We start from the raw sequence: 72,089 nt of genomic DNA on the forward strand, positions 1-72,089 counted from the left end.
TATTTAGAGATAGATCTCACTGATTTGCTTAGGGCCTCATTAAATTGCTGGGGCTGGCTGTAAACTTGAGATCTTCCTGCCTTAGCCTCTTGAGCTGCTGGGATTACAGGCATGTACCACCATTCCCAGCTGTGTTTTTTGTTTATTTGTTTGTTTGTTTGTTTTGTTTTTTAAGAGAGAGAGAGAGAGAGAGAGAGAGAGAGAGATTTTTAATATTTATTTTTTAGTTTTCAACGGACACAACATCTTTGTTTGTATGTGGTGCTGAGGATCGAACCCGGGTGCAAGCATGCCCGGCGAGCGCCCTACCGCTTGAGCCACATCCCCAGCCCTGTGATTAGCTTTTGAACATGACTTATGTATACTCCAGTGGCTCATCTAAACAAGACCTTTGTTTTCTTCTCTTTAATGACATGTGCTCCTGTTCCTGTAAGACCTAAAAAAGGGACAGGTGTAATCTGGATACTTCATCAGGACTCAGTGTCAGCCTGTGCCATGTACTCTCTATCCTTTGATCCCCAATGTATAATTACTATGATAAATTTTAGAGTCAAATAAAAAGTAGCCAAAGTGAAATGATATATAATTATGTGGGAGTTTAGATGCTCTGTTAGTATGGCTCTTTTTCTTTTCCCCCCATTATTGGGTACTTGTTTCTGGTTATAGTTCCCTGATGGTTGTCCAAGGCTAAATAGGTATTTAATAATGGGCAAAAATAGTTTTCTAAATTTTTCGATATGAGTCGAGACCCCCTCAGAGGGGTCTTCGTGAGGAACTTCTTGGCTTCCTCAGTATTTTAGTTGTTTTCTACCAACATACCAGGAGCCAGGATGGGCCAGTGTCCAGCTGTCCACATGGCCTCCTGGGCAACCATTAGGAATATTTCTTCCAATGGCCCTTCTTTTTACAAAATACGCACTGGTGGCTCCTAATTTCTGGGGTATTTAAAGTCCCTATGTTGGAAAGCTGTGTTGTTCTCCAAAATTGCAGAGCCCTTAGGACTACTCTTATTCCATAAGGTTAAAAAAATTATTATTATTACCAGGGATTGAATCCAGGGATGCTTAAAGACTGAGCCACATTCCTAGGTCTTTTTGTTTTTTTAATTTTTGAGACAGGGTCTCACTAAGTTGCTTGGGGCCTCACTAAGTTGCTGAGGCTGGCTTTAAACTTGGGATGTTCCTGCATTAGCCTCTTCAGTTGCTGGGATTAAAGGTATATGCCGCTGTTACCAGCCCCTGTAGGGTAAAATTTGAAAGTACTAATTCAAGATAGAGAAATTTGGGGTTTATTTTCCTGTTCTTATATCTTACCTATAAGTGTCTTAAGATCACCATAATACATAATTAGTATTCTGATTTGGGGGAATACTATTCTCCAAATGAGTTGAAGTTTCTAAAAAGATTAATGGACATTTTTTAGTATGCATGATAGTAGAAGCAAATGTGACTCCATTTTGTTTTATGACTTCATCCTGTAAAACAACCATGCCAAGTAGAAGGTTCATGACCAGGGCAAAATGTTCTTTTTCCTTTTACTATAGAAACCTTTAAGAACAGGGAACTACCTAATGGGGCATTGTTCTGTAACTAGGGTAACAGGGCTCTGTTTCTGTGACTGGAGTGACTGGGTTAACTGAGATTGGTTAGGTTTCCAGCCGCTTGACTGTACTCTCCCGCCTCTGTAACCTGGCTTGCTTGCCTTGGCTAGACCCCCAAACATCCCTTTTGAGGTTTTCAGGCTTATAAGGAGTGCCCTTGCAATTGTTTGGGCTGGTCAGGGGAATAGCTTTAAGTTCTGGTCAGCGGCCACCGGTGAGCTTCAATAAAGGTTTGATTTGACTATACGTGAGTGGTCTGGAAGTCAGTTTATGAAACCCCAGGATGAAGGTTTAACTATAACATATGTTTTTACTATCTGTTGCACAGAACTTTTAGTAAAGAAGAACACTGTAATACCTGTGACATACTACCACGAGTAAATACCTAACAATACTAATACATTAACAAATTTTACTTTTATTTTGTGACAAAATTCATAATAATGTGAATAAAGTATTTCAAAATCCACTGTAAATAGTTGAAATTATAGATTAACAACTCTCAGGAACAAGTCATCTTCTGATAAATGAATTTAAGTTACAATTGTTTCCTCCAGTTTTCAAAAGTGAAAATATTGAGAAATCTTTGATTTACAATAAATTTACCTCCTTCCAGAGACAAGAGTTCTACACTATTTTATGATACTTGTGAGAATTTCTTTATTTCTACCCCAGCAGGTAAGGATGCTTAACAAATTTTAAGCAAAAGTTAAAGGCAATTCCTCATTTCCCCTCTCACATACATCAAGAATCAAGGTACAGATAAAAGCTTTGCTATATTTTTTCATATTCCTTAAGGTGTTTTCTTCACTATTGATATTTTGCTATTTTTTAAGGCATATATTTCAGGCAAATGTCTTTCTACATCCCCTATAGGTATCAGGTTTCTGATGTTAAGGAAAATTTGAAATTTGAGTAAAGACTTGGGCACAGTATTTACATTGTTAGGGTTTCTATACACTATGAATTCTCCAGTGATAAGCCTGAGCAATTGCTAAAAGGTATGCAACAGTTTTTACACTTGCATTACCTCTCCCTGTTATGATTAGTCTGGTGAAGAATAAGCCATACTCTTTGATTAAAACCTTTCCCACATTCTTAACATTGAATCTCTGCATTATGAATTCTCTGGTGCTGGGTAAGGCTTGATTTATACCTAAAAGCTTTCCCACATTTATTACATTTGTAGGGCTTCACTACAGTATGAATACTCTGGTGTCGAGTAACATCTGCTCTTCGAATAAATCCTTTCCCACATTCTTCACATTTGTAAGGCTTCTCTCCAGTGTGAATTTTCTGGTGTTGAGTAAGGTGTGAACTTTGAATAAAATCTTTCCCACATTCTTTACATTTGTAGGGCTTCTCTCCAGTATGAATTTTCTGGTGTCGAGAAAGCAATGAATTACACCTAAAAGCTTTGCCACATTCCTTACATTTGTAGGGCTTCTCTATAGTATGAATACGCTGGTGTAGAGTGAGGTTAGCTCTTTGAGTAAATCCTTTCCCACATTCTTCACATTTATAGGGCTTTTCTACCATATGAGTACTCTGGTGTAGAGTCAGGCTTGGTCTTTGAGTAAATCCTTTCCCACATTCTTCACATTTGTAGGGTTTCTCTCCAGTATGAATTCTCTGATGTTGAGTAAGGTGTGCTCTTTGAGTATATCCTCTCCCACATTCTTCACATTTGTAGGGCTTCTCTCCAGTATGAATTATCTGGTGTCGTGTAAGCAATGAATTACACCTAAAAGCTTTGCTACATTCCTTACATTTGTAGGGCTTCTCTCCAGTATGAATACTGTGGTGTAGAGTAAGATGTACTCTTTGAGTAAATTCTTTCCCACATTTATGACATTTGTACGGCTTCTCTACAGTATGAATACTCTGGTGTCGAATAAGACTTGGTCTTTGAGTAAATCCTTTCCCACATTCTTCACATTTGTAGGGCTTCTCTCCACTGTGAATTCTTTGGTGTTGAGTAAGACCTGCTCTTTGAGTATACCCTTTCCCACATTCTTTACATTTGTAGGGCTTCTCTCCAGTATGAATACTGTAGTGTAGAGTAAAATATGCTCTTTGAGTAAATCCTTTCCCACATTCTTCACATTTGTAGGGTTTCTCTCCAGTATGAGTACTCTGGTGTTGAGTAACATGTGATCTTTTATTAAAAGCTTTGCCACAAATTTCACATTTATAGGGCTTCTCTCCACTATGAATTCTCTGGTGTTGAGTAAGTTGTCTTCTTTTAGTAAAACCTTTGCCACATTCTTCACATATGTGGGGCTTTTCTCCCATATGAATCCTTTGTTGTTGAGTAAGAGTTGAAAAATTCTTAAATTTTTTTTCACATTCTTGACATTTGTAGGGTTTCTCACTACTATGCCATCTCAGGTGTTTAGAAATGGTTGAGCAATTATTAAAGGATTTGCCACATTCTTCACATTTGTAGTGTTGATCACTATGGTACCTGTGATGTTTAGAAAGTGGTGTGGAACTCCCTGCTTGAATACATTCCTTAAATTTGGGGGGCTCCCTTCCAGGATGAGCTCCACTGTATTGAGGAAGGCTTGCAGTTGAGTGAGAAGCTCTCTCACATTCCTCACATTTGCAAGGCACCTCTTGGTTCTGAGTACTCCTATGGTGCTTTGAGCACTGAAGAAGGATGTTCCCACATTTGTCATCTCTGTAAAGGTTCTGTGCACAATGGCCACACTTATGTTCTCTTTTATTGCAACCAAAGCTAGAGTTCTTCTGTGTTTTGCTACATTCATACTTTTTTTCTCCAACATAAGGACACTGGTAATTGCTTAGTGTAGAGACCTGGCTAAAAGTGTTGCTTGTTTCATTACATGTGTTGCACACATTGCCGAAATCTAAATCTGAATTTTGATTAAGTAGTATGGAGTATATAGGGGCCTTTCCACCATCATTAAAAGTGTATGTTTGGGCCCAAGAAGGAATTCTTTGTTCACTGCAGAATAATGAACAGTTTGTAAAGAAATTTTCAAAATCAACACTTTGAGAAACTTGTCCTTCAGTTATAAATTGAATACTCTTCTGAGCTATTGAATGTTCTTGAGGACTATTGATAGTATTAAGGACAGTCACTATTAATTGGTCTTGTCCTTCATAATATGATTTCTGACCTTCACTGTTATCTACAGTGTTCTGTATTTTCTTTTGTTGTAAATAGTCAAGGTCACAATTTCCATATCTTCTCTTTATCACTTTTTTAAATAAATGTTCTCTGATGGGTTCTGGTAAAATTTCCTGGGTATGATGAGAAGTCATGTCTAAAAAAATGAAAATAATAATTATTTTACATATTAGACTGAGAATATACTTTAAAAATATAACATGAAATTATAGCTGTCAGGACATCAATGTGGTGGCAGAATAGTACATCAAAGACCATAATTACTCCATAAACATATGAGCTAAATAACAATGGACAGACAAATTTACTTTGTGAGAATTATCCAAATCATCTGAGAATTCACAGTGTCCAAGAGGAGTATATAGTTAAAGAGTAATATAACAGAGGAAAGGAAAGTGTGTTATTTTTATCCACTCCTGGACTTCCTCCTCTAGAATGCACCATTGTACAATTAGGGAAAAGCTACCAACTCCCTTCTTCTCCCTCAATAGAAAAAGGAAAATGTAAAATGTGAACATTTCTGGTTTTCTTGGGGATTGTCTGAAAACCACTGTCTGTCTACCATGAGAAAGACCTGTCTATAGCAGATTTTGAATGACCATAACACAGATATTCTACAGGGACAAAGAACCTATGGTGTCTAAGGAGAAAAATGGGCTAATCTTTTTAATCATAAACACACACACACACAACACACCCTGTGTCAGTATTACCTGGATGAAGTCAACACATGGAGACCAAGACAAATGACTTGCTTTTTAAGTTTTATAATTTTGGTTATTCATGGATTCATTTCATTGACAAATAAAATGGCATGTATTTACCAAGTATTTCAAGGTATTTGAAAATATAAATACATGGTGAAATGACTAAATCTAGCTAAAAAACATTTTGTTATTTTATATAATCATCATTTTACTACTTAGAAAACATTGCATTCATTCTCTTAGCATTCATCAAGAATATAGTACATTAGCTAGTGTGGTGGTACAAGCCTGAATCCTCACAACTCAGGAGACTGAGGCAGGAGGATCCCAAGTTCAAATACAGCCTCAGCAAATTACTGAGGCTGTAAGTAACTTAGTGAGACCCTGTAACAAAATAAAAAATAATAAAAGGGCTTGGGATGTGGCTCAATATTTAAGTGTTTCTGGGATCAATATTTCTTATATCCTTTAAAATAATGTATTTCAGTTTTTGACCAACACTCCTAATACACAGGAGCTAGTAACCACTTTACTCTCTGCACTTGTGAGTTCCACATGTGAGTCAGAAGAGGCTGCAAATTACTTTCTGTGACTTCCTTATTTCATGTAATGCAAAAGCTCTGCATATTTATCCCATGTCACTTCACTTGACAAGATATCTCTTTTCTATTATTAATTCATTGTGCATAAATATCATATTTTTTACCCATCCAACCCCAGAGGGGCACATAGGTGGAGTCCATGTCTTGAGTACTGTGAACAGTGTCTGCACTGAAGCAGTAGTGGAGCTCTCTCTGCAACATGCTGACTTAATCTCTTTTGGTTACCTGTTTAGAACTTGCTTTTCTGGATCACAGGGGCATTCTACTCCTAACTTTTTATGTGTGGTGCTTAAGATTAAGCCCAAGAGTGTTGCAGCACTGACTTACAACACAAACCCCTTTAAAATTGTTTATTTTGAGACATGGTGTGACACGACTCTTGCAAGTCCTCCCAATTACCTAGAATTTCAAGCATGTGGCACAGTGCTTCCTGTTTTTCAGTTCTTTACTAACATCCATATTGTTTGCCAAAATGACTATTAATTTGCTATAGGCTGGCTTTTATATGGACAGATCAAAAATAGTATGGTATGCAAAGAAAAATGAACACTTGATTAATCAGGGGTAAAATGAAACACAAGGAATTGAACATTGGGAATGTAGGAATTATGAATTACACAAGGAACCTAAATAATCTAAGTATAAGACTAGTATAGTCACTAGACTTATACTACTTATACTACAGCATACTACACAATTCATAATAGCTAAACTGTGGAACCAACCTAGATGCCCTTCATTAGATGAATGGATAAAGAAAATGTGCTAAATATCCACAATAGTATATTACTCAGCAATAAAAGAGATCCCAAGTTCAAATACAGTACATTCTTCAACTCCGTCCATTTACCTGCAAATGCCATGATTTGGCATGTAGTATATAAGTCTAGTGAACTAAACCAGAGCACAGAAAACTGAATAAAATCCAGACAAAAATTATTACTACAAACAAGCAAAACTAGTGTACTTGAAGACTTTCTTAAGAAATAGTGTCTGAGAGAGTGGTGGGGGAGGGTTTTTACACAACTGTAATCCTAGCAACTTGGGAGGCTGAGGCAGAAAGATCACAAGTTTGAGGCCAGCCCCAGCAACTTAGTGAGACTATCAGAAATTAAAAATGAAAAAGGCTAAGGCAAAGGGCAGTGAAAAAGCAACTGAATTCAATCTCCAGTATCAATTTTAACAGCCTGAGAAATGATAAATATGAGCAAAAAAATAAATCAAAGAAGTTCAATGTTCCTAAGTAGGAAAAAAAAACAAAAAGACTCAAAGTGCATTACACTTAATTTTTCAACATTCACAAAGAGAGAATCTTCAGAGAACCAAAAGAAAACTGTGTAACTAAAAAGGGTACTTGAATATAATTTCAATATAGTCAATAGTCAATTTCTTTTTTTAAATTTTTTATTCTAATTTGCTATATATGAAAACAGAATGCATTATAGTTCATATTACACATAAATGTCAAGAGCCACAGCCGAGTTGGGATGGCGCCTAGCATTTTGCCAGTACTTTTGAGTTCTCACAGAGTTCCCGTTGAGTTTCAGTTGAGCTTTCATGGGGATTCCTGGAGAGTTCACGTTGGTTGGTGAAGTTCCAGTGGAGAGAGTTTCGGTTTGTGTGTGGTGTGTCCTGGAGAAGGCCGTGTGGGTGGCGTTCACGAGAGTTCGGAAATAAAGTTTGTTCATGCTTGAGTGGCTCGTGATATGTGCCCAGCCAGACTGCGGCACATAAAGCACATTTTTTCATATTTCTGGTTATATACAAAGTATATTCACACCATCCATGTCTTTGTACATGTACTTAGAGTAAAGATGTCCATCTCATTACACCATCTTTCCTACACCCTTGTCCCCTCCCTTCCTCTCCCTCCTCTTTGTCCTATGGTTTTTCTAATCTTCCCATGTCCCCCCTCTCAACCTCACTATGAATCAGTGTCTTATATCAGAGAAAACATTTGGCATTTGTTTTTTGGGGATTGGCTAATTTCACATAGCAGTATATTCTTCAACTCCATCCATTTACCTGCAAATGCCATGATTTCATTCTCTTTTATTGCTGAGTAATATACTATTGTGTATATTTACCACATTTTCTTTATCCATTCATCTACTGAAGGGCATCTAGGTTGGTTCCACAGTTTAGCTATTGTGAATTGTGTAGTATGCTGTTTTAAAGTCCTTTGGGTCTAGACCAAGGAATGGGATAGCTGGGTCAAAAGGTGGTTCCATTCCCAGTTTTCCAAGGAATCTCCACACTGCTTTCCATATTGGCTGCACCATTTTGCAATCCCACCAGCAGTGTACGAGTGTGCTTTTTCCCCCACATCCTCACCAGCACTACTGTTGTTTATATTCTTAATAGCTGCCATTCTGACTGGAGTGAGATGAAATGGAAACTTTGCAATACAGGACTTCCGGCAGCAAGGGATCCACTCATGCATCAAATAAATTTATAGGAGTAAACAGTAACTCAGCAGTAAAACAGAACAAGAAGCAACATGCGCAGCATGAAAAAGCAAGGAAGAAAAGGAGTACAAACAATGCAGGACAGCCTAAATATTCAGGAGGATATAGAGTCATCAGAAAAATGGTCATATAAAGAACTCAAGGAATAACTTAGACAGATGGAATGGAACCTTAAACAGGATACGAGCAGCAAATTCAAGCAGCAAAAGAACACATTGAGAAAGAATTACATAAACAGATAAAAGAAGAAGTTAAGCATCTTTATCAGGAGATAGAGATTCTAAAAAAGAATCAAATAATAATCTTAGAAATGAAGAAAATTATAAACCAAATTAAAAACTCAAATGAGAGTATCACTAATAGAGTGGAGCAAGTAGAAGCCAGAACGTCAGATAATGAAGACAAAATATATCATCTTGAAGAGAGTCTAGCCAACTCAGAAAGGCTGGTTAAAAATCACGAGAGAAACATCCAACAGATATGTGATAACATAAAAAAAAACAAATTTAAGAGTCATCGGGATAGAGGAAGGTACAGAGATTCAAACCAAGGGAATGAGTAACCTGCTACATGAAATAATTACAGAAAACTTTCCAGAAATAAAAAAGGAAACAGATATACAAATTGTAGATGCATACAGGACACCGAGCATACAAAATCACAGTAGACCAACGCCAAGACACATTGTTATGAAGATATCCAATATACAGAACAAAGAGAAAATATTAAAAGCTACAAGAGAAAGGAGGCAGATTACATTCACGGGTAAACCAATAAGGTTAACAACGGATTTTTCATCACAGACGCTGAAAGTGAGAAGATCCTGGAACAATGTATTTCAAACACTGAAAGACAATGGATGCCAACCAAGAATTCTGTATCCAGCAAAATTAAGCTTCAGGTATGACAACGAAATAAAAATCTTTCATGATAAACAAAAGCTGAAAGAATTTGCAGCCAGAAAACCAGCATTGCAAAGCATCTTGAGCAAAACACTACACAAGGAAGAAATGAAAAACAATAACCAAAGCCAAGTGGGAAGTACCTCAGTAAAGACAGATGGAGGAGGGAAAGCTAATCATGGAGAAACAAACTAAATTTTTAAAAAAAAAGAAAAAAAAGAGATAAATAATCAAACATGGCTGGAAGTACAAACCATATATCAATAGTAACTCTAAACGTTAATGGTTTAAACTCTCCAATAAAGCGACATAGGCTGGTAACATGGATTAAAAAAACAAATCCAACAATATGCTGCCTCCAGGAGACACATCTGACTGGAAATGACATACACAGGCTGAAGGTGAAAGGCTGGGAAAAAATATACCATGCACATGGTCCTCACAAGCAAGCAGGGGTGGCCATCCTCATATAGAATAAAATCGACATCAAGACTAAGTTAATCCAAAGAGATAAGGAAGGACATTATATATTGTTAAAAGGAACCATTCACCAACAAGATATAACAATTATCAATATTTATGCACCAAATAATGGTGCTGCGACGTTCATAAAACAAATTCTCCTCAAGTTTAAGAATGAAATAGACCACAACACAATAATTATGGGTGACTTCAACACACCTCTCTCACCATTGGACAGAGCCTCCAAACAAAAGTTGAATAAAGAAACTACAGAACTCAATATCACAATCAATAACCTAGACTTAACTGACATATATAGAATATATCAACCATCATCAAGTGGATATACTTTTTTCTCAGCAGCACATGGATCCTTCTTAAAAATAGACCATATATTATGCCATAGGGCAACCCTCAGTAAATATAAAGAGGTGGAGATAATACCATGCATTTTATCTGATCATAATGGAATGATACTGGAAAACAATGATAAAAGAGGAAGGGAAAATCCTATATCACATGGAAAATGAACAATATGTTACTGAATGATCAAGGGGTTACAGAAGACATAAAAGAGGAAATCAAAAAATTCTTAGAGATAAATGAAAATAAAGACACAACTTATCGGAATCTATGGGACACAATGAAAACAGTTTTAAGAGGGAAATTCATCAGCTGGAGGTCATTCCTCAAAAAAAGGAAAAACCAACAAATAAATGAGCTCACACTTCATCTCAAAGCCCTAGAAAAGGAAGAGTAAAACAACAGCAAATGTAGCAGAAGGCAAGAAATAATTAAAATCAGAGCGGAAATCAACGAAATTGAAACAAAAGAAACTATTGAAAAAATTAACAAAACTAAAAGTTGGTTCTTCGAAAAAATAAATAAGACTGACAGACCCTTAGCCATGCTAACGAAGAGAAGAAGAGAGAGAACTCAAATTACTAACATACGGGATGAAAAAGGCAATATCACAACAGATGCTACACAAATATAGAAGACAATTAGAAATTATTTTGAAAACCTATATTCCAATAAAATAGAAGATAGTGAAGACATCGATAAATTTCTTAAGACATATGATTTGCCCAGACTGAGTCAGGAGGATACACACAATTTGAACAGACCAATATCAATGGATGAAATTGAAGAAGCAACCAAAAGACTACCAACCAAGAAAAGCCCAGGACCGGATAGGTATACAGCGGAGTTTTACAAAACCTTTCAAGAAGAATTAATACCAATACTTTTCAAGTTATTTCAGGAAATAGAAAAAGAGGGAGCTCTTCCAAATTCATTCTATGAGGCCAACATCACCCTGATTCTGAAACCAGACAAAGACACCTCAAAGAAAGAAAAATACAGACCAATATCTCTGATGAACCTAGATGCAAAAATCCTCAATAAAATTCTGGCGAATCGGATACAAAGGCACATCAAAAAAAATGTGCACCATGATCAAGTAGGATTCATCCCTGGGTTGCAAGAATGGTTCAATATACGGAAATCAATAAATGTTATTCACCACATCAATAGACTTAAAGATAAGAACCATATGATCATCTCGATAGACGCAGAAAAAGCATTCAACAAAGTACAGCATCCCTTTATGTTCAAAACATTAGAAAAACTAGGGATAACAGGAACTTACCTTGACATTGTAAAAGCTATCTATGCTAAGTCTCAGGCTAGCATCATTCTGAATGGAGAAAAATTGAAGGCATTCCCTCTAAAATATGGAACAAGTCAGGGATGCCCTCTATCACCACTTCTATTCAATATAGTTCTCGAAACACTGGCCAGAGCAATTAGACAGACGAAAGAAATTAAAGGCATAAAAATTGGAAAAGAAGAACTTAAATTATCACTATTTGCGGATGACATGATTATATACCTAGAAGACCCAAAAGGGTCTACAAAAAAAACTACTAGAACTAATAAATGAATTCAGCAAAGTGGCAGGATATAAAATCAACACGCATAAATCAAAGACATTTCTGTATATCAGCGACAAAACTTCTGAAATGGAAATGAGGAAAAACACTCCATTCACAATATCCTCAAAAAAAATAAAATACTTGGGAATCAACCTAACAAAAGAGGTGAAAGATTTATACAATGAAAACTACAGAACCCTAAAGAGAGAAATAGAAGAAGATCTTAGAAGATGGAAAAATATACCCTGTTCATGGATAGGCAGAACTAACATCATCAAAATGGGGATTTTACCAAAAGTTCTCTATAGGTTTAATGTAATGCCAATCAAAATCCCAATGGCATTTCTTGTAGAAATAGAGAAAGCAATCATGAAATTCATATGGAAAAATAAAAGACCCAGAATAGCAAAAGCAATTCTAAGAAGGAAGTGTGAATCAGGCGGAATAGTGATACCAGATTTCAAACTATATTACAGAGCAATGGTAACAAAAACAGCATAGTACTGGTACCAAAACAGGCGTGTGGACCAATGGTACAGAATAGAGGACACAGAGACTAATCCACAAAGTTACAACTATCTTATATCTGATAAAGGGGCTAAAAGCATGCAATGGAGGAAGGATAGCATCTTCAACAAATGGTGCTGGGAAAACTGGAAATCCATATGCAACAAAATGAAACAGAACCCCCTTCTCTCACTATAACACAAAAGTTAACTCAAAATGGATCAAGGACCTTGATATCAAATCAGAGACTGCGTCTGATAGAAGAAAAAGTTGGCTCCGATCTACATATTGTGGGGTTGGGCTCCAAATTCCTTAATGGGACACCCATACCACAAGAGTTAATAGCAAGAATCAACAAATGGGACTTACTTAAACTAAAAAGTTTTTTTCACAGCAAGAGAAACAATAAGAGAGGTAAATAGGGAGCCTACATCCTGGGAACAAATTTTTACTCCTCACACTTCAGATAGAGCCCTAATATCCAGAATATACAAAGAACTCAAAAAATTAGACAATAAGATAACAAATAACCCAATCAACAAATGGGACAAGGACCTAAACAGACACTTCTCAGAGGAGGACATACAATCAATCAACAAGTACATGAAAAAATGCTCACCATCTCTAGCAGTCAGAGAAATACAAATCAAAACCACCTTAAGATTCCATCTCACTCCAGTAAGATTGGCAGCCATTATGAAGTCAAACAACAACAATTGCTGGAGAGGATGTGGGGAAAAAGGTACTCTTGTACATTGCTGGTGGGACTGCAAATTGGTTCGGCCAATTTGGAAAGCAGTATGGAGATTCCTGGGAAAGCTGGGAATGGAACCACCATTTGACCCAGCTATTGCCCTTCTCGGACTATTCCCTGAAGACCTTAAAAGAGCGTACTACAGGGATACTGCCACATCGATGTTCACAGCAGCACAATTCACAATAGCTAGACTGTGGAACCAACCCAGATGCCCTTCAATAGATGAATGGATTAAAAAAATGTGGCATCTATACACCATGGAGTATTACACAGCACTAAAAAATGACAAAATCATGGAATTTGCAGGGAAATGGATCGCACTAGAGCAGATTATGCTTAGTGAAGCTAGCCAATCCCTAAAAAACAAATACCAAATGTCTTCTTTGATATAATGAGAGCAACTAAGAATAGAGCAGGGAGGAAGAGCAGGATGAAATGATTAACATTAAACAGAGACATGAGGTAGAACGGAAAGGGAGAGAAAAGGGGAATTGCATGGAAATGGAGGGAGACCCTCATTGTTATATAAAATTACATATAAGAGGTTGTGTTGGGAATGGGAAAATAAACAAGGAGAGAAATGAATTACAGTAGATGGGATAGAGAGAGAAGATGGGAGGGGAGGGGAGGGGGGATAGTAGAAGATAAGAAAGGTAGCAGAATACAACAGTTACTAGTATGGCATTATGTAAAAATGTGAATGTGTAACCGATGTGATTCTGCAATCTGTATGTGGGATAAAAATGGGAGTTCATAACTCATTTGAAGCTAATATATGAAATATGATATGTCAAGAGCTTTGTAAGGTTTTGAACAACCAATAAAAAAAAAAGAAAGAAACTTTGCAATACAGAAAGGAACTGAGGAATAGCATCAAAAGGGAAAACAACAAAATTACCAACTGATAATACTATAATCAGAAATACTATATTTTCATGTCGGGCTGGGATTGTGGCTCAGTGGTAGAGTGCTCGCCTAGCACGTATGAGGCCCTGGGTTTGGTCTTGAGCACCACATAAAAATAAATAAACAAAATAAAGGTATTGTATCCAACTATAACTACAAAATAAAATATTTTAAAAAATAAATACTATATTTTATGTGAGTAAAAATAAAGATTTAAATATGTGTAAATGCAGTCATTTATAACTACTTGACCTCTCCTTCAAAAAATACTAAAGTGAATCATCCCATTTGAAAAATAAAACAAATGTGCACAGCAACACAAGTCATATGAAATTTTAAAGCTTTCATGGTAGGTGCTACAAAATTCATATACCAATATAGAATTTAATTTTATGGGAATGATGGGTCATAAAACACTTACTTTTTCAATAGAGTTTGAAATATAAAAACATAAAAATCATCATAAACTCTAAATATGTATGGAATATAAAAATAACTGTGCCATCAATAACATAATTTTCAAAGGACACATAAATATACTGAATTTTTTATGAAATTGAAGTTAATTTGTTGCCAGTTAAAAACCTACTGTAAGATTAAAATTATTTTTGTAAAATATCAAAGCAAATGACAAAATACTCATAGAATTAAGGGAATTGAAAGAGGAATCAAATAATGTCATGATAACAATTCATGAACCACAAGATAACCCAATTTAAAAAGAAGGGAAAAGAATTAAAAGAAGCAGAGGAAACTTATTTAAAAAATGACAACTGTATGCAGATTACCAGAGACTAAATCTAAAGATGCAATGTGAAGTCAAAGGTGTATATGAATAGTACACACAAAAGTGACGAGAAATAATTATCATATGTGCAACATACTTTAAAACAAAAACTTTTGAGATACAATATATTTTATCTCAAATGTAATTTTACTGGCAATAGAAACAAAATAAAATAAAATAACAGAAGCTAATATAATTGTATTTACAATGGAAACAAGAATCAGGCATAACTTAATTTCATCTTACACTGCCCTAATTTGTGAAATATTGGAGATGGCCATCGAACTATAAAATGTAGGTTTAAAAAAAATGGAAACATTAACTGATGTGAAGAAACCTATACTATAACTTGAAATCTAACCTATAAAATGAACTACAGCAAAGAAAAAAAGAAAAAATTTAACCAACAAAATTCTGAATAACCATGGATGGATTATTTTGCAAACCCTTTTATATAATTGTAGTTATCCCCTGTGACCATATAACCAAAATGAACAGCCACTGTGAATCACTGACATTCACTCTATGGCACAAAAATTCCACAGAATATTCTTTATAAGTATTTTTAATGAGTTTTGATATGGGAATTTTAATTAATAAATACTTAAGTGATATCAGATACACTGCTGTATGATACTAATATATTAAAATGGATTTACCTCGAGGTCTCCAGAAATGTGCACAGATTTCTGATAGACACATCAAATGATGAAAATGCCGTCAGATCATGCTGACCTCCCAGGCAAAGGGGAGTGCTTGGGCTGTTGATTTGACTCAGCATAGACATCCACGGAGGAGAAGGAGGAGACTAAAAAGGAAACCATGTTCAACACAGGGCAGTATGTGTCCTTCTAGGACAGCACGAGAAATAAACCTAAGCTCCTGGAAGACCATTTCTATGGCATAATAACTTTTCCACCAACATTTGTATTTGGCTTCCTCCTTGCCTTGGACCTCTCAATTGTGTCCTCTGTTTCATGAATTTCTGCCCAGCTGGGTACATAGCTCAGGGCTCTTTCCTTTGTACCAGGGGAGGGTGTCCAAATACAGCTTAGAGGCAATGTGTTCATTGCAAAATGAACTAACTGTTGGAATTATCACTGAGAGTATTGATGCTTCTATTCTGGTACCATAAAGGGAAGAAATTGGATTTTGACATGTAGGCCACATCATTCCATATCACTGAAAGGAAGCTCTGCTTACCCAAGAAGACCAGGTTTCTGTAGGTCTCTAGCATCACATCTCTGTATAAATTCCTCTGAGCAGGCTCCAGGCATTCCCATTCCTCTTGAGAGAAATCAATGGCCACATCCCTGAATGTCAACAGTTCCTGAAACAAGAATAGGTAAATTAATAGCACACTGACCAATTGACCATTCACAGAACTTCTAAGTTGACTGAAGATGATATAAGAGTTAGTAGAACTGGTTCTCAAGTGACTTTAATTACTCAAGAAAATACTTTGTAACAGTGATATTCTCTAATTCTGAGGAAAGAGTATTATAAGTCCACAAAAAGTTTATATACTCCAATTTTATAAAATAAAATGTAAAATTAAGGTATCAACACAAGAATATATTTTTTAATTGTGATTTTATGTATCATAAGATCAATTATTTCTCAAAGGAGAATGTTCTGGTGAGTAAGAAGGGTAATTCTAAATTTTCAAATACACAGTCATGAATCAGAGATTCACTAAAATATGAGCTGGTTTTCTGAAAATGTAGCAGTAATTCCAATCTAGTAATTCCAATCTGAAATAAGAATAGGTAAATTAATAGCACACTGACCATTTGATCATTCACAGATCATTGCAAATATATACTTCTCACTAAGAGTTTTTCAGGTCTTAATGAAGAAAACCAAAAGAATGTGATAGTAGTACTGGTATTCATCTTTAATGACAATTTGTCAAACACCCAGTAAATGGCAGAACTCAATTTTTACCCAAGTCTATTTGACCTGTAATTCAAAAAAAAAAAAAAAAAAAAAAGCACGGGGAGCTTTAAAGTCAACATAAAGTGTTAGCGTTAGAATTTTCAGAGCAGGACAGTGATTATTAATGAGAGGACTAATTGAAAAATGTTAAATAGAAACAGGATCAGATTGATCAAATGATATTTATTTATGTTTCATGTATACATAAGTAGATATGCCATCTTTATACATTGAAAAAACAGACAAATTTTCATGTAAATGTAAATATGACATATATTCCTGGTTCTAAAACATAAATCAATTTTGGATGAATGCTGTCTTAAAAGGCATTGAGATAGACACCTTTAAGGATAGGGAATAAAATAAGAGCCACAGTTACTGAATCTTTTACATTCTTCATGTTGTCCCTGTTACTAAAAATTTATTTTGAAGAAGACATTATAATTTTCACACACTTGGAAAGATATAATTCTTATTTCTTTCATGGAAAATGCAAGATGTTATGAGATTATGATTGTGAGCTGCAGGTAGAATAAAATTAAAGCCTACGGGATTGTGGTCTGCTTCAGGAGCTCTGTTAATAAAGACAGTGTCTCTATTAAACAAAAGACAGGCAGAGGCTGCTTTACCCAAAGCAGGCCATGAAGAAAAATTATTAAGAAAGAAGAGTTTTTGTATCAAATATGATGATTTATGTAGATTATTTAGAAAATCCTACCAAAACACCTAAAGACAAAGACAAAGTCATATAACATTATAGGGAAAATGTGGCAGACAGCATTTATACAAAGCAAATAAGGTTAAAAGAGTTGAAGAACAAATAGAACAAGTTGGTAAAAAGTATCAATCAATATAAAAGGACATATCATCACTGCTGTGATGTCTGTGGCCAAATCAAAACTAAATGACATAGTAAGTATTTCAGCAGACTTTCCATGGCATTTTAGAGATTGAGTCTCTTCTAATTATTCTGTTCTTTTAGACTTACTTCATTCTTTGGGGCAATGAATGTGCATTTTATTAACTTTTGTGTATCTATAGATAGTGGAGCATCCAGATGGAATGAAAACAAAGCAGGGTTCACTTCTTCTAATGACCCAGAAACATCTGCAATGGGAATCTAAGATACCAAGACAATCTGATGTCCACTTACCAAAAAGAAAACCTTTTGAATCCCGCAGGTCACTGTTAGACCAGGATGCAAGAAAAGACCACTGACTCCAATTAAAACCAAATTAAAGCAAGCTTATTATTTCGACCGGCCAGGCTGCTTCTCCCTCCCAAAACGGCGGGAACAAGACAGCCCCCCCACCTTTCCTACAGCCCAGCTTTATAGCCCAGAAAGTTACACAAAGGGGGGTTACAGATAACAGAACTCTGACAAGCATCACACTAATGGTAGTTTACATTTTTTGCTGGCCCCAACATCAGAATTTATGAGGACCATTAGAGCCTCAGAGAGTGTCGTTGTCTGGCCAGGGAAGGCCAATATTTATGAGGTGTCTCTAAGTTTCAGAGAGGGCTGCTATCTGGTCAGAGAGCCAGGCATGCACGGGCAGGCATTCCAAGCAGGTTCAGAATTTGCAGTAATTTATAGTAAAGCCGAAATTATCTTTTCACGGCTTTGTGGCAAGATGGCTCCCAATTTTAATAAAAGATCAGGTTGGGTCTATCAGTCACATATGCCTGGCCTGGCTTTGATGAAGTGAAATAACAGAGGGCTCCTGATATAGGGGGGACATGTGCACCATATATGTTTTAAACAGAGTTCAAATTGACTGTTGTGATAAGAAAGTGAAGCAAAGTGGATTTAAACATGTTAAACACAATACTGGAACAGTGGAGAAGTAACAGTCTGCATGTTCCATAGTAGTTTGGGAGGAAAATTCAATGCTGCCCCTGACCTGGGAAACTCCTGGAAAACAACTACATCTTCCTCCTACTTCTCTAGGCTTCCTTCTCAGGAATGATAACCTACCATTCAAACCCATATCTGGAAAATATGGGACTCGTGAAAAAAAAAATGGGCCCCAAGGACCTTCCTTTGTAAGCTTAAGAATATTAACTCAAACCTCTCTGCTTCCCGATTTTATTTATTTAGTTTTAGATGAGAAAGTATCACTACTTAATAGGTAAAAGTATTCACACTCAGTGAGATTTTGTTTTCTGATTGGGGTTGCATCTAGGGACTATTTACAGGTTTACCACTAGCAATATCTGTAGCCCTTTTTTACTTTTTGAGACATGGTGACCCTAAGCATTCAAGGCTGATGTAAACCATGCAATCCTCCTGCATTGGCCTCCTGAGTTGCTGGCATGCCAGGCATGCATCACCCACAATGCCTGGCCAAACTCAGTCGATGGGAGGCAAGAAAAATGTAAAGGACTTACATTCATACCTGAAATGGAAAAACATCCACCTTTTTCAGAAAACAAATGTAATATTTGGTTACTATCTCCATGATAACAAATCATTTACTAAACACAAATCATGTGAATAATTCTGGGATCTGCCAAACCTTATCTCACATGTTTTAGTATTAAACTCCAATATCCATATGATAAGATCTACCACATATTGACTATCCCATGGTTTCATAGATGAGGAGGTGATGACTTGGTATATGGGATTTACCCAGGCAGCTACCAATCAGTTTTTTAAAACTACATTCATTTTTATGCTGCTAAAATGGGAAATAGATTTTCCCTATTTATTATTTCTGGTAAAATTTCCAAAGCTAAGCCTGGGAATTCCATTTGAAATCACCTCCCAAACACAGAGCACAAGAAAATCCCATGAAAAACACTGTGAAGAAGAAGAAAGGCAAATAAAACATTTTAATAAAGTAATATAAGACTGACTTCCTTTCCTAAAGTACAACTGTATACTGTAGCTTTGGATATATTTTCTTATGTTTGAAGCTTTACTAGTAAAACACATTTTACAGTTAGGGAAAAGTTGAAGCTGAAGTAAGTAAAGAAATCTTTTCAAGGTGACAAGCCCAGGAAGAGCAGAGCTGACTGTAAAACAGACAGGTTAAACCCAAGGTTAAAGTCAAGGCATCCTGACACCTTGGACCTATTCCCACCCCATTCTTACTGAAGTACAGTGTGGATTCTTGTACACCTGAAGGGTGTGGTTTTTCCTTGAACTTTGGGATACTCTCCTTGTATTCACAACTCAGAAAAAATGCAGAGAGGAGAAGGAATTCTGTATTTCCCCCTCAACACCATGATCCAATTTGTAGACCAACAAAAATCTGCATGTAATGGAAGTTACAGGAAAAAAATATTCATGTTCCAAGGGGTTATGATGTAAATAAAAATGGATAAAGGAGATGCCTCTAAGCCCCAGACCAGCAAGTTTTCCCCCAAGTCTCCACCCCAATTCTCAGCCTGTCTTCTAGGAAGAGATGACCAGGAGGCTGATGGTCTACAGACAATCTTAGTGAAATACCCCTGTGGGTACCAAGTGTCATCACCAGGAAGTTCTTAAATTCAGCACCAGGGAAAAAATAGGACACTGGATAAGGACATGCCAACTAATAGGTTTTCTGTTGTAGTGAGCATTTCATTTCTGACATAAATAGCTAAAAGTCACAACTTAGAAGAGGAAACATTTATTTCAGCTCACAGTTTCAGAGCACTCAGGCCATGGTAGTCTCACTCCAAAACAGAAACATCAGGGAAGAAGAGCATGAAAAGCTCTTCAGCTCATGGCAGCCAGGCAGCAGAGAAGGAGGAAGGTGCTGGGAGAAGATGACCCTGTTCGGGGCTGCTCCAGTGACCCACATCCTCCAACTAGTTCCCTTCCAATCATCCATTCAGTTGTTACTGGACTAGTCCACAGAAGTCAGAGCCCCCAAGATCCAATCATAGTCTAAAAGCCCATCTCTCCATCTTGCCACAACTGGGGGCTATGTTTCAACATGTGAGATTTTGGAGACATCCCAGATATAAACCAGAATACTTGTTAAAAATATGGTGATGACTGTGCCTAAGGATGAAAAAAGAAGGCACAAAGATTTTTAAAAACAGAGTCTGGAGATTATTCTCTGCCCTCAAATCATGTGCAACATTAACCTCCTGAAAACAAACTTTTTCAAAACCATCATCCATTACTGAGGGGTATATGACAATTAAAATACTGTGTCGGCTTCAAATATTGCATGGGTAAAAACTGTTAATAATCCTGTGATCTGCAAAGAGAAAATTGATATTTTGGAATCTGTGGAGGAAACTCAAAAATAAAGGATTTGTTGTCAGCCCTGTGAGCAGCTATAGAGGGAAGAAGATCTAATTTTGAGATCCTGCCTCTCATATTGTGAAAGAATCAGAGAAAATAAATAACCCTGGGAAGAAAGGAAAATCTGATGTCTGCTCTCAACAAAGCACCTCCTACACAAAGACCACATCCACCAAGTCAGCTTCTCCCAGTGTGATGATGTTGTATTACAACTCAGTTGATGCAGCAAGCCAACTCTGGCCTCAGCACAGGAGAACAACAAAAGCCAACCCTGGCTACACCAGGAAGGAGGGAGCTAGGTGAGGCTGGGGCCTGCATGACCAAGGTTTCTGACACTTTCTCTCTTGGTCTATTTCACCACAGCAAATAAAGATCCCCAAAAGAATACAATAATTAACACCTAAAAATTGGAGTTGTACAGCAATAATATTTTTTTAAAAGCGTTAAAAGCAAGAAAACAAATATTTTGGCTAGCTCATGTAAGGAGTCTGTTTGACCTAGATTTCAAAAAGAAAATCTTTTTGCTGAGGAATAAACTTGTACGGAGAACTCACAAGCTCTGGAGACAGATGGATGGGTAATATGTATCCCCAGAATGAATCAGTCTCTGGAGCTGAGGCTTGGAAACTAAGGATTTAACTCTGGGAGCTCAACACCTCCTTCTGTTCTCCAAGAAATTTATATAAGAAAATCAAGCAAATCCAAAAAACAGATTCATCACTTCAACTCCATTAAAATGTAGAGAAGTCCATAAAAATGTAGCATGAAGTGAAAAAGAGACCCTGCTTCATAAGAAATTATTTATATGAAAGAAATATAGGTAAAAATGTATTGTCAGTAAAATATGTAAAACAGGAAGAAGTAATAAACATACAAATTAATTAAATGTAATAAAATGATGGAAATTGTGTTTAAATTGAAACCATATAAGAAAAGTGCTCAATGTCAGATTATGAATAAAAGCAATGTAAAATGACATCAAAATAAGTAAGGGTAAGTGTTCATGAGGAACAAACACACATGCATGCATGCCCAGATGATTGGCACATTTCACTGACATTTCCAGTAGATCTGAATTTATGCATAATACACAACCCACTGTTTTTTCCCAAGGATTAAAATATTCATGAATCATTATATGTGGGGAAAAGTTTAAAAAAAAAAACACTATCAACATGATCAAAAAACAAATTTGAAACAATTCAAGATCCACAGGCAGTGCAACAAAGGAATCAATTAAGAAGAACAGAGCCCCAGACAGCAGCACCACAGCATGTGTTCAAGAGACACAGGCAAAGAAATGGTTGAAAATGAAAAGAAAGAAATTCTGAACATAATCCTAATGGAATAGCAGTGGGAAAAGTAAGTTATGCAAAACTCAAAAGTAGTGCAATCAAGCAAGCAAAACAAAAAAAAATGATTTTGAGAAATACATGGTAAAATTATGAGCAGTGACTAAATAGTCACAGGACTGTCATTATCTCTGTGTGCAGAAGGAAGAGGAGGTCCATGAGACACACCAGAAATGCCAAAGCCCATGTGTTTATCTAATGAGGACCCCAGGGGTGTTTAGGTTCTCATTGAAACACAGCATTGCTTTATGGAAAGAATTACCTTGGCTTCTTCAGAGCATTTCACCTAATTCACTCCTATTTTTAAACCATGATTAAAAATCTTAAACCTATATCAAAAAATAAAAATTTCAAGTATGTGGATAAACTGGAATGTATGACACCAAGATTTTATGAAAGAGACAACAAGAAAACAAATCAGCAATATTTCCACTCCTGCACAAGATCATGGCCCCTGTGCCCACCCAGTGCTCTAGGCCTCGGCCTCAGAGTGGCCTCCCAACCACTCCTGTAAATGCCAAGACAATTAAGAGACACCTATTTAAAGGGTAATATTCTAAAATATAGAGATGTTCTCTCAAAAAGAGATTGAGAGTTCTAAATAGTTAGGATGGATCAACTAGTCTATATTGGGAAATTACAATAATCAATAAAAGGTAAATCAATTCTTATCATTTAAATATTTGTACTATTATCTATAACTTAAGCTGATGATACTATGGCTTATGCGAAGCCTTTACTCAATTTTATTAAATAAAGAAAAGGGGGAAATAGGACCCCAGAGGCACATACTAGGTCTTGCAAAATATTTCAAAATTTTCTTACATTGTAATATTGAGAGTCTTAATGTTACTGAACACAGTTCAGTAAATTAAATCAGATTTCAAAGGAGAGTTTAAACCTGTCATCATGAAAATGACTGAGAAACATGGCACAGGAAAGTAAATTTCCAGCTACAGAGTTTATAGCTATATAGTTTCATGAGCTTGTCAGGTAAGTGAAAATTATAAAGAACCTTCTATAGACACACTTCACAGGTCCACCTTTAATGTGCCTTGCAGTGTGAACTGAAAAATCCACCCATGAAACTAGATTAATCATACTGACTGTAACAGTCAGTTAGACCTACATGCTGCTCCTATGGTAAACAGGCTGTCTACGAGTATCTTTTGAGAAAAAGACAGCTTATGAGAAAACTAAACCAGCCAATTATGTTGGTCCTTAGTAATTAAGACTACTTATCTGTTAAGGTCTGTAAACAAGTCAGATTGGCACCTGTTATTTTGCCAGAGAAATGTTAAAGTCTGTAAACAAGTCTGGATGGCGCCTGGCCAAATGCCAGAGGGAGTGGTTTGTGAAGTAACAAAAGCAAGCCATTAAGTGTGGAGATTCCTTATTGGTTGACTGCTGTATCTATTTTATGCTAATTAGATAAGCTGTGTAAAATGTATAAATATCACTCAGATCCTACAATAAACGGCTCCACTCCTGCTGCATCAACGTACACAAGTTGTTCGTCACCCCCCCCCCCCCCCCCCCCCCCCCCGCTTATTCTGCTGCAGCCAGACTGCGGCACTTATCTGGACAACTGTCAAAATAGAAAGATTATTAAAATAGATTTTTCCTATAGAGGCCAGTTATTTACATAAAATATCCAGCAGTGAATTATTGCCCTAATCATTCTACAATAGAAGTTAATACCTTTTCTAAGTGGATGGATTATACATGTCTTGTCAGTACAATACAAGATATCTAGAAATAGGGGATATATTTTAGGCTGGTCACCTATCATGGACAAGAACAATCACATGAGGATACCATGACTCCTAGAAACTTTAACTCTCAGTGAGATGGCATCCAAAAAGATGTTTGATGTTTAACTTCTGCCTTCAGAGTATTTACATTACTGACTGACCTAATTGACTACTTAAATGTGAAAATTAAGAGAAAAGATAATAAATATCCTGCAGCCTGTAAGAATACAATTTATTGTATCACTAGTTATTGCCAGCTAATATTTCAGAGTTATAATATGCTGAAGTTAATGTTCAGGCTTTGAGACAGGTGCATGTCAATTTACCAGATCCAGGCAAGCTGCTAGTCTCATGATCCTTGAAGTGACTACGTTAAATATTATTCTTGCTTCTTCAATTACAGCCTTTGTGGCTACATCTTAAAACTTCAACATACAGATTTTTTTTTTATATTTGACTTAAATTACTTCCAAGATCCTTCATTGTCAGATAAGAGCTGTTGGAGGATGAGAACTAAGTTGCTCTAGAAAACGATGTAATGAATAATGGGAATGAGCCTTTTGCTCTGAAGTTTATGGAGAGGCTTAAATGCCATGCCAATACAAATGCCTGTTACTATGGCCATATACAATGTCTCCCAATAAAATTGGGAAAAGATTAAGAATCTTCTGATGAGAGTGTTTGTCATAATAATAATAATAATAATAATAATAATAATAACAACAACAACAACAACCTGGATCTTCCAAGTTGATGGCGTTATTGAAATGATATGTTTTCTACTAATTCCTTTTGTGTTTCAATAGTAGATCATGATGACCTCAGATCAAGAATCCAGTGACTGAAAGATATAATTTCCCAGTTGTTGTTGGTGTGGTTTTTTTTTTTTTTTAATTAAGAAAGGGGGAATATGTGGGAGGCCACTCTGAATGATTTGCATCTCCATCCTGGAGTGGAGAGGCTTTGACCATCACTACATCTCATAGTGATCTGGACATCACCCCAGTCTGGGAAGTTTGAGGATGCATCTGCAGACATAGGAGTGTCACCCATGGATTGAGCTGCACTCACCTGTTCCTTTGTGATATTACCCCTTTGCCCTGTTTGTGATAGAAAATTCCATGGAATCTCCCTTTGTGTGCCCCCTTCTCTTGCTCTGCCTTTGGGTGTGGCCTTCCTAGATGTCAGTCAACCTGCAGCAGGCATCACAAAGCTAGACTCAGCCCCCTGAAACCTGACTCCTTGCCTCATTTGAATGGCTTCTCCACAATAAAAGGGGTCAGCAGGAGCGCACTCTCTCTCTCTGTCTCTGTCTCTCTCTCTCTCTCTCTCTCTCTCTTTCTGTGGACCCTTAAGGTCAGAGGAGCCATCACAGAACCCCCAAAGAAAAATGTATCTCTGTCTCTTGTGTGGTTATTTTATGCAGCCCAGTTCCCCTGGAGTGATCCTGAGTGTTTTAGTCATGAGGAACACGACATATGTGATTGTGCATGCTTATAATTCCAATGACTTGGGAGGCTTAGGCAGATGGATTGCATATTTGAGGCCAGTCTCAGTAATTTAGCAAGGTTCTAAGCAACTTAGAAGGCTCTGAACAACCTCAGAGACCCTGTTTGAAAATAAAACAAAGGCTGGAAATATGGCTCAGTGTGTAAGAGACCCTGGGTTCAATCTCTGGTTTAAAAAAAAAAAAAAAACTCTGTATGGTCAATGTGACCTTCATTAGACAGAGTACCTGAACAATGCGAGGAAAAGGAAACTAAAATTAACCCCTCACAACTAACTGATTCTGTCTTTAAGGAAATGCTTGCAAAGAACAAAACTAAAGCCAGCTCCACAACCCCCTGCTTTTTGTACCAGGGATTGAATTCAGGGGTAATCAACCACTGAGCCACATCCCCAGCCTATTTTGTTTTTTATTTAGAGACAGGGTCTCACTGAGTTGCTTAGTACCTCACATTTCCTCAAGCTGGCTTTGAACTTGGGATCCTCCTGCCTCAGTCTCCTGAGCCTCTGGGATTACAGGTGTGTAAAGCCAGTTCTTTTATTGGCAGCCCCAACAAAGAGGTCATCAATGAAGCACTAAGAAAGCACAGGAAAGGCCTCCCTACATTGAAAATATGCCACAGTAAGAACAGGCCCAGCAGGAGACGCTGGGTACAACTGACACTGGGGCCTCACCTGAAGATGATGACATTGTGATAAAGGTAAAGTGACATGTCAGGCTCAACCACATCCTATGCTCCAACCTCTAGAATGCAACCTGGGAAATGAAGACTAAGGCAGAGTTTTGAACATGCCAGGTTGTCCAATGCAGCTCCTGGATGAGATCTGCTCACCCAAAAAGCCATGACTCCACTTGCAAGTGCCACCAGAACATGTCCTGATTCAGTCTCCACTTGCCATCCAGAAAAGGAGACAGCCTGTTCTGCTGGAGGTCAGCTAAAATTTGAGTAAGGCTGTATAGGTCACAGGGACAATGAGGAGGACAATCAATGTCATCACAAACATGATGTTGTTGAAGGAGGAGGTAACCTGCCCAGGAAGAAACAGTACCCCAGTAAGAGAAGTACTGCTAGTGATCCAGGCTCTTGTGGACAAATTCATAAAACAGGGATAGAATTGGCTTTGCCAAATACCCTGCAATACTCCAGCCCTGCTTGTTTTAAAACAAACAACAACAAAACAAACCTCACACTAATGCACATTAATTTGTGCAAAGGACCTAAGAGCTATAACTGACATTGCTTATGATATTCAATTCATAGGACTTAAATCATACACACTGCTAATTGCAATGCCAGGCAACTATGGCTGGTTGAAACTGGTACAATTAAAAGATGAATCCTTTTGCATCCAACTGAAAAGATATTAGTAATTATGATTTGCTTTTGAGTGACAGGACTTCAATACAAATGCAAATTATCCAGTATTTCCAGAATGTTTTACCTCAGCAATTTAAAATATATCTGTTTTGTTTAATGGGTATCTAACAAAAGAGTTAGCTGTGAGAGTAAATAAAGGACTCCTTTTGCAATATGTGTGATATGGGCCAGCATATAAATGCCTTGACCAGACAAACTCAGTTTTACCCTGAGACTCCATTTTATATAAGAAGTACTTCTCCTGTGAGGAAACTCTGCCTCTGTAATCCTGATGCTGCTCAGCCCACCCTGTTTAGAAACACAGCTTTGAAAAATCTGTCTGTTCTTCTTATACAAAATTTTTCTCTTTTTGGTTCCCATCTCTCCTTGGCAATGTACCCTGACTGTACTGGGTCATTCCGACCCACTCCCTATGTTGCTACGGTTTTGACTGACTCATGGCTTGCAGCTTTTTTCTAGAAGAGTGCACCCTTTCTTCTGCAAGGGATTGAAGGTTGCAGGGGTGACTTGTTTCCTGATTTTCTGACCTCAAATGAATAAAGTCCCAGGTCCTGCTTCAAGACTTACCTAGTGATTTATCTGTATCATGCCACGACTTATAGATAACCTGCTTAGAGCCACCTACAACTAAAAACAGCACCTCTCTGTAGTACACTGCCCCAGAAGCTCAGTTTGTAAAAAAGTTACTTATCTGGAATTGCAGATTAGCCAATGAGCCTGAGTTTGTGTGTCGGATTGAAAGGAAGCTATATTAAAACATCAGGGACCAGAGACAGTTACATTTGTTCCTGAAATAGTCTTGCTTCTGCCATAGTTTTTTCCTTAATTTTAGTAATAGATAAATATCTATATTAAGCCCTAAAAGGAATAGAAATCTAACATTTAACTTCAACACCAGAACGCCAAGCTGCCTTTAAGAACTTAAAACAAACCCTCATAACAGCCCTGGCCTGAGGCCTGCCTGACTAAAAAATATATATGAATTTCCCAGCACCATCTGTTGAAGACACTATATTTTACCTTTGTCAAATATGAGATAACTGTATTTATGTGGGTTTGTCTTTGCGTCTTCTGTACTATTCATCTACATATCTATTTTGGTGCCAATATCATGCTGTTTGGGGGACTATAGCTCTGTATTATAGTTTAAGGTCTGGTATTGTGATGCCTCCTGCTTTACTCTTCTTGCTAAGGATTGGTTTGGCTATTCTAGGTCCCTTATTTTTCCAAATGATTTCATGGTTGCATTTTCTATTTCTATGAGAAATGTTGTTGGGATTTTGATTGGAATTTCATTAAATCTGCATATTGCTTTTGATAGTATGGCCATTTTGACAATATTAATTCTTCCTATCCAAGAACAAAGGAGATCTTTCAATCTTCTAAAGTCTTCAATGTCTTTCTTTAGGGTTTTGTAGTTTTCATTGTATAGATCTTTTACCTCTTTTATTAGATTGATTTCCAAGTATTTTATGCAGCAAAATGAAATTAAACCATTATCTCTCGTCATGTACAAAACTCAACTCAAAATGCATCAAGGACCTAAGAATTAGACCAGAGACCCTGCACCTACTAGAAGAAAAACTGAGGCTCAAATCTAATCTATCCCTTAGCCAGACTCATAAAGTGCAAAAAATAAAATCAAGAATCAAAAAATGGGATAGATTTAACCTAAAAATCTTCTTCTCAGAAAAACTAAAAATAAATAACAGGAAGAGAAAGCCTACAGAGTGGAAGAACATCTATACTACACACATCAGATGCAGCACTAATTTACAGGATATATAAAGAACTCAAAAACCTAACACCAAAAAAAATAAATAACACAATCAATAAATTGGTTAAGGAACTGAAGAGACACTTCTCAGAAAAAGATATACAATCTATCAATAAATATATGAAAAAATGTTCAATTTCTCTAGAAATTAGAGAAATGCAAATCAAAACTACTTTAAGATTTCATCTCACTCCAGTCAGAATGGCAGCTATTAAGAATACAAATAATAATAAGTGTTGGTGAGAATGTGAGGGAAAAGGTACACTTACACATTGTTTGTGGGACTGCAAATAGGTGCAACCATTTTGGAAAGCACTATGGAGAGTCCTTAGAAAACTTGGAATTAAAACACCATTTGACCCAGCTATCCCACACCTTGGTTTATACCTAAAGAACTTATACTACAATGATGCAGCCACATCACTGTTTATAGCAGCACCATTTACAATAGCTAAATTGTGGAACAACCTAGATGCCCTTCAATAGATGAATAGATAAAGAAACTATGGTATATACACAATGAAATATTACTCAGCATTAAAAGAGAACAAAATTATGGCATTTGTAGGAAAATGGATGGAATTGGAGAATATCATGCTAAGTGAAGTAAGCCAAATCCCCCGTTAAAAGAAGGCCAAATGTTCTCTCTGATAAGTGGATGCTAGTCTATAATGGGGGTGGGTGTGGAAAGAATGGAGGAATTTTGATTGGACAAATGGAGGGAGGGGAGGGATGATGGGGGCAGGAAAGATGTTGAAATGAGACAGACATCATTATCCTAGGTGCATGTATTACTGCACATATGGTATGACTGTACATCATGTACAACCAGAGAAATGAAAAGTTGTGCTACATTTGTGTACAATGAATCAAAATACATTCTGCTGTCATGTATAACTAATTAGAACAAATTTTAAAACTACCATATATGAATGTGAAAGAAGGTACACCATTGGAGTTCTTCCATGGACACTGGAGACACTGCAACCAGTAGCCTACCTGTGGAAACAATTTGACCACACAAGAAAGGAAAGGTCCCCTGCCTTTGTGATTTACTACAAGAGGTTGAGAAACCCACTCTAGGATAAACCAGTACTCTGCATGTTCCTCATCGAGTCCTCATGCTGCTCAAACAGGGTGGGTATTAATGGACTGCTGGGAAGGTAGGAAGACTCCAGGCCATCCTATTAGACAATCCAAATGTCACCCTCAAGAGAACCATGCCCACCTTAAATCAAGCAACCCTGTTACCAGCAGAAGGTAATGGGCCAAACAGCATGACCTCTCAGAGAGCTTGGGGACTCTTCAGCAAGTGAGATTTGCTTCAGTTGGCTATCATTGAGCCAGACTAGGCCTCTTCACTGATAGAAGCAAGTTCATGGACAATGGCTGGTGGATAGTTGGATTGACTCCTGTCAAGTTACAACAGACATTTCAAGCTGAGCCTTGACAAACCCAGAGATGGGCACTGTGGACTGGAATACAAATATGTCTGGTTCAGGGTCCAGGTCATCCTGTCAAATGGGAAATTCTTCCACAAGTATCCTGCTCATCCAAGTATTGGATGACATTCCCACCATGAGGCACTGTGCTGGGCCCTTCTTTCCAAGCACCTGGAAAATTCACTGGGATAATCTGCCTACTTCTTTGGAATTGTTTATCTCCTTTCCTAACTCTGAGAACCCAAGAATAAGGAGAAACCCTGCCTTTCTCTTCAACATGAGAAGCTAAGTGGCTGAAGAACAATGTGTCTCCAAAGAACTGAAATTAGCATTGGGGGAAAACAACCCTAAGCCCCAATCCATGACCCCCTTAGGAAACCTAGGCCAGAATATTCCTGTAATCTTCAGCATGTCCAGCTGCTCCCACAAGAGCCTCCATCCCCAGAACTCAAGCTGCTCTGTAGGAGAGAGAACAGAGAGGCTGATAGGTCCCTAGAAACTGTAAGGGACAAAGAATCTGTGGATGCCTGTGTCAGTCTCAAGCAGGTCTTAAATGAGGATGAGGAAGAGATATTTCAGTGACTGAGGACATTTTATCCTGTCAAGTCTCCTAAGGGGAGACACAACCAAATGGCATTGTAATATGGTAACTGTGCCTAGGGAGGATAAATTGAGAAAGGTACAAAGATATTTAACGTCTGAATATCCTCAGGCTGGGGGTGTGGCTCAATGATAGAGCACTTGCCTAGCACGTGTAAGGCACTGGGTTCGATTCTCAGCACCACATAAAAATAAAATCAAGATATTGTGTCCATCTACAACTAATAATTTTTTTTGAGAGAGAGAGAGAATTTTTTAATATATATATCTATATATATATATAGATAGATAGATAGATAGATAGATTTTTTTTTTTTTTTTTAGTTTTCGGCAGACACATCTTTGTTGTATGTGGTGCTGAGGAACAAATCAAACCCGGGTTGCAAGCATGCCAGGCGAGTGCGCTACCACTTAAGCCACATCCCAAACCCCAATATTTTTCAAAAATCTGAGTATCCAATGGTTATTCTTAGCTTTCCTGTCAAATATATAAAAATTCATACCTACATAAAATTGTTCACTTTTTAAGATCATTTTGAGACAGGGTCTATTAAAGATGCAGAGGGTCTCACTATGATGCTGAGACTAGCTGCAAATTTGTGGTCCTTGTGCCTCAGCCTCTTGAATACCTGGTGTCACAGGCATGTGCCACCACACCTGGCTTATCATTCAGCTTTTATACTAAAGTATATTATAGTTGGAAGCAGTGGCAAAATTTCAAGGTCAGCCTCAGCAACTTAGCAAGATGCTATCTTAAAAATAAAAAATAAAATTAACCGGGGCCAGGTTCAGTGGCACACACTGAACCTAGCAGCTCAGGAGGCTGAGCCAAGAGGACCATGAGTTCAAAGCCAGCCTCAGCAAAAGTGAGGTGCTAAGCAACTCAGTGAGACCTTGTCTCTAAATAAAATACAAAATAGGGGCTGGGGATGTGGCTCAGTGGTGAAATACGCTGCATTCAAATTCTAGTTCAAAAAACAAAACAAAACAAAAAGGCTGTGGATACATCTCAGTGGCCACTCAGTGGCCAAACAACCCTAAGTTCAAACCCCAGTAATAAAAGAAACAAATATGCTGCCACTTAAAATAAAATAGATAAAGCTGAAGAACATCATGGTAAGTGAAATGATCCAGACACAGAAAGAAACATTTTGCATACTCTGTATGTGGAATCTGGGGGAAATTTTTGAATGCACAGAGAACTGTGGTTACTAGAGGTTGATCATTAATAACGGTGTATCATATACTAGAATTTCCAAAGAGTAAAAGTTTAGATGTTGTTACTACAGAATAAAGTAATTATGGGAGATGATAAATTTTATTAACATGTATCCACTGTATTTATTAATGAGATTTGGTGTGATGTTTTCATATTTTCAGATACACATGCACATGATCTGACCATGTCCAACCACCCTTCTTCCACTCCTGATGACCCAGAGCCCTCTCCTGCCACAGTCAACACTCTATGTTTATATCAGTTTTATTTTAGCTGCCATGTCTAATAGATAGCATGTGATACCTCTTTCTGTGCCTGTCATTCATGAGTTAAGATTACAGTATTCAGTTCCATCTATTTTGCTGGATATGACAGGATCCCATCTTTGTCTATGGATGGATAATAATACACCATTGTGAATACACAACATACTTTCTGATGCATATGTTAAATTGGTGACCTGTATAACTAATTTTTCTCTTTATATTTATTGCTAAACATACTATTAAACAACATAAATTTATATAACAAAAGAAACAAAGAATAAACTAGGAAACTTGCTCCTTGGCCTGATTTTATCCAACTGAAAAGAAGAAATATAGGAGTTGGGGTTGTGGCTGAGCAGTAGAGCACTTGCCTAGCATGAGTGAGGCACTGGGTTTGATTCTCAGTACCACATAAAAAATAAAGATATTGTGTCCAACTAAAACTAAATTTTTTTTAATTTTTAAGAAAAGTAATCTAGAGCATAAAAAAATTCATGTCCCTCTTTACATTGAATTTGATGATAAATTAGACGACAATATGCTCACTCTCTTTGAATCTGTCACTCACTAAACAAATTTGGGAGTCTTCAGTAGATTCTATTACACTGAAAACTTCTACAAACAATGAAATAAAACAGCTGGGTGATAGGAGATGAACGATTCATAATCTTTCTGCAAATTTATACTTTCTAATTACTTCACTTTTGACCAAGTCCTATCCAGAAGAATTTTTTAAACAATATATCCATTGCAATGTTTATACTCATATCTTCTATGATCCTACAATAAAACCTCAGGGACCCTGTTCTTCAAACTCAGGGAGCTCAGCATGGATTTTGAGTCCTCTTCCTCACACTTTGAAACACCTAGTCTCCCTTCATCACAGCCCTTGATCCCACATCTCTGTATTCACACCAGCCTTCTCATCTCCACCTCCCCAGGTGCTGGCATTCCCCCTCCCTCTGCCACAGTAACACCTTCCAGCCTGCTGCATCTGAGCCTCCAGCTGGTCCCCAGTTGCCCCCCCTTCCCTGCTCCTTTCCCTACTCCTACAGCTTGCAGTCTGCCAGCCTCTCCTAGCAACCACAGCCTCATGTCCTGCCCAGCCTCTCCTTCATCCTAGGATTCACCTCACATGCCTCCTATCAGAGAGCACTCGGCTGGGCTGGGGTCAGTGCTGGAGCCCAGCCCACTGTTGCTCCCTTCTCCTCCCCTTTTTCTATGATTGAGTAAAGAGGGAGTCACACTTCTCTTTTACTGTTTGCTTGCTTTGCCTTTAACACTTCTCTAGAACTACATGAAAAAGGAAAGCAGCACTAGCCACTGGGGAGAATGGAGGGTGGTAAGAGGAAGAGGGCAGGGAGGGTTGTTGGGGATCATCAATGCTCTGTGTCTTGTTGGAGGCAGTAGAGACAGGAAGTGCTCCCTCCATGGTAATTCAAGGATCTTTATCATTTTGAAGTTTGCCCTCTTCTTGCTCAATAAGATCAAATTTATTACATAAAAGTTTGGGTAAGAGCATAAAGGAGGGATTTAAATGGGCACTAGAGGACACTTTTAGTAATGGATATGATAATTCTGTTGATTGCAATCCACTTATTTCTTAAGTGTGGTGAATCTAAATGGACTCAGATGTGGTGGGAAGACAGGCTTCCTAGCCAGAAGTGTTGAGCATGATTTCCCACAAGGCCACTTCATAACTCTGGGTTGTGTGAACTTGGGTAGTTATTTATTCTCTTAGGATCTGCTTCCTCCTCTGTAAATATGGGGGTAATAAAGTTTCCCTGGTGGGGTTATTGTCAGGATTAAACTCTTTTGAGCATGTATAGCATGGGTGTGTACATATGCCTAAACATAAAAACATAAACCTTTGATGTATGTAGGTTAACATATGTCCATCAAACCTCCATAAGGCTGTAAAAAAGTGGAATGCATCTAAAGCTGAGGTTAAAAAGGAAAATATACAGTCTTTAACCAGTTAACTATAAAAGGACTCAGAATTTATTAGCAAGTAATCAGGCTCAATAGTTTAGAAAAAGCAAACTTTATGAAAATAAGAGTAAAGAAAATCCTAAGCAAAAGAGCAAAATTTAAACGTATTGAAAAATGAACCTATACAGAGGATCGCTAATGTCAAATGTTGGTGTTTTTAAAAAACAATTGAAATTGAAAGAGCTCTGGTAAATTTGACAAGAAAAATTGTGCTAAATATATATTATATAATTGCACATATATGTACATATGCAATGATGTTTCACTTAATGATGAAGATACATTCTAGAACATTCATTGTGCATGATTCTATCATCATAGAGAATAATGACAAGCCCTAGATGGTATGAACCACTGTGTGCATAGGCTATATGCTACAGCCAGTGCTGTAAGTAAAGGCATTGCCAATCTGTAAGTTTCTGTACTCTGGTTGCATGCAGGTTCTGGTTCTGTGTTGTGTGGTCGGCAAAAGGTCCAGGTGGACGCACCGAAGGGCAGCCAATGGCCTTTGTGGGAGACGTTCCCAGCCCCTTTCTGGGTTCTGAGTGGATTGCCTGTAGTAAAGTATTTAGTGAAGTATTTGGTAAAGTATTTTGTAGCTGACGGATCCCTGGTCCGCCTGTGCCTTTAGTTTCTGGATAGCAATCCACGACGCGCTGCGAATTCTGTGGCCGCACTGCGAATTTTGTGTTATGTGTGTTTGTTTCTATTGTCCTGTCTGTCTCCACCCCAACACCCTGGCAAGAGAACTAATCTCCCAATCTGGGGTTGTCAGACCCAATCTGAGGGGGATGCTCCCCCAAACCGTTTGTCTAAAGGGAAGGCCCCAGTTGGCTTGGGGCCAGCACCCATTTTCGTTTTTTTGACAATCTGAAAAGGGAATCTATGTCTTTGTGTGTCTTTTTGTCTGTGTCTGTGTTAAGTGTGATGGCATTGTTTTACTTTGGACAGATGCAGTGTCCCAAGTTCCAATCTGCCTTAGATGTGTGGAGGTAACTTTAGCTAAATTTTAGCCTAAGAATGTCCCTAGTATGCTTCTCCCGTAAGGGACTAAAAGTCAGTAGAACTGCCAGCTTTTCTGTTCTCAACTTTTACATCCCCTTTAGCTGTGTTTTAAGGAACTTTGATAAACTTTACTCCCCTTTGTTAAATGAGATTAGGGAAGCAGTGTTTTCTTTTCTTCCCATAGTTGGCTTGAGTGTACCCACTGCAGGGGGAAATGCCTGCTGGGGACCTAAGAACTTTGATATCTCACTTTTTCTTTTTCTCAAAACCCTGTCTTCATTACTAAATTGGCATTAATTGGCTTTGAGGACAGGAACCAAACTTTCAGTCCCAAATTTTGCCACCCCAGAGGGAACTTTAGAGGAGTTCCCACTCTGCCTTCTTGGGGAAGCCTAGCACTCAAACAACTGCAAGCAGAGGATTAACTTTTTGAGAGCTGACTACTAGAAAGTTAGGAGATATGCCAGTGTGCCTGGGATCAGACATAACCAAAGGAGCTAATCCTGTAAGTAAAAGGAGGGACTGAGGGACTCCCAGCAGCTGCCGAAGCCCCTTTCGCTTCGGGGAACCTCCCTCATTTCTTCCCTGCACTGTAAGAATTGCTCTATCTCTGTTTACTTAAAAAGAAGGGGACACTGAATGCAGTAAAGTTGCCACACGGAGACCCTTGATTTTACACCTGGCTGCCCCTATGTGAGAACATCTGGACCACTCCTGGGGAAATCTATGGTGCCACTGATGTAGGAGTCATAATGGGAGTTAGAAACCTGGAGAGATTTTTCTTCTTATCTGGTCTGTTTTAAAAGTTATTATAGATTGTTTCTTGGGGATGATCTTGGCTAAATGTGTATCTAAAAGATGATTTTTTATTGTAACAGTCTGGTATCTGAATGGGTTTTTGAAGCATTGTACAATCTTGCAGCTAAAAGTTGGGTTTAGGTAATTGTTTAGTTTATGATTCCAGATAATTCATCCCAGAGAACTTAAATTCTTAGGATAAAAAATTAAAGAACTCTACTTCCAAATTGGCAAGTAACTCCCAATCATTTAGTTTTATTTTTTTCATCAATTTTTGATCTGGGTAACCTGAGAAGATTTCACTAGGTGTACCAATGCATTAATTTGGACAAGGATAGTAAATTATGATATGGTATCTGTTCCCCTCAGCGTGTAGGATTTAGGAAAGGAAAGTGTTGGATTAGGGCGTTAGTCTGGCTTATTGAAATGACATTGAATAGCAACAGTCTTGGAAATTTTTAAAGCTTAATTTTGGATATACATGGTAGTGTGTGGTTCTCTTTTGAAATTTTTTTTCAGGTGATTTAATGTAACTTAATACTACTTTAGAAACTTCAGAACAAAGGAAGTGGCTTAATGATCCTGAAGGAATTTCTTCTGATGGTAGCCTTTATATTATCAAGTAAGATCCTATTTTCAGTTTTGTGTGAGCAAGTTTTTCTAGTATAGGAAGATATAAAGGTATGAAATTTTGTGAATTGTATCTTAAACTTGTATCATAATTTTCAACATCCAAACCTGAAAATTGTGACTTATGGTTAAAATGCCTTAGGCATGAGGTTTCTGCTCAGAATTCCAGTTTTTCCTGTCCTTCCAGACCTCAGCCAGGACTTAAGTTGAAATGCAATAGAAGAAGCCTGCGAGCTCAATAGAAGACAGATCTGAGGTCCAAGGAAAAAAAACAAAAGTAAAGGTGTCCTTTACTGGAACTCAAACTAGACCAAACCAAAAAGTAAACTGTATGGCATTTACTAATTATTGGCTGGTCATTTTTTCTAGGACTTTTGCTTTTTCTTAATTCTGTTTTTTTTTTTTTTTTTTTTTTTTTTTTGAGCTCATGATTTGATCCTACAGACTTAGGTTAATGTTTTCTGATCAGTTCTATTTTTGATCAACTGTGGAGCTTTTAAACATTGCAATGGAGATTTCACCTGAGAAAAGCTACAAGGCCTTTACTATTGTGTTATGGGTGCACACTTTATTATGTGTTGTATGTCTGTATGTGTGTATGTCCATATATCATGCAATGATATGACAATTGGCAGGTATATGAAGAGCCTCATGAAATTAAAAAAAATGGATCCAAATATCTTTGATTCACATGATTCAAATGGTTTAATTTTTTTTCCTTTTTTTATTGTTGGTTGTTCAAAACATTACATAGTTCTTGATAAATCATATTTCACACTTTGATTCAAGTGGGTAATGAACTCTCATTTTTACCCTGTATGCAGATTGCAGAATCACATCAGTTACACTTCCATTGATTTATATATTGCCATACTAGTGTCTGTTGTATTCTGCTGCCTTTCCTATCCTCTACTATCCCCCCTCCCCTCCCCTACCCTCTTCTCTCTCTACCCCCTCTACTGTAATTCATTTCTCCCCCTTGTATTATTTTTCCCTTTCCCCTCGCTTCCTCTTGTATGTAATTTTGTATAACCTGAGGGTCTCCTTCCATTTCCATGCAATTTCCCTTCTCTCTCCCCTTCCCTCCCAACTCTCATCCCTGTTTAATGTTAAACTTCTTCTCATGCTCTTCATCCCTACTCTGTTCTTAGTTACTCTCCTTATATCAAAGAAGACATTTGGCATTTGTTTTTTAGGGATTGGCTGGCTTCACTTAGCATAATCTGCTCTAATGCCATCCATTTCCCTCCAAATTCTATGATTTTGTCATTTTTTAATGCAGAGTAATACTCCATTGTGTATAAATGCCACATTTTTTTTATCCATTCGTCTATTGAAGGGCATCTAGATTGGTTCCACAGTCTTGCTATTGTGAATTGTGCTGCTATGAACATCAATGTAGCAGTGTCCCTGTAGCATGCTCTTTTTAGGTCTTTAGGGACCTCTACCTCAGAGCAAAGCCTGTCCAAGGAAGGGACATCACCTTTGTCCTTGGAAAAACCCACAGAGCACTCCTAGGCTTATTCCCACCCTGCTAAGCTGTTTATCTACAAATAACAGGAGAGATCTGCTGTGCCAGGTGTCCCTGACTCAGTCAGGCTAGGTGGGGATCCATAGCAACCCCCTAGCAGCCACCAATCAGCATGAGACAGGGAAATACCTGGGATGCCAGATGACCCTCCCAGTAGTTTATGGTGGTTGATAACATGTTGGGAAACCATGTAGTTCAGCATGTACACCCCTCTTGGTTTATACCAATCATTTCAAATGAATACCTCTTTTGTACTGACCAATCAGCCCTACCCAACTTGTTCCCGCCAGTGAATGTGCTAATCATGTTTTAGAGTTGTTATTTGATTTTCCCACGGTGTGTGATGATTTGCTAACAGATGCTATGATGTATGTGAAGTCCCTGCCTTCTCCAAAGAATGTATAAAACTGCTGCAAACCCTGGGCTCAGGGCCTCTCAGCGTCACCAGTTGCTGTGTGCTCGGAGGACGGAGCTAGCTTGCAATAAACACCTCTTTGCTGTTTACATCAATCTTGGTCTCTGGTGGTCTTTTGTGGGTCCCGAATTCGAGCATAACAGTACCAGGGATTAAACCCAGGGGTGCTTAACCACCAAGCCTCATCCCATTTTTTTCTGAAATTTTATGTAGAGATGTGGTCTCACTGAATTGCTTAGAGTCTTGATAAGTTTTTGATGCTGGCTTTGAACTCCCAATCCTCCTGCCTCAGCCTTCAGGGCCTCTGGGATCACAGGTGTGCATCACCGAGCCCAGTTTATTGGCATCAGATCAATATTGGCATCAGATTCACCATTTTAGGTCAGGAGCCATTTTATCTAGAGGCTTTTAAATTTCCATTTTGAGGCAACACTGCTTAGCTTCCCACAAGAACATGTGAGCTCTGAAGGATCCAACCCCACCCCAGCTTATGAAGCAACCCCTAAGCGGCTTAGGGAACTCCTCCTTCAACTAAATCCTGCCCTGGGAGGGCTGAAGCTTTGCCTCCTGCTACTGACAATAAAGCTCTGGCTTGGGATTCCAGGGTGTGGCCTGGTGTTTGGACTTTGCCTGGACATTGCAAGTGTCCTTTCATGACTGAAACTTGTACTCTTAAATCCAATAGAAAGGTTTGTATAAATCCGACCATATCTAGTCCAGTCTCAGCAACTTAGCTACACCCTGTCTCAAAATAAAAAATAAAAAGTACTCATGTAGCCCCAAAACAACCAATAGCAAAATTAAGCTTCTCTTCTTGTCAGCAAGATTGTTACAAAGAATGTCAGCAGTATTTTTCCTCCAGAGCGCTCACTGTGGGTTGAGCTTGCTCTTTCTTGTAAAAGCCAAGTTTGCAGACAGATGTCAGAGACTTCTCAGGGAGTTGCTGAACAGAAGCTTCGCTTTTGTTTCCCTTGGTAACAACCTGTGTCACCTTCAAATATGGGACAAGGAGTAGCTGCCCTGTAACCACGCACTGACTATAAATCTCAGAGAAGTTCCCTACCAGGGTCACCGCATTACTCCCTCTGGAGGCTGCAACTTAAGTAAACCTGCTGCCCGCGAATTCCTCAGGTGCCGCCCCCTCCGCCCTACATCAGAACCAGGGATGGAGCTCCTGTAAAGCACCCTGCGGAAGGAAGGTTGGGAAGGAGGGAGAAAAAGCAAGAAAGCCAGCTAGCTTAGGAGGACGGCAGCAGCGAGGCCCCGGAGCCACGGCTCCTCTCCTGCAGGAAAATCCCACGTGGAGAGACTTCCCAGACCGCTGTCCACCTGTCAATCACCACCCACCTGGGAAGACCGGGCTGCTGGCGCTCCAGGGCTAGCTGAGCGGGTGCAGCAGGCTGGGCAGGAGCTCCGCTGCAGATAAGCTCCCGACCTGGCTGGCCAGGGGGACTGAGAGGGCGCTGCCAGGAGGAGGGCTCAGGCCGCGGACCCCAGAGTCCCCAGCAGCTCCTGGCCCCACCGCAGCCAGTCCCGCGGTTCCAGCGACCTCCTTCCCCGGGCTCAAGAGGCCCCGCCACACTCACCATTTCCTGCGCTCGGGAGCCAGGCGGCCACCAGGGATCTTCAGCACCCACAGGGCAAAGCCAGCGAGACCCCAGGGCTGGCGACGGAAGCCGGAATCGCGAGAAGGGCGGCTCAGAAGGAAAGGGCCCGGCCAGACGCGGAAGCTGCCCTGGCTGTGCCGGGATTGGACGGTTCTCCCCGAGTGCTCTCCACTGCACAGTGCTGCAGACCCGCCCCGCAGGCTGAGCCCTAGGAATCAGTGAGGCCAGAATGACAGGTTCCTGGCAGCTTTTACTTTCCTTCTGAGGTCTGTGAATTGAACAAGAGGGGCTCAGGCTACAGCTAATCGAAGGCAAAGTTTCCTCTTAAAAGAGTGATGTAGCAGCGCCAGAGGACGTGTGCGATGAACTTCCCATACAAGGTGACTTCACCTTATGAATTATATGTCTGCATTGTATTCACTGGAAATAATATAATAATATAATGACAATCACTTTGCAATTTCACTTAACTTTCCTGCTCTCTCGCCCTGTGAGTCTGCAGATTGGCCTGGGAAGCAATCCCGTAAGGCAGCAATGGCTAATGAAAATCCTATGTGAATCACAAGTGTCATTTAAAATTTCCTACTATTCACATTAAAAAATTAAAACAGGTGAAATTGATTGTAACGACATAAACCAGTATATTCTGACTATTATCCAGATTATTATCGTTGTGCTAATGTAACCCCAAAAGAATGGTAGCAGGATTTCTTCTTTTTTTTTTTTTTTTTTCTTTCAGAGAGCTCATTATGGTTTGAAGCTTCATCTTTCTTGTAAATGCCAGGTTTGCAGACTGTTGTAACAGGCTCTGTCTCAAGAGAGCTTGCTGTAAAAACGTTATTATTTGTTTTCCTTGTAAGAACCTGTCTGTCCCAAAAATTTGGGACAAAGACTCTCTGCTATGTGACCACCCACTGTTATGTAAACACCCACTGAAGATGAATCTCAAAGGATTTATCAACCCTGGATCCGAGATTATCCAGCCTTAGTTCCTCTGGACCACTAAAGCTAATCAATCTGCGTTGTGCAAATTCCTTGAGACTCAGGCCTCATCTGTCCTGCATCTGTGTGACCCATATGAAATCATCAATGAAGCATATGTAGTTTAGGAAGTATATCCCCAAACTCACTGGACTTAAAGCCTCCAGCATATCTCATTTTGTAGCAAACACATTCAAGATTTGACAGCTATAGGTGCCCTGTCCTCTGAAATGTGAAGGGCCTGGTTACCTGATTTTTATGACAGAGATGAGGTACACAGTTTCTTATTAATAATTCTCCTCCAACTCAACCTACCAAGAGATAGTGCCCTGAGTGAGGACAGGGAAGTGTCCATAGTAGGTCACTCTCTCCCACTGGAAGGTGGCCACAGATCCATTCCCATTGCAGCTATCAGAGAGCAAACAAAGGAAAATGGGGTCCTAGGAGGTGGGGGACACGTCTTCAGATCTGTCCACAGACTTGACTCTATTGTTTCAAACATGAAATGAATACTTCTTATTTGGCAATTTGTCCTTAGACCTAATGGCCAGGCTATGATATCTGTTTTATCCTGTGGCCAAAGCCCCATGGCTAATTAGCAGCTGGACTGGGACTCAGCATGAGCTGTACCTTATTCCAAAGTCAAAACCCCTCCACCAGACCAAAGGACTCATGCAACATTGCTTATTCTCAAAAAACTTGGAAAGTAACAAATATTAAAAAAAAAACATCACTTGTGATTATATGTATATGGAACATAGTACTATGTGTTACACATCATATATGGAACCTTCTTATATACTGAGTCATCATGAGACTCCAATTCCAGGATCCAGAAAAACTTGGTTCAGTTTACATCAAGGGCAAACACCAGCTAGAATTAATCTCAACTCCCCTTTGCAAATAAAAATATAGGCTGATTTTGAAAATGTGAAGGTTTATGAATTATGGAACAGGCTGCTCTAGAGGGATGTAAGAGACCACCAAGTCCTATGATTTCAAACATAGATGGACATGGGCTATACAGAAATGCAGGGGAAAAAAAACACAACAACTTCTTTATTGTAGGCATAGAATAAGAGGAGGGCAAGGGGACCTGTGATGATTGGCAATGCCATGAATCATCTGATATAGGAATCTGGAATTCAGACCAGGAATATTCAACATGTTGTATTTGGGCGTATGGATGGCATTAGTCCCTATTAAGAAAAGGTTATAGCAAACTTGCAAAAGAAAACTGGTGTGAGTGGCAGATAGTGGTGAAACAATTATTATCTGCAAGGTGTCTTCCAGGGTTTTGTCTGTGATGGAGCCACAGCACATATGTGTTTAATAGCCTCCATGAGGATCTTCATCCGACTGAGTCCTCCAAAAACATCCCCAATACTGGGAAAACGTAGGCTTCTACATGTCAAATGGCTTCTTGGCAGTATGCATCCCAACTGGGAACTGCCCAGACACACAACTGTATGAAATTCCTTCAAACCTGCTCCTGTAGGGAGAAAACCTCTCTCCTCCATATTTAGAAGTGAGCACCTAGAGAAAACATTCCAGGAGAACCTTTGTCTTAAGAGGCACAGTTGCTTGTCCTTTTATGTTATGGGAGGTCTTCAGAGACAGAGCTGACATCCCAGGTTCCTCCTAGCGGCACATGCTTGGAGACTACAGGTGCATCAGAGCACATTACAGGATCCAGAATCTGACTCGGGGAAGAACAAACCTAAATGACTGAGAATTAACTGAAAGATGACTCAAGCTGATCAGCTGGGAAATTGTAAATGAATAGAACAGTGTGATTTTATTTGCCACATGAACAAGAGATTGGCCAAAAGTAAAAAGGAGGCCAAAGCCCAGGGATTTCTGCCTGCAGAGAAGCAGTTACAGTCAGAGATTTCTGGTGGTAATGTAAGAGCTGCAGCTTCAATGTGACCATGCTCTGCCTGTAGCTACTACAATGTTACATCTGTATATTCTTTCACTCAATATTCCCTTGCTTCAGATTCTACCCTCATTAGGAAACCAGTTTACATTTTCAGGTGAATTGTGTCCCCTCCCTAAATCTCACGTTGATGTTCTAACTACCCAGTACCTCAGACTGTGACTGTTTGCACATATGATTCTTAAAGACATAATCAATGTTAATCTAGTTATTTGGTGTGGGGCCTAATCTAATTAAACCCATTTGTCCCACTTATAAGAAGTGACAATAAGGACACAAAGAAGCATAGAAATAATGTTGTGCAAATGTAGAGACAGAAGATGGTGATACATGTCAGAGTGAGTCTCAAAAGAAATTATTCCAGGTCTGGGGTTGTAGCTCAGTGGTAGAGTGCTCGCCTAGCATATGCAAGGCCTTGGTTCGATTTTCAGCAGCAGATAAAAAATAAAAGTAGGGGCTAGGGTGTGGCTCAGCGGTATATTGCTCGCCTAGCTGTGCGAGGTCCTGGGTTTGACCCTCAGCACCAAATAAAAATAAATAAACAAAATAATTTTAAAAAATAAATAAATAAAAAATAAAAGTATTGTGTCTAACTACAACTAAAAAAATTAATATCAAAAAAAATAAATCATTCCAGCAAGCACATTGATGAGTAGCCTCTGGAATTAGGACCAAAGTAATTACTGTCCTTAAGCCCACCACTGTGGCAGTGTCTTATGGCAGCCTTATGTAATGGAGGCAGCCCACTAGGACACACATACTGTCCCTGCAGCATGGCTGAAGATGCAACTGGATCACATCACCTTCCTCCAGCACTGAAAGGCAGAACTTCTGCAAGAAATGGCATTTCTTTCTGGAGTGTTCTGAAGGCAGGTGAGGAATCAGCTCCTTACCTGGTGGGAACATAGTAATGTGATTTGTGATACATCACAGTTCCAAAAACCATGCAGCAGAGTTTGACTCCCTTTGTTTGGGTAACCCTCAGTCCTCCTCATGGAAACACTTTCCTGGTAAGGCTGCTAGTTTTTAGGTCTTATCGAAGGACTAGAAGTATAGTGGAGTCAACTGCTACATGGGCTACCTGGGGCCAGAAACTGACGCAAAAACTAGTAACAGTAAAATAAAATTTAAAAAATACCCAATGCCCAGTACAAATTGAAAATGATGCCAAATGCTTTCTCTGTTATTTCTACAAGTATGTGATCTGGAGATTTATACCTACTATACTGCCAGGGGTAGTAAATTCAGTCCAGATGAAAATGCAGGTCATTTAAGTGGTAAAGTGCTCAAACAGAATATAGAGAAGTCCTCATACCGGGTATTGTAACTTGCCCCATCCTGGCCATCTCAAGTATATGCCTGTGGAAACCCTTCTCCAGAAGGGTCATCTAATAACCTCAGTCCAAAGATATTATTGTTGGTTATGTGGTGCACTTGATCTTTTCTCAAGTAGACACAGTTAAAAATGGCTCCCTGATGATCTGCGTGGCACTCTGCAAACAGATCACCTGACTTTCAGTACAACATATAACACTGATGACCCTGGCTGGCCCCAGAGGAAACACTTCCATTGAAAAAATCTATTCCCAAATCAGGAATTTACAAATATACATATAGACCACAATCTAGGGGTGACACCAGAATAAGAACCCTTGATAAATACCTGAGTAGAAAAATTACTATCCAATGCTTAAATATCCACCCTGGCCAGCCATGCCACTAGAGTTCCAGCATCTGGTAATCTCCTCCTGTCATTGCAGGTCCCCTGCAGTTCCCCTCTCCCCCACACATACACACACAAACACACACACACACACACACACACACACACACACAAGGGGAAGGACAAGGACTTCTCAGGTGTGACCACAGAAGGGGTTTTTCTGGATTGGTCCTCTCTGATCCACCCTCTTTTACCTGTGGGTGCTTCCTAATCAATGCCCATAGGGTCTGGTGTTTGGCCTTGTCAATATCTACAAATGCTCCCATTCTGGACATTTTTGTGATTACAACCTTGGAAGTTTTGGACACATGAAGAAAACAGCTTGCTCTCTTGAGCATCTTCCTTCATGGGAGCTGGATAAGGGACTGTGTCTAGAATGTGTGCCTGGTTAAAAGAGTTCTAAGTTCAGTTGGGTTCTAATGCCAAAAGCTTGAGGTCACTTCTTCACAATTTAGTTCAGTGAACCTCTTCCTATAATTAGGACTCCCCAAGTACTCTTTGGGGTACTGACTTTTTAATCTTCTCAACTGTATAAAAATATGCAAACACAGATGGCCTTTCAACCCCTTTGGGCAGTCATAATTGCAGCCAAGGGCCTTAGTGGACAGATTTGGCTTCAGAATTTACATTTTATTACCATCCCTGTGATCCTAGAGAAGTGATCATGATTTTCAGGCTTTCCCCACACACACAATGGAGATCACATTGGCATCTACTTCCTGGGGAGATCACAAAGCATAAATAAAATAAACCCTTTCAATTCACAATTTGGTGTCAACCATAGAAAATCCTGAAACTTGGAGAGGTGAGAATCACAATGGGTGAGTATGGGGTGATGGCCAGCATCTTGTTGGGGGTTCTTCTTCCAGCTGAGGAGGTTGTAATCCACATGAGAAATTAAAGTCTAGAATAATTAGTAAAGAACAAAAGACTATTTTCAAAAGTGAAACTGCTGATAGTTTTAGTTCACACAAGTGCTGGAGCTAGACAAAGAAAATGGCTCCAGAGGTTTATTTAAGGGGGTGGATCAGAGGCAGGGATAAAGTTGCCAGAGTAAAGTCTTGCTTCATGATGTCTTGCAATCAGCAGGTTGATTGGCATCTTGTCAGGTCACACCCATCTCAGGTGCTGTGTGGGATATGGCAGAGTGGAATAGGAACTGCACAATGTCTCTAGGCAGTCCTACACAGAGGAAATGTCCACTGGACATTCCCAGACACCAGATGTTCCTATCCACTCAGCAGCAATGCCAACAAAGTCCACATGCAGCCCGTGGATGCCCCACGACAGGTGAGAAACACCAGAGACTAACCTCTAGAGGTCTCAGTTCTAGCAGATTTTGTGCAGGTCCTCCTCCTCTGGGACTAACTGCATTCTGCATCAGCAAGATAGTTGTTGAAATCAAATGAAGCTCACATTCAATTATCTTCTGACAATAAACCCTGCCCTGTTATCCTGCTATGTTTAGAATTAGATGGATGTGTGGCCCAGCACACACAGTGGGTCCGAACACTAGGCAGTCAGTGACTCGATTCTTAACAATAATGTGCAATAGAATCTAAGGGATGCTACTTCTCTACCAGAAAATACAGTTCACTGCAACACAGTCCCCTAGGCTACGTAGCTTAAGAACAACATCAATTTACTCTCAACAATTCTGGAGCATGGAGGGGGTCCAGTAATAAATATTTCTCTTTCAAGAGACTCACATTACTCTGAAGGACTTATAGGGAACTCAGTCTTGATTTCCCCATAAAATCAGAGTGCAGGGGCTAAAAAAATAAATATTTTTTAAAAATCAGAGTGCAGTGTATTCTTAATGAAAAAACAAGGTCAACACATTCTAAGCATAAAGTCATTCAGTTAAAACACCCAGCTCATATGGGAAGAAACCAAAGTTCTATCTTCTCTTGTTCTTTTTCACACAGGGTAGATGGACTTATCTTAGTTTTAGGTAGAAAGAATATAAAATCCTACCCTGTCTTCCTTAGATCCCTAAAAACCTTTTAGATGTCACTGCCCCATGGAAGGCATACCTACAAGCTGAATTTTCCCACTAGTTACTCCCTTATTGTCTTCTCCCTCTCTGTCCCCAATGTCAGGGTGCCAACCTTAGAAGTTGTGCATGTGTTATATACACACACATATGTGTACATGCACACGTGTGTATGTGTGTATGCACTCCTTAACCATAGGTGAGTAAGGAGTGGAAAATTGCTCATGTGAAGAAGTACAGTGTATTCTCAATGAAAAAACAAGGTCAACACAACAACCTGAGGAAGAGATTTCCAGGATGACAGGTGATATCATTCCAAAATAAACATTATGGGAGGGAACAGCACCCTACTGAAAGCTGTTGTCCTGTTTTTTAGACCAGTCCTTTTTTTTGTCTGGGCCTCAGTTTCTGATGTGAACCAGCATATCTACATACTGAATGAGGACATGGTTTGGGGCTCCATAAATACTGCATGGTGTGCCAACTTGGGCCAGGCAGGCACGTGCAGGTTTATCAGCCTTCTCACATGGCTTTTGCAGATGGATGTGAGTTTTAGAATACCCAGGTCTCTAACAGCACCATACACTTTTGCACAAGCACAAAGGTCTTGGCCTTAGGGCAATCCCTATGCATTTACCCCATATCCAGACTCCTCCTGCTGTGAATAAGAAGAGATGATTGAGGGTTGGGGGAATGGACAAGTATCTGATCAAGTATCTGATCAGCCATTTCACAGAACAATACAAAATTACCCCCATGTATATGAGAAGCTGCCCCTCATCATTAATAATTACATTTAAATTAAAACTGCAATTCAGGGCTGGAGGTTTAGCTCATTTAAAAGAAAGACCACAATATGATACAAATATGCAATGGCTTAAAACCACTGATGGGAGTTGTAAGAATGTAGAGCAACTGGAATCTTGCACGCTGCTATGCATGCAAATGGGTACAACCACTTCCAAAACCTCCGAGGTGGCCTCTCTTGAGATGGAAGTAGACTGTAGCTGATGCTCAGAGATCCTGCTCTAAGACATACACCCAGTGGAAATGCCGACCTGTGTTCACCATGTGAAAGAATGTTCACAGCAACATTATGTACAATCTGGGAACCATTCAAATATGTATCAACAATGAAAGGATAAATAATATGGTCTAGATTACTTTTAAATGGGATTTCAAACAGAAATTAAAATAAAACATTACCAAAAAGTATGTAATAAACTTGTGATTCTCATTGTGGACCTCAATGAATCATGTTACAGGATTGGGGTCCAGATATCCTACATCCCAGGCCACCAGTCACCTCCACAGGGAGTGCATGGCATAGGATCCTTTTATCCTGGCATGACCCATTAAATTTTATCAATTTTTGCCTGATTATTTGTGAAATTGCAGGAAGAATACTGATTGACCACATAATAATCTCTGATTGTTCTTTTAAAAGAACAATGGCTTGTGGCTAGATAGCCATATAGACTCAAGTATAACATTCTCTAAAAAACCTGTAAACAATTTAAATATGACATGTCATTGAACATGTTGGTAATATAACTAAGGTTTCAAATTGTATTCTGTTATGAGGAGAAACACATGCTTTTGGATTTATATAAATCAATGCATACCCCTAAAATAATAATTATGAAAAAAATTTAAGTCTTAAATGGGTCAAGGAGGAAGTGAAGGTAAGTTTTTGTTCATAAAAGCATACCTATTAGAAGAGCTTTCTTTGGTATAAATTACTCAATACAAGCTAACTTTATAAAGAGAAGAGGTTTCCTTTGCTCACAGTTCTGAAGATTCCACAGCATGGCACCTGGACCACCTCATCTCTGCTAAGGGCTCTCTTGGTGCATCCCATCATGGTGGGTGGCAACGGAGGAAAACATAGGGGATTCAGAGGCCCCACTGCTGTTCAGGAAGCCAGGGAGACTGAGATTTCGTACCAACTCTCTCATGAACACTTACTGAGGTGAGGAAGGAAAAACAACCACAGAAAGGAAAACCAGCTGTGGAGAAAAGCAGATGGCTATAGTAGAGAGAAATCTCCAGCCTCATAGGCTCTGGACAAAAGCAGCAGCTAAGTTCTGGTTAAAAAGGCCAAAGACCAGAGATCCAACATGGCGGTGGGTGCGGAGAGATCAAGTCTCTGACCTCTTCAGCTGCGCGGGCATAAGGAGTCTTAAACCGTCTAAATGCTGTTTGCTCAGGATCACTAGGCAATGCTGAGCTAATGTGGATCTGGAGCGAACAGTCTGTGCCTCTCTGAACACACACCAAGCCTGGATCAGCTGAATTCAAGCTCCCGTTCGCCTGTGTCTCGCAGACAAACCACTGTGACTCAGAGCTGAACGATCCCGCTGAAACAACTGGTCGGCCCTTCTGAACCTGCAGAGGTTAATACCAACCGAGCCTTCATAGGCAGTGGCCACAGGATTGAGACGGGGCTTGGGAGAGCCAGTCAGGACCCACCCGTTGCATTGGTCACCCGGCAAAGGGAACGAACTATTGCCATTTGCATGGGATACTACCAGGGCAGAGAACTGACGTCACCAGAATGCGGCGGAGGAGATAACATCATTGACCTGCGGCGGCAGGTGTGTAACCCCCTAGCCTTCCCTCTCCACACAGTGGGGAAACCTCAAGGGCCCCTCCCAGCTCTCCCGTGAGTGCGATAGTCAGACCGAGGGAATCAGGAGTGGCACGGGACCCGTGGCGCGGGACCCCCGGCTACCGCTCCCACCAGTGCTGACAACTGAGGTCTTTTGCACCAGCTAGCAGGGGCGTGGCTACCGGAGGGCAAGCAAAATACGCTGAGGGTTCTCAGCCCCAAGCTCCACAAACTTAGGGTCTGAGGGAATGGCAAACAGGGAGAGTGTGCCCAGTCCTATTGAGAGGAAAAGCTTGGCCCGGTGGGCACAGCTCCACCTACTGGAAAAGAAGTTAATCAAACTCTAAGACTGCACTTATTAAATTTTTTTAATTTGGGTTTTTTTATTTTCATTTATTTTTATTTTTTTATTATTTTTTATTTTTAAATTTTATTTTTTTATTATTTTTTAAATTTTTTTTCTTCTCTATTTTTTTCTTTTGTCTTTTCATTTCTTTTCAATTTCCTTATTTCCCATTCCTTGAATTCTACATGTTTACTCTCATTCTCTTTAGTGATTTCTTCTCTTCCCTTCTAATACCTTTCCTCCCAAGCAGCAAATAAATTTATAGGAGTAAACAGTAACTCAGCAGTCAAACAGAACAAGAAGTAACATGAGCAGCATGAAAAAGCAAGGAAGAAAAGGAGTACAAACAATGCAGGACAGGCTAAATATTCAGGAGGACCTAGAGGCATCAGAAAAATGGTCAAATAAAGAACTCAAGGAATACCTTAGACAGATGGAATGGAATCTTAAAGAGGATATGAGACAGCAAATTCAAACAATGAAAGAACACGTTTAAAATGAATTACATAAACAGATAAAAGAAGTAAATAAGCATCTTTATCAGGAGATAAAGATTATAAAAAAAATCAAACAATAATTCTAGAAATGAAGGAAACTATAAACCAAATTAAAAACTCAAATGAGAGTATCACTAACAGAGTGGAGCAAGTAGAAGCCAGAACGTCAGACAATGAAGACAAAGTATATAATCTTGAAAAGAGTCTAGCCAACTCAGAAAGGCTGGTAAAAAAATCATGAGAAAAACATCGAAGAGATATGGGATAACATAAAAAAAACAAACTTAAGAGTCATTGGGATAGAGGAAGGTGTAGAGGTTCAAACCAAGGGAATGAGCAACCTGCTGAATGAAAGAATTATAGAAAGATTTCCAGAAATAAAAAAAGGTAACGGATGTACAAATTGTAGATGCATACAGGACACCGAGCATACAAAATCACAGTAGACCAACGCCAAGACCACATTGTTATGAAGATATCCAATATACAGAACAAAGAGAAAATATTAAAAGCTACAAGAGAAAGGAGGCAGATTACATTCAGGGGTAAACCAATAAGGTTAACAACGGATTTTTCATCACAGATGCTGAAAGTGAGAAGATCCTGGAACAACGTATTTCAAACACTGAAAGACAATGGATGCCAACCAAGAATTTTGTATCCAGCAAAATTAAGCTTCAGGTACAACAACGAAATAAAAATCTTTCATGATAAACAAAAGTTAAAAGAATTGGCCACCAGAAAACCAGCATTGCAAAGCATTTTGAACAAAACACTACATGAGAAAGAAATGAAAAACAAAAACCAAAACCAACAGTGGGAAGTACCTCAGTAAAGACAGACGGAGGGGGAAAAAGCTAATCAAGGAGAAACAAACTAAATTTTAAAAAAGAGAGAGATAAATAATCAAACATGGCTAGAAGTACAAACCATATATCAATAGTAACTCTAAACGTTAATGGCTTAAACTCTCCAATAAAGTGACATAGGCTGGTAACATGGATTAAAAAAACAAATCCAACAATATGCTGCCTCCAGGAGACACATCTGATTAGAAAAGACATACACAGGCTGAAGGTGAAAGGTTGGGAAAAAATATACCATGCACACGGTCCTCGTAAGCAAGCTGGGGTGGCCATCTTCATATCGAATAAAATCGACTTCAAGACTAAGTTAATCCAAAGGGATAAGGAAGGACATTATATACTGTTAAAAGGAACCATTCACCAACAAGACATAACAATTATCAATATTTATGCACCAAATAAGGGTGCTGTGATGTTTATAAAACAAACTCTCCTCAAGTTCAAGAATCAAATAGATCACAACACAATAATTATGGGTGACTTCAACACACCTCTCTCACCATTGGACAGATCCTCCAAACAAAAGTTGAATAAAGAAACTATAGAACTCAATATCACAATTAATAGCCTAGACTTAACTGACATATATAGAATATATCAACCATCATCAAGTGGATATACTTTTTTCTCAGTAGCACATGGATTATTCTCAAAAATAGACCATACATTATGCCATAGGGCAACCCGCAGTAAATATAAAGGGGTGGAGAAAATACCATGCATTTTATCTGATCATAATGGAATGATACTGGAAATCAATGATAAAAAAGGAAGGAAAAATCCTATATCACATGGAAAATGAACAATATGTTACTGAATGACCAATGGGTTACAGAAGACATAAAGGAGGAAATCAATAAATTCTTAGAGATAAATGAAAATACAGAACAACATATCGGAATCTATGGGACACAATGAAAGCAGTTTTAAGAGGGAAATTCATTGCCTGGAGGTCATTCCTCAACAAAAGAAAAAACCAACAAATAAATGAGCTCACACTTCATCTCACACTTCATCTCAACAACAACAAGTGCTGGCGAGGATGTGGGGAAAAGGGTACACTTGTTCATTGTTGGTGGGACTGCAAATTGGTGCAGCCAATCTGGAAAGCAGTATGGAGATTTCTTGGAAAGCTGGGAATGGAATCACCATTTGACCCAGCTATTCCCCTTCTCGGTCTACCTAAAAAGAGCATGCTACAGGGACACTGCTACATCGATGTTCATAGCAGCACAATTCACAGTAGCTAGACTGTGGAACCAACCTAGATGCCCTTCAATAGATGAATTGATTTAAAAAATGTGGCATTTATATACAATGGAGTATTACTCTGCACTAAAAAATGACAAAATCATGGAATTTACAGGGAAATGGATGGTAGCGAAGCTAGCCAGTCCCTAAAAAACAAATGCCAATTGTCATCTTTGATATAAGGAGAGCAACTAAGAACAGAATAGGGAGGAAGAGCATGAGAAGATGATCATCATTAAACAGGGTCAAGAGGGGGGAGGGAAAGAGAGAGAAGGGAAATTGCATGGTAAAGGAAGGAGACCCTCATTGTTATACAAATTACATATAAGAGGAAGTGAGGGGAAAGGGGAAAAAACAAGAGAGAAAAATGAATTACAGTAGATGGGGTAGAGAGAGAAGATGGGAGGAGAGGGGAGGGGAGGGGGGATAGTAGAGCATAGGAAGGGCAGCAGAATACAACAGACACTAGTATGGCTGTATGTATAAAAGTGGATGTGGAACTGATGTGAATCTGCAATATGTATAAGGGGTAAAAATGGGAGTTCATAATCTGCTTGAATCAAATGTATGAAATATGATATGTCAAGAGCTTTGTAATGTTTTGAACAACTAATTTTAAAAAAAGGCCAAAGACCCTGGGCTCCCCAGGCTGCACTACAGCCGCGCCACAAGCACAGGGCTCATACCCATGTGGAGATACATAGGAGCCACCTGTTTGGCCTCAGAGCCCAGGTCCAACCACCCAGGTGCTGACTGTCACTTAAGGCCAGGGTGGCTGAAGACAAACAAGGCCTTCAGTGCAAGCTCCCCCACCATGTGTGTACTGAACCTCAGCTTCTTCCTGAAAAAGATGACTCTGAATGGGGTCCTGCTATCTGCCCACAGAGCAGGCACATGCCAGGTTTTCCAAAGCAGCTCCTGGTTGAGATCTGCTGTGTAAATTAAGTTCTCAGGTGAACTCGTCACCCAAATAAGTCATAACTCCACTTGCAAGTACCACCAGAATATGCACTTATTCAGTCTCTACTCTTGCCATCCAGGAAAGGAAACAGACAGCTCTTCTGGAGTTCAGCTAAAAAGTGAGTAAGGCTGTGTGGACCAAAGGGACAATGAGGAGGAGGATCAATGTCATCACTAATACAATGCTGTTTAAGGAGGAGGTCACCTGCCCTGGAAGAAACAACACCCCCTTAACAGAAGTGCTGATAGGGATCCAGCCTCTTGTGGTCAAATTCTTAAAACAGAATGGAATGCCTTTGCTGCAATACTCCAGCCCTGCTTGTTCAAAACAAAAACAAAACCTCACACTGATGAATACTAATTTGTGCAATAAGGGTCTTGTTGATATAACTAACATTGTTTATAATATTCAGCCTACAGGTTCTAATTCATACACTCTGCTAATTGCAGGGCCAGGTAACTACGGTGGTTCAAAGCACTACATTGAAGAAATGAATTGTTTGCATTCCATTAAAAAATAAATTTCTAATTATGGTTTGCTTTTGAGTGACAAGACTTCAATATGAAAATAACACATCCAGTACTTCCAGACTGTGTCATGTCAGGGATGTAAAATCTTTTCTATATTCTTATATATTATAATGAGTGTCTAACACAAGTGTTAGCTGTGAGGGTTCGAGCTGGATAAAGGACTCTTTTTGCATTATGTGAATGATCTGCTTACAGCTAACCCCAACCAAGAACACTGCCTCTCAAATACTGCTGCTGCACTAAAACAACCCACCTCATGTGGATATGAGGTGTCCACCAAAAAGGCTCAGTTTTGTAAAATAGTCACCTATCTGGAATTCCAGATGAGCCTGAATTTTAATGTCAGATTGAAAGCAGGCTTTCTCCATCTGTCCCAGCTGGCAACCTAATGCTGGGTTCATAAAATCTGACTATTCGAATAACTCAAGAAAATGACAAAGAAAGCATGCGACCACACAGAAATGCCATTTTCAATATTCTGGAGATGGCTCTGCGACCTTAAAGTTGTGTGGAAAGAGAGCGAGTCACTGAATTCTTTATTCTTACATAGGGAACACACAAGGGGAGGTTCCATGGAACATTCTATCCCAAAAAGGACAAAGGAATAGGATTACAAAGGATCAGGTGAGTGTAGCTCAACCCCTGAGAGTAACACCTACACCTGGAGCCACACACGCCTTGCTACCCGTGCTGGGGTAACACCCAAGTTACAGTGAGGCCTGGCACCAAAGGCAATAATTGATCAGTGTGCTGGGGCATCAGGATTGCATCCAGGGCAGCTCCCAACATCTTCCCCTCTTCTTAATATTAAAAAAAAAGGGCAACTGGGGAATTATATCTTCCAGTCACTGGATTCTTGGTCCAAGGTCATCACGATCTATTATTGAAACACAAAAGGAATTAGTAGAAAACATCATTTCAATAACATAACCAACTTGGAAGATCCAGTTTATTATTGTTACTCTGCCAAACACTCATCAGAAGATTCTTAATCTTTTCCCAATTTTACTGGGAAGCATTGTGTTTGGCCTAGTGACATAGCCATATTTATTTGGCATGGCATTTAAGCCTTTCCACAAACCATAGAGCAGAGGGCTCATTCACATTATTCATCACTGTGTCTTCTACAGCATTTTAACTTAGTTCCAATCCTTCCATCAGCACTTATCTGACCAAGAAGGATCTCGGAAGTAATTTAAGTCAAATTATTAAGAAAATCTATGTTGTAAGTTTTAAAACATAGCCATGAAGACTGTATTGTAGGAACAATGAATAATATTTCGAGTAGTCATTTCAAGGATTATAAGATCAACAGCTTGCCTAGGTCTGGTTAATTGACATGAACCTGTTTCAAGGCCTGAATGTTAACTTCAGCATGCTATTTGGCAATAGGACAAAGAAACGTTGATGAAGGATCAATGTCCTTTTCCTCTACTATAACTAGTGATAAAAATAGGTAAGTTGTCACAGGATATTTAATCATCCTTTCTCTCACTTCTCACATTTAAGGAGTCTTCTAGGTCTGTCAGTAATGTAAATACTCTGAAGGCAAAAGTCAAACATCAAACATCCTTTTGGGTGCCATCTCACTGCGGGTTAAGGTTTCTAGGAGTCATTGCAACCTTCTGCAATTGTACTTGTCCATTCTAGGAGACCAGCCTAAAATATATCCACCATTTCTAGATATTTTATGTTGTACTTGCAAGACATTTGCACAATCTAGCAATTTAGGAAAGATGCCAATTTCTATTATAGAATGATTAGGGCAATAATACATTGGTGGATATTTTATGCCAATAACTGATCTGTATAGGAAAGTTCCATTTCAACAACCTCTCTATTTTGACAATTGTCCAGATACATAGTCTTAATTTCTAAGGACCAGCATAATTGGCTGGTTGAGGTTTCTCATATGCTGTCTTTTTCTCAAAAGATACTCCCAGACAACCTGTTTATCATAGGATCAACATATAGGGATAACTGACTATTACAGTCAGTATGATTAATCTAGTTACATGGGTAGAAGGTATATTAAAGGTGGACCTGAGAAATGGGTCCATAGAACTTTGTTCATAATTTTTACTTACCTGACAAGCCTGTAAAGGCGCATGGCTGTAAACTCTGCAGTTGGGAGATTTACCTTCCTGTGTTTTCAACATTTTCTTGATGACCGGTTTAAATTCCATCTTTGAAATCTAATTTAATTTACTGACTCATGTTCAGCAGCAGTAAGACTCTCAATATTACAATTTAAGAAAAATTTTTAAAATATTTTATAAGATGTATTATGCGCCTGTGGGTCCTGTTTCCCCCTGTTTTACTATATTAATATCTAGTGAAAGGCTGGCATAAATCATAATATCATTAGTTTAAATTATCGACAATAGTACAAGTATTTAAATGATAAGAAAAGATTAATTATCTCTAGCTGGTCATGAGACTTGGCAAAAGTCATTTAAAGGGATCATGATAAATAAAAATTTAGCCTTTATTAAATGTATGACTTGATTTTGACTTTAACAGAATTACCAAAAATAAAGAATACAATAATTTGTATATAAAAATTTGTAGTTTGAAATTAGCTCTAGATTAACTTAAATAATTATCTTAATTTGGAATGAAGTGAGAAACAGACTTTTTAACTTAGGAATGGTGGCTTTTACTAGGGGCAATGAGAAATTATATAAACATCCAAAATAGGAAATACATATGTTAAATAAGTCCAGAGACAGTGTTTTGGTTTTTATCATTAATAAAGAATGAAATAGAGAAATAGTTTTTTTATTTATGAATCCATAAAAAACTATCATTACTGTTATCAAGTTTAGTGTTGACCTAAGGAGGAGGAGTTAGTATTTTAAATATTAATGGGTAAAAAAAGTTAACAGTGTTATTTAAGAAAATGATCTAATTTAGAATTTGTGTTACACTGACCTAGCAACAACATCTTGAGGGATTATTGCCAAAACAATTTTTGTGTATAAATAAATAGCTCTATGAGTATCCTTAGTAACTTTATTTAATGTAGTAAAATTAGTTCTAATAATTATGTATGACTTTGCTAATTTAAAAATATCAATATATGTAGGGCATTATCTCATATTATTAAAGTTGAAAAGGGTCTATCATTGTTTAAATTTTTTTATTAAAATTATCTATCAGCTATTGAGCTGATTTATTTATAGCTGTTTGTCTGATATTTTAGGGGTAACTATTTTAGTGTTATTTTCCTTAGTGACAAACTGTTGATAGGGGCTTGAAGTAAGGCCCTGTTTCAATGTTTAGAGGCTTCTAAAATCTGTTTTTAACTTAGAAGAGGAATAAAATTTTTAATCAGAAAGCTTATTTTTCTTGGGGTAAGATTAGCATTTTAATCTCTGTATGTTTGCCTTTCTTTGTCCCTATTCTGTGTTACTGGGACATAGTTAAGATTAATTTCTTTTAAAATTGTTTTCAAGATGGCCTTCTATTTCAAAGTTTAGCTAAGTAATAGCATAATATTTCTTTAGGTAAGGTTAGACATCTGGCATAAATTTTGAAATATTACAATATATGTATTTGGATCTCTTGAAAATCTCCCTGAATTTGTTCTGGTTTATATTAATTTTGAGAGGTCCCCTCTGATCTTAGGTTCCAGTAGGTGATTTTTAAGGCCTTCTCTATTAATAGTAATTGAGGCTAGATATGAAAATGAGATACTGATAGACCCAACCTGATCTTTTCTTAAAATTGGGAGCCATCTCACCACAAAGCCATGAAAAGATAATTTTGGCTTTACTATAAATTACTGCAAATGCTGAACCTGCTTGGAATGCCTGTCCCTGCCTTGAACTCACCCAGGCCTGGCTCTCTGACTAGATAGCAGCCCTCTCTGAAACTTTAGTGACACCTCATAAATATTGGCCTTCCTGGCCAGATAATGACCCTCTCTGAGGCTCTAATGGTCCTCATAAATTCTGATGTTGGGACCAGCAAAAAATGCAAACTACCATTAGTGTGATGCTTGTCAGAGTTCGGTTATCTGTAAACCTCCTTTGTGTAACTTTCTGGGCTATAAAGCTGGGCTGCAGGAAAGCTGCTGCTGCTGTCTTGTTTCCCCCGGTTTTGGGAGGGAGAGGCAATCTGGCCGGTCGAAATAAGCTTGCTTTAATTTGATTTTAATTGGAGTCAGTGGCCTTTTCTTGCATCCTGGTCTAACAATACTTTTTATTGATTATTGTAATTTTCTAGTATATAGACTAGTTGATACATCTTAATAATTTAAAAAGAACCCTCAATCTCTTTCTGAGAGAAGATATCATATCTCAAAATATCTCTATATCTCAGAATATTATCCTTTAAATAGGTGTCTCTTAATTGTCTTTTAGAAAATTTGATAAGGTTACTTCCCAGTGTAGGGAGTAGTATATAAATCTTACCATATTTTTTATGGATACTAAGTCAGAGAGTATCCATATCCGAGTCAGAGAACTTATATAATACCAATGAATTTCCAACAAAGTTTGCAAATTTTACTGCTCCAAACTAACATACGACTTTAATTTGGAGAAGATCAGTCCTAATAAAATGTTTTTCCAAATCTTACAACTATCCAACAAACAGAAGTAATATGTAAGAATCAAATTTAGTCTCCAAGGAGAAATGTCAAAATTGGAATTTGAGTCAGCATTTAAAATGTTTATTATTTAATTAAGGATGTAAATTTATTCACTAAAATTAATCCTTGTCTTAAACATTAAGAATCATTAGACAATAAACTTAACATTATATAGGTCTTTATTGAGTCAAAATATGGACAAAATCTTAGTTCACATCAGCATAATAAGATCAGGGTAATAGCCTGAAATATCCTAGAATTGATTAGTCTATATTTACAGTCAGTCCAGTTATACATAAATCTGTCTCTCAATTTTTTTAACTTTCTATATTATGTGTGTAGATAATGACATAAGAATTTCCTTATTTAGGAAATTTTTATCATTAAAATCTAAAATATAAAGACCTTGTTGTACCCAAAGATGATTTCTTCTTCTTCTTAGGACCTCCAATGTGTTTCCTGTCTGTTGAAGCATGTTGTTCTCCTTCTAGAATTTTTCCTGGGCTATATTTGAAATAATTCCAGTAAATCTTAGAATATAAATAATTGTACCTTAATAAGAAGAAATAGCTCAATGAAAATATAGTTAAAGCCCTTGGATATTTCTGTAGACAGAATCATATATGTTTATCATCTTACAAAAGTTTGTACCATAATTTGAGAATTAGAAATTACTTGATGGTTGTATTATCTCTTGAAAGAAAAAATTTTTATAGTAAAATACATTTATCTCAAATATCTGTAACTAAAAGGCAGAGTATCAGTAAATGCATGTATAAGAAATATATAAATTATGTGTTTTCTGTTGAAGGAAAATGATTAGAAGCAAACAGACACATAATAATTAAACAAATAGACATTTTAATTATTCTATGAATTAAGGACTATAGATTATCCAAATATCTGGGAAAATACACATTAAGAATAAAGGTAGGGGACTGGGGTTGTGGCTCAGTGGTACAGCGCCTGCCTGGCATGTGTGAGGCACTGGGTTCGTCCTCAGTACCACATATAAATAAATAAATAAATAAATAAACAACTTTAAAAAAAGAATAAAGGTAGGGGCCGAGGCTGTAGCTCAGTTGTAAAGTGCTTGCTTTGCATGTATAAGTGGTAAAGTAAGCCGTGTGAGGCACTGGGTTCAATCCTCAGCACTACATAAAAATGCATAAAGATACTGTGTGTTCATCTACAACTAAATAAATATTTTTTAAAAAAAGGTATGGTTTATAATTATGTAAACCTTATGAAACCCTTTCTGTTTTTTTAATGTTTGGATCCATTTTAACTTACTTTTAACTAGGCGTGCACACACCCTTATGTGATATCACAAAATTTGTGTGCACATATCTGTTACATTTTATATTTACATAGTTAGAAACCAAGAAGAATTATGTGATTTGCTCCTCCTGAGAGACTGTGAGAAAATTATCTCAAATTGCTGGCCTTTTTACTTTCTCGTGATGAACAAAGGTACTTTCAAAATTTTAAAAAATAAAATACAAGCAAACATATGCATCACTCATAAATGTAACATTACCTTTGCAAATTTTCTTAATAATACAACTATAGAGGCTTTCTAAAGAAAACTGTGGAGGGATAAAAATCAGATTATTTAGCTTTGAGAACACGTTAGGATCATGTTTTTTGTCTGAAAAAGACGTCCTACAGGTGGGCATCCTTGAAAACGCAGGCTCTGTGTAGCCCCAGCAGCAGGTCTGTGAGGAACAGGAAGTGCAGGTTAGTAGCCCGAAGGCGGGACCAAAGAGCCCTGTTCCAGTGACAAAGAAAGGACCAATGCGAAGCCCGTGGGAGGCTGGACTTACCAGCCACATTGCTCCCTCCCTGTGGCCGGAGTTCTGGGTTCTCTTTGGCCCAGGGTTTGCCTGGCATTTGGGATGTTTATGGCCTTGTTTGTTCTGACCCTAGAAGTCCTGCTTGTATTCTGCCGCTGGGCAGCCGGGGCCCCAGCCTTGCATTGTTCACATTGTCCCCTTCCTAGCGCTTGCCTTAGTCACCAGGGAAGCCTGGAGTATCACGTTGGTGCAGGCAAGAAAGGCCCCCTTTGACTGCCCCAGCCTGGCCTGGTGCTTCTGGTTCCTGTGGGCGTTTGGCTGTTTTTCCTGCTTGCATTCCTCCTCCTGGGGCAGGGCTTGTGCCCAGGGGACAGGGCACACTTCGGTCCGTGCCCTGGGAACTCACAGGGAGCCCTGCACCATTTGCTGCTGCCCCATGGGGCACCCAGGGAGAAATTCAATGGCTTAGCACCAGGGGATGTGCGACCCAGCGCCAAGCCGCGTGTCCATGGCAGTTTCTGCCCCACCGTCCTGTGGCCTGAAGGGCTGTCCCAAGTGGGGTTGCAAACCAGCAATTTGCCCGTCCTGATAGTGTCTCCACTGGAACGCCAGGGCCACACACTCACCCAAACTGGGGCCGCTGCCCAAGTCATCTCCAGACAAGTGGCCAGCCATGGGTGTTCCTGGGAATGTCCCCTGAGAACCCCAGATCCAAAGGGGCCAGCAGCCTCTCCTGGACCCCTCAGCCCCTCTGTGTGGCTTTCCACTCCCCCAGCTGCAGCTGCATTGTGCATAGTCCACAGGCGGAAATCCTGACCTTGGATTCTATCTGTACAAATATGAACATGAGCTTGCATATGGAAAATAATTTGTTTATATGATTATGAACATATACATGCATATTTATGTTAATATGTACATGAATCTGCATATGATATGTGCATGAATATATAGGAATATTATGATTATGTGCTTATATATATGCATAAATATTAGAAAGATGAATATGAGCGTGTACAAGAACAGGAATATGAATACTCCTATGAATTTGAACAGGTATGGATATGGATATAAATATCTACATGTTCATAATAATGTTGTTACTGCTACCGCTGTTGGCTGGTGATGAGTCCTTGCTTCCCCAATGTTGAAGAATAACACCAGAGAGCACGCTGAGGCAAGGTCAGAGTAGAAATTAGAAGTTTATTAAAGGACAGCAGAAAAGACTTCTCCCGAGGAAGAAGGGGACCCTAGAGGTGGAATCCATGGAAGTGTGGTTGTTTCACCTTTTTATAGTTTTGGTGATGGAATGTAGGGGGAAGGGTTGGGACACAGGTGGGCCAAAGAAGTAATCTGGGCAGGAAGGACTTCATTATCACTTCTTTGGGATGGGCTATCTCCAAATATGGTGGGGGCTGTTTCCTGGGTTCCATTAACATTTCTTTGGGGTGGACTTTGGCCTAGGGCTTTTCAGGGACTTCATTAACATTCCATGAGTTGTCCTGAGTTTCCGGAATCATTATCAGCATGGCCTCCATTTTAGATTTCACTGATATTAGACCCAATTTACCTAACTACACTGACTACCTAATTTTAAATCTGGCTTCATTACTGTTGTTTACCAGTGACGAGTTCTTGCTTCCCCAGTGTTGAAGTATAACACCAGAGAAACACGACAAGGCAAGTTTAGAGTGGAAAGTAGAGGCTTTAATAAAGGACAGCAGAAAAGACTTCTCCCGGAGGAAGAAGGGGACCCAAGAGGTGGAATCTGTGGAAGGGCGATGTCTTCCCCTTTTTATAGCTAAGGTCTTCATCTGCCACTCCCCCATTCCTGTCATTTGTTCTGTTATCTTTCCGTGATGGAATGTAAGTGGGAAGGCCCGAAGGGTTGGGGAAAAGGTGGGCCTGAGGAGTAATCTGGGCAGGAAAGACTTTTGGGTCAGCCTCTTCAAGTTTGCTGGGAGCCATTTCAATAACATTTCTTTGGGATGGGCTCTGGGCCTTGGGAACATTAACATTCCAAGAGTTGTTCTGCTTTTCTCGGATTTCATTCTCAACATGGCCTTCATTTTGGATTTTATATTAGACCCGATTTACCTAACTACACTGACTACCTATCTTTAAATCTGGCTTCAATGTGATGTGAATATTTATGAGTATGTATAAATATCTTAATTTGTATATGGATATATCTGAGAATTACATCCCATTCTCTTCTGCTCAGAATGGGCAAGGGTTACCACACCCTCTGCTAGACAGAGTAGATCTGTATGCCCTTTTAGAAGAGTAGTGAAGCCAGATTTAAAGATTAGGTCTAATATCGAGTAAAATAGAAAATGAAGGCCATTATGAGAATGGAGTCTGGAAAAGCAGAGCAGCACTTGGGAAATTGAAATGCTAATGTTCCCAAGGCCCAGAGCCCATTCTAAAGAAATGTTAATGGAACAGCTCCCAGCAAATAGGGAGGTGCTAATCAGAAGCGGCCCCAGGCCCTTCCTGCCCAAGATTACTCCTCAGGTCCATCTGCCCCTCACCTTTTGGGTCTCCCGACCTACATTCTATCACTGCAAGATAACAGAACAAAGAACAGGAAGGCTGACAGAAATGCGGGAAAGCTAAAAGAAGACTTTAGCTATAAAAGAGAGAAGACCTCCCCCCTTCCACGGATTCCACCTCTTGGGTCCCCTTCTTCCTCTGGGAAGAAGTCTTTTCTGCTGTCCTTTAATAAAGCTTCTACTTTCCACTCTAAACTTGCCTCGCATGCTTCTCTGGTGTTACACTTCAGTATTGGGGAAGCAAGGACTCCTCACCGGTAAACAGCGGTAACAGTAGGTTCTGTGGTAAGAGTGGGTCCACATGTCCTTTGCCCTATGAGGAGAGTAAATCTTTTTGCCCTCCACCTGGGAGAGAAGTAGAACCATGTATCCTCCGTTGATCAGAGGAGTTAATCCCTGTGCCCTTCATCGGATGAGTTCCTGTTTCAGAACATCCCAGTTCAACCCCCAAAGTACAAAACTGGAGATGTTATTGTAAGGATCTGGCAAACTACGGAGGAAGAGACCACCAAGAGACTGACTCATGCAACTGCAGAAGGGGGTTTATTGAAGAATCCAGCGCGCTGGGGCTCTGTGCTCACTCAACAAGGGAGAGTGGCCCAGAGCCCTGAGCAGGGGTTGAGCAGTGCTTAAGTACACTTTTGGGGTAAGGCGGGGGCTTTGCATACATCAGAGCAAATCATCATGAGGCACGGGAAAATCAAACAACAACTCTCAAACATGATTAGCACATTCAGTGGCGGTAACAGATCGGGCGGGGGTGATAGGTCAGTCCTAAAACGGGGTGTACATTCAAACTGATTGGTTTAGGCCCTGAGATGCCTACGTGCCAAGCTGCACAGGGTCCCAGGTTGTTAAATAACTAGGTGGTCAGGGGAGATTATCTAATGGGCAGTCCCGGGAATTGTCCTAACAGCTACAGGAATTTCAGGCTTTGGGTGTAGCATAGGAACTTAACAATACCTGGTCCTTTACATTTTAACCCAGGCTTTGCAGCTTAGAAGCTTTACCCTTTCATTATAAATGATTCTAGGGTTGAATCTAGAGATTATTCTTTAGATGAATCTATATATGTATCTTCAGATGCCAAATCTCTGTTGTAGACTCAGACAACCTGGAGGTGTGTCCTGTACCATCTCAACAATGCAAAACTCCCCACCAAATCACAAGATATTCTCTGCAATGCCATAACCAGGCTCCCATGCACCCTTTCTCTCTGACTCTACTCTGTACCCTTCTTGTTTTGAGCCAGAGATTTCTTTATTAAGAGCACTGCAGCAACGCTGTCCTCATCCACTAATAGGCAGTAGCACCCCATGCCACTCAGTTGTGATGACTAGACGTCTCTCCAGACAGTGGCGCCCAAGTCCCATGGGCAATCCTTTCCCTGGTCAAGAACTGCTAAGAACTCACTAATCCTAGAATAATGACTTTCTTTTCTCCTGCTCCAGAACCTTCTCATTTGGCACTCCTTCCCAGACACAGTCACAGGAGGCCAGCAATACAGTCCTAGGACCCAGTATTTGCTTAGGGCTCTCAGAACCCCAGCCTCATCACGTGCCTGCCTCTCCCCCAGCCCACAGAACCCAACACAAGAGTAGCTGTAATTGCTTCCAACCTCCTTCTTCTCCCTTAGCCCCTCTTCCTCCCTCTACCCGACCTTTGTCTTCCACTCCAGGTCCTCTGGGAAGAATCTCAGATCAACCTTTGACCTAGACCCCTGAGAAAGGACCACCTGCCACACAGCACCTCTGAAAAAACACAGATAAGAGGGCACTTACTCTTATTATAGGTAATACTCAGATTTTTGTTTCTTTTTCGCCCAAATGTTTGTTGAGACATACTGCTATGGTTTCAATGTTTGTCTTCTCCCAGACTATACTGAAATTTAATCACCTTTGCAATAGTGTTAAGAGGTGGGACTTTCAAGAGGGCTCTGCCTTTGGGGTGGGATTGGTGCCACTATAAAGGGTGAGTCTGGATCCTCCCACTTTCTCTTGCCCTTCTGCCTTTGCCATGCATGATGAGCAGGAAGGCCCTCCCCCCAAACTGAGACCTTGATCTTGAGCTTCTCAGCCCCCAGAACTTTGAACAAGTAAATTTCCATCCTTTGTAAATTTCCCAGTCTTTCTGGGATATTTTTATGATAGTAGCACAAAACAGATGACGACACCTACAAAATCTATTTCATGAGCCCTAGTAGGTGGAGACCAGTGGTCTGAAATACATAACTTTAGGGTGTCTATAATGCAGCATCAGAGAAGGGGGGAGATCCCTGGATGTCGTGAGTGGCAACTGAATCATAGGTTTTGAACTGTCCTGGGACAGAGGCCATGCACCTCTAGAGAGCTCTCAGTACCAAGGCACTGACCGCGATGGCCCAGTTGCTCCTGTTCATAGGAGGTTCTGTGCCAGTCACAGAGCTGCTCAGTTCTTAACCTTGAGTTTCAGACGCCAGTTGCTGGAGGTAGAAAGTTAGGGTCCAAGCTGATAATCATAATCAGGCTGCTCCTCCTTGTGCCCTTGGCTCTGCTTGTGAAAAACCAGCCTCTACCTCAGAGCAAAGCCTGTCCAAGGAAGGGACATCACCTTTGTCCTTGGAAAAACCCACAGAGCACTCCTAGGCACATTCCACCCTGCTAAGTTGTTTATCTACAAATAACAGGAGAGATCTGCTGTGCCAGGTGTCCCTGACTCAGGCTAGGTGGGGATCCATAGCAACCCCCTAGCAGCCACCAATCAGCATGAGACAGGGAAATACCTGGGATGCCAGATGACCCTCCCAGTAGTTTATGGTGGTTGATAACATGTTGGGAAACCATGTAGTTCAGCATGTACACCCCTCTTGGCTTAAACCAATCAGTTCAAATGAATACCCCTTTTGTACTGACCAATCAGCCCTACCCAACTTGTTCCCGCCAGTGAATGTGCTAATCATGTTTTAGAGTTGTTATTTGATTTTCCCACGGTGTGTGATGATTTGCTAAAAGATGCTATGATATATGTGAAGTCCCTGCCTTCTCCAAAAAATGTATAAAACTGCTACAAACCCTGGGCTCAGGGCCTCTCAGCGTCACCAGTTGCTGTGTGCTGAGGACCGAGCTAGCTCGCAATAAACACCTCTTTGCTGTTTACATTGATCTTGGTCTCTGGTGGTCTTTGGGGGGGTCCCAAATTCGAGCATAACACTTGCTTTGAAGAGACTTTTCCACCGTGACCCTTTTAATGATAAAGCTCATATAATATACGTGCTAAGCTGGCCCGCGGTCACTGCACTCCACCAGAGTGCAATATCCACCTGGGGCCCAGTTTTTTCTCTCGTTGTGTCCTATTTGATTTTTCTAGTCCCCCTTCTCCCCTGGTCCAGTTTCCTGAATCAATGGTTGTGCAGGTCATGGCACTTCGAGGGAAGATCTGTTCAGTGACATTCACTTACTAAACAGCAGAGAGTGGGGCAGGAGAAAGGAGCCCTGCAGCCTTCTCAGGTGCTACAGAGGCTCCATCAGGAGGCTGCTCCCTTTGCAGTGACTTCTGAACACCTGGGGTCCCTGCAAGACCCTCCGTCTGCTGAGGTCCCATTTCAGAACATCCCAGTTCAACCCCCGAATCTGTGGGAGCCAATGCATATTTGTGGCGGAAGCTCCGGGGAGAACTTCTGTTGAGGAGAGCAGAGCTCCTGGCCTGAGTCTCCCCCTCCTGAAGGCCTTTGTGCCTTCTGTCTCCCTAAAGGAGTAACAGGTGGGTGTGCTGTCTGAAGAGGGTCCCTTCTGCCCAGCCAAGTGAACCATTTTGAGCCCCTTTTCCTCTGGGCTCCATTTCACTTCTTATTGGCCTTGACTTTTCCAGGGCAGGAGGCATCTTCCAGGAATGTCTTCAAGTTACAAATATTTCCCTTCTAGGTGACAGAAAATCCAGCCCAAACTGACCCAGGAACCAACTGGTTCTCCAAACCAAGTAGTTCGGAGCTCCACGTGATCTGGATTTCAAAGGTTATGAATCTGTATTTCATCTCAGCTTCCTCTAGGTTGGCTCCAGCCTCAGTGGACCTCCCTTTATGGCCCCAGGAGAGCTGCCATAAGCCTCCACTGTGTGTCCCTCATCCACTGAGCAAAGACTTTCCTTTAATTAGACCTGCTTAGGAAATATGCCCCCTCAGATCCAATCAGGGTGGTGGGTTTCCTGAGCTTGAAGTCCAATTCTAATTCTTTAGAAGCTAGAGCCATCTTCCTCGGAAGCCCACGGAGTGTGGAGAGGAGACTAGGGATAAGTCAGAGCACTGTTTCTGGGGAGAAGAAGGAAGACCCTGAGGCTAGGGAGTAAGCAATGGCCTGTGGCCATTGTGCACAAAGGGACCCAGATATTCCATCTTTAGCTTGTGTCTGTTATGTTCAGCTTTATTGTATTTGTGTTTTCATAGTAGGTGGCTCCAAATTCTTTTTTGGAACCAGATGGAGCTTTAAGAATATTAAGCAATCAATAAAATATGCTAGTCGTTGGCATCTCTTGTCTACTCAGCCCCATCTGCTAGTGTCTGGGACATGATCCTTGAGTGAGCCACACAGCAAAGGGAAAAAATAGCTGGAATTAAAATGTTCATATAGATGATTCTTATTCTGGGCATTTTGCACCAAAACAAACAAACAAACAACAAAAAACTGGTTTACAATGCTAGTCCAGTCAAACACCACGACCTGCCAGCGTCTGCTCTCTGCGGAGGACAGATCCCAACAACCAGCAAGAACATGGCAAGCAGGGTTTCCAAGCCAGCATCCCCAAGCAGACCTGTGTCCCCTTGTCCCGCTGATCCCATCCTGCCTGCAGGGTCCGCCTCCTCCGCCCTCGGAGCCGGCCCTTCTCCCTACCCCTGCTGCTTGGCACAGGGTTACCTATTCCAGGTGACCGCATCAGCCTTGCCCCGGGGTCAGCTGTCGTCTACAGCCATCAGAGCGATATCAAAAAGCCAAATAGGACCATGCCGTCCGTCCCTGCTCAAATCTTATGATGCACCTCATTTCGGGGTCAAGTCCAGACTTCCTAACAAAGCACCCAGGAGCTCTTCCTTTCACGTTCCTCTCCCCGCAGCTCCTCGCCTCGCGAGACCGGCGTTTCCTAGAGCCCCGCGTTCTGCTGGGTCTCCACGCCTGGGCAGGACCTGGTGCCTCAGCCCAGAACGTCTACCCTGCCGCCTCCATCCTCCTTGACCAACGCCTGTCGCTGCCCCAGACCCAGCCAGGCCTAGCACTGACTGCACTCACCGCGGCCCTGCTCTCCCCTCCTAGTACCGCCGGGCACCGTGCGCACGCTCTCGCAGCTCTCTATTTTCGTAGACACACCTATTCCTATTTCGCCCACTAGAGGGCAAGTTCCTGGGGGTCCGAGCCTGAAGCCTGTGCCTCTCAGGGCGGTCCTGAGGGCCTCCCACCCGGCGCATGAGCGCTCCAAGCATAGTTATTGGACCGGTGAGTGATGGGCGACCGGTGCATCGAATCAGCCTATTAGAAGTTATGCAACCCAGGAATTGTGGAATTGCTTACAGCTTATCAAAATATGAGTTAATATATGTGGCTTCCTGGAAAGGATAAAGGAAGAATGGAAACTGAGTTACAAGAATGAATTTTCAGGCCCATCCTAATCAAAAACTGGTGGAGGCTGCTGCACTTCTTGGCTCCGCCTTCTAACATCTAGGTCCTCTGATGACATCCACCACTCACGCTGATTTCCTGCTTCCTCTTACAAGGGTAATGACACCCAGCCCATGTAGATAACCCAGGATGACCTCACCTAGAGAATCTTTATGCAACACCATGTGACAAACCCCTTTGCCCCAATGATGTCATTCAGAGGTTCCAGATCTCAGGTAGGGCTGGGAGAAGGAGCACTGTCTGACCTACTGAGCAGGACTACAGGCAAACAAAACTAATCCTACACTTCACAAGATGTTCACGATCTTGGCAGGGCATGAGGAAGGGATCTTAGACACAATGCATGATCCATTTTTTAAAAAATTGATGTATTGAACTTAATCAGAATTTAAATTTTTTAAATTTAAAACTTCACTAAGGGCCGGGCACAGTGGCGCAGGTCTGTAATCCTAGTGGCTCAGGACCTGACACAGGCAAATGGTGAGTTCAAAGCCAGCCTCAGCAATGGTGATGCAGGTATTAAGCAACTTAGTGAGACCCTGTCTCTAAATAAAAAATACAAAAGAGGGCTGGGGATGTGACTCAGTGGTCCAGTGCCCCTGAGATCAATCCCTGGTACCCAAAACAAACAAAAAATCAAAACTTTATTAAAATCTAAAATCTAAAGGGCGAAAAGCATGAAGACAAGCTACAGACAAGAGAAAATAAAAGACCACAAATCTGAAGAAGGGCATGTATCTAAAATACCTAAGATCGTTCCAAACTCAACAGTGAAAACAGTAATAATGAAACCAGATGTCCAAACCAAACAGCCAACTAGGAAATGTGCAAAAATCAAAAAGGCATCACCGAAGAGGAGACCCTAACGGCCAAAAAGTAAGAGAAAAGATTTTCAACATCACCAGCCCTTGGGGAAATGCAAAGGAAGTTAGATAGCAGTCCCCACCTCCAGCTAAAACTTAATGGTGATGAGGCCAAATGCTGGCCAAGATTGGAGAAAGTGTCTCTCCCTCATTGCTGGTGGGAGTGCAAAACAGTACAGCCACTCTGGAAAGCTGTTCGGGAGTTACTTTTAAAAACTAAACATGTAGCCCAATGTGGTGGTGCATACCTGTGATCCCCAGCCACTTGGGAGGCTGAGGCAGGAGGATTACAAGTTCAAAGCCAACCTCAGCAACTTGGTGAGGCCCTGAGCAATTTAGCAAGACCCTGGCTCAAAAAACCAAAAAAAAAAAAAAAAAACCTGAGCTGGGGATGTGGCTCAGTGGTTAAGCACCTTGGGTTCAATCCCTGGTAACAAAAAGAATTTTCATAGGTAACTTGTGCTATTTTTCGTTGTTAGAAATTTAGCTAAGGACTTTCCTAGCTCTTCTAAGTTCCTATCCTGTGCAGGAGAAACACCCCTCGGAGGTGTGTGGTTCACCAAGGGCAGTGCTAAGAGTCGCCACCAGGTGGCAGACCATCCTCTCTAGTGACTGACCAATTGGGCCTCCAGGGGATGTGGTAACTGGCTATATTTAGATTATGAAGTTGTTCTATTTCTTGCTGTGAAAAATTTCTGGAACAGTGCAGTTTCTTAAAATGTTCTGGCTCCGAGGTTTTGAAATGGTATATTCTTTTAAACTCGGTTCTGTGGGCTATCAACTATTTCCATTCATATGCTGGATACTGTATATGGAGGACCTGGGGCTGGTGCTATATGAGATGTGCAGGTTGTGAGGAGTGTGTGTGTGTGTGTGTGTTTCAGGGTGTCCTACTGAATCCACCTATATATCATTGTATGTGAACGATCCATTTCTGGTACCTGACTTCCACAACCTGAGCAAAGCTAGAAAGAAAATCTAGTAGCCAAAGATGTTTCTGTTGCATTTCAAACTACCTGTTGAGCATCCCCAAGAACTCTCTGGTCCTACGGGAGCACTCGTCCGAATTTTTCTGGGAGTTTCTGTTTATATCTGAAAACACCATATCCCATGAAACCGTGGGAACAGTTGTTGGGTGCCCTCCCGGGAGCCCACCTCTTCTTCCTCCCAGTCCAAGGGGGTATCAGTATAAGAGAAGGGGTCGGTTCCAGAGGGTCTAGTCACTAAGCCTGCTTGTCATGAGGTGGACCTAAAGCTGCCCTTGGAGTCCTGGGACAATATCCATAAGCAAATCTGGATTGCAGAAACCTGGGAAAACCCCAGTAGTGGGATGGAGAATAATTCTTTAGGGAAGGAGGAGCTTTAGTTTGGGGGTCAGAAGCCACCCTGGGGAAGGAGCATTTAAGCTGAGCCCTAAAGAGAAAAGCAGGCGGATATCCGAAGTTCTGGGGAGAAGGGATTGAAAGGGGAGCAGCAGATGCTAAGGTCATGAAGTAAAAGGACATTCCAAAATAAATGTGCCAAGTGGCTGGAACAGAGAGGAGAGGAGAGGAGAGGAGAGGAGGGGAGGGGAGGGGAGGGGAGGGGAGGGGAGGGGAGGGGAGGGGAGAGAGGAGAGGAGAGGAGAGGAGGGAGGGCTCTGCGCTGTCAGGGGGAGAGGAGTCTGCAACTCTGCATGAGCTCTTGACCTTGGTAAGGAGCTCGGGTTTTGTTCTTGGTAACACTTTACCTTGGTAACGTTTTACCTTGGTAACGCTTTACCCTGCCACAGAAGAGGCAGAAGGACGTGGTGCAATCTGTGCTGTGAGACCATCACCCTGGCTGCCATGGGCAGCTGACATGGAGCGCAGGTGGAGGCACAGTCACCACCAGGAGGTTCTGCTGCCTGAATCAGGCTCCTGGTCCAGCTGCAAAGGACCCCACACCACACCTGAGGGTGCAGCATATGGTGCTTAGGAGGGAAGCCTCTCGGGGCCACCAAGAAGAGCTCCCAAACAGACTCTTCTTCATGTTTCCAAACCCCGCTTTCCAGCTAAGAAGCAGTTCAGCTTTGCAGCCTGAGGACCCAGTCCATGGTGTGGGCCCAAGTTTCCCCCAAAGATTGTCACCTGGTGCCCATGCTAGTTTACCCCAGGAGCACACAGAATAAGGAGAGAAGAGAGACACATTTATCTTCATAAAAATAGAACATTTAATTTCTTATCTAATAGTACAATTCATTTGTATAAGTACCTCTGGGTTTTCTGTAACTAATTCTTTAAAAAGAAAACTAATTTTTTAAAAATGAAGATACTGGAGTATTTTTGGGTGGGGGTTCTTCTCAACTAGAAATAATAAAACTGCTATTCACTATGAATAAAAAATACAGTGTATAAACAACCTTGGAAACATTTTTTGAGGCACAAAATCCCTGACACTCCAGAGGAACATGAAAGACACTTAACATGAGGCGGTCCCTCACATCATAGGGGTCCTTTCACCACAGCGCTTGGCAGCACCCCTGTTATTTTAAGAGTGTGAACCAGGTGCTGTGGTGCAAGCCTGGAATCCCAGATACCTGGGAGGCTGAGGCCGGAGGATCGCAAGTTTGATGCCAGCAGGCAATTCAGTGAGACCCTGTCTGAAGATAAAAATAAGAAAAGGGCTGGGGTGTAGCTCAGTGGTACTAAGATAAATGCTTAGTCGA

The 72,089-nt window shown here is 40.0% G+C and overlaps 1 protein-coding gene across 1 annotated transcript; it reads right to left on the bottom strand.

Annotated features, from left to right (window-relative positions):
* Positions 1–2,078: 2,078 nt before the first annotated feature.
* LOC143379913 (uncharacterized) lies at positions 2,079–40,308 on the bottom strand. Its single transcript, XM_076832654.2, has 3 exons — positions 40,229–40,308; positions 15,996–16,122; positions 2,079–4,893 (listed from the first exon to the last, which is right to left on the bottom strand). The coding sequence occupies exons 1-3, from the start codon at positions 40,229–40,231 to the stop codon at positions 2,699–2,701; spliced, it is 2,325 nt and encodes a 774-aa protein (XP_076688769.2). The 5' UTR covers positions 40,232–40,308; the 3' UTR covers positions 2,079–2,698.
* Positions 40,309–72,089: the final 31,781 nt, after the last annotated feature.

The sequence above is a fragment of the Callospermophilus lateralis genome, chromosome 14 (genome assembly GCF_048772815.1).
Source record: "Callospermophilus lateralis isolate mCalLat2 chromosome 14, mCalLat2.hap1, whole genome shotgun sequence".
NCBI lineage: Eukaryota > Metazoa > Chordata > Mammalia > Rodentia > Sciuridae > Callospermophilus > Callospermophilus lateralis.

Excerpts from the sequence above, each read along its gene's own strand:
- LOC143379913 (XM_076832654.2), bottom strand. Across the intron at positions 4,894-15,995 it reads CAGAAACCTGGTCTTCTTGG|ACATGACTTCTCATCATACC; the intron begins GTAAGCAGAGCT and ends TCATTTTTTTAG.